At 43.5% G+C, this 72,089-nt stretch overlaps 1 long non-coding RNA gene across 1 annotated transcript; it reads right to left on the bottom strand.

The window, feature by feature from the left end:
- Window positions 1-56,055: 56,055 nt before the first annotated feature.
- Window positions 56,056-57,348, bottom strand: LOC310933192. Its single transcript, XR_014592948.1, has 3 exons — window positions 57,095-57,348; window positions 56,834-57,005; window positions 56,056-56,708 (listed from the first exon to the last, which is right to left on the bottom strand). It is a non-coding gene; the product is annotated as an uncharacterized lncRNA (long non-coding RNA).
- Between the last annotated feature and the right edge of the window lie 14,741 nt (window positions 57,349-72,089).

Below are 72,089 nucleotides of genomic sequence, written 5' to 3'. Positions count from 1 at the left end.
TCTGGATTTGTTTTTGTTTTGTTTTTTAATTGAAATACTTAAACCTTCCAACATTCACACATTTATATTACAGTATTTAATTGTGCACTTATTTGGACTGTAATGTTCAAAAATTCTAAATTACTGTAAGAAAAGGGTCAGCCCTGCGTTTTTACAAGCTATTATCGTAGTTCTTATTGTTATTAATATTAATATTAATATTATTGTTATAATAACACTTTTATTTGGTATTATAAATGTTCTAAACGTCTGTATGCACCTAGTAACAACATGTTGACCTACACATTCACTCTGGAAGGTTTCTCTATTACTCACAAAGAGAGAAATATATATGAGAGAGAAATACATATGTGTTGCTCAGAGTTGTGATTTAAAGTTTGGATGGGCTGCAAAATATTTTTAGAGTTTAAATTGGGCTGATAATTCGGACAAATGAGAGTTGGGCAGTTTACCATGCCATATTCAGTCAGAAGATCCTTACAACTGCAGTGAAAGTGAAACAGCTGAAGAATTGTTATGTCGCATTGACTCATTTATCCTAAGACAAGCTTGGGACAAGCTTCACTACAGATACAAAATGAATTGTCAGTTCTAACTTAACTGGTAATCAAAATAAATGACTGGGGCTAGGGTGAGGCTTCTCACCTCTGACTTATCTTAAACTGTAATCTGACCACATTTATAAGCAGCATGGATGGATGGATGATATAATACCTGTTCTGAATGACCACACTCAAGTGAAATCCTGACTTCACAGAAAGAGAATTGTCCAATAGTAGATCAAAAGTGATCCTTGCTGTTGCAAATTCAGCATTAGAGTAGAAGCCATGTGTGATGAGTCTGGTTGCTTTTGTGTTGTCTTAAACCCTGGGCTTGGTTTTTCAAAATATTTAATCTGGATAAAATTAATCGGGATTTGGTAATCCTTTTTTTTTTGCTATCCATGATCCATGATCCATCTTATTTTTGAACCAGTTTATCAAAGATTGACAATGATGAACCTGAGCCCCTTGCAGACCCTGACCAACCTCCTGCATTCGGCCAGAACGAGCAAATAGGATGCGCAACAAGGGACACAATAGACACTATTTCTGATTTGGATTTCTTTTGGATTTCAAAATCCAGGGATGCCATTGCCATTGCTTTGTAATTCTGTTTTGTCATTGTGTCACTAAAAAATTATCTGAAAAGCAAAACAATAATATTTTTGAATTTGATGAATTTGATGAATACACATTAATTAGTGACAGAATTAAATATATTATTTATGGTCAATATTGACAGCTGTTTGGCGGATTATTTTATGAGGCCAAACTCTTTCTACTTTGCTGTAGGCCTATACTGAAAGGCTGAATATGTAATAGCCTACCTAATCACTGTAGCCTGATGGATGAAGAAATCCAATTAAAACCTTATGAATGAATAGGATATCTTGTAGGCTATACTGCATGATCCAAAGATAGTATTATTTGATACAATTTTAAAGTTTCATTACATTTTGGGCCTGAAATCCACACTGAATCCACCCTTCTGATGGGATCAGTTTAATCCAGATTTTTTTGAGCCTTTTCTCTGCACCCGCCACAAACAGAGTCGCTTGAGGTTTGCTAAAGCACATTTGCACAAGTCAGCTTCATTTTGGAATAAGGTGCTGTGGACTGAGGAAACTAAAATAGAGTTATTTGGGCAAAACAAGGGGCGTTTTGTATGGCGGAAAAAGAACACAGCATTCCAAGAAAAACACTTGCTACCTACAGTAAAATTTGGTGACAGTTCCATCATCATGCTGTGGGGCTGTGTGGTCAGTGCAGGGACTGGGAATCTTGTTAAAGTTGAGGGTCGCATGGATTCCAATCAATATCAGCAGATTCTGGAGAACAATGTCCAGGAATCAGTGACAAAGTTGAAGTTGTGTCGGGGCTGGATCTTTCAACAAGACAACGACCCTAAACACTGCTCAAAATCTACTAAGGCATTCATGCAGAGGAACAAATGAAATATTCTGGAATGGCCATCTCACTCCCCAGTAGTGATGGGTCGGTTGCGAATGAAATTTTTTTTTTTTGTCACTCTCTCTCTCTCTCTCTCTCTCTCTCTCTCTCTCTCTCTCTCTCTCTCTCTCTCTCTCTCACTTTTTTTTCTCTTCGCACCGCACGTGATTGGTCAATATGCGTGTGTGCCTTGTGTTTGCGCTGAGCAGCGGGGGGAGGGGCGGTAGTCACACTCGCAGCAGTAACACACGAACAGAGCAGGAGAGAGAAAGAAGAGACAACATCGACACATTAGAAAAGGTATAGTAGATACCTTTACCATAGTAAGAAAATTAGTGACACCAGCGCACACATTGAAAAGCGGCACCGGAGCGCCAGCGTGATTATGTAAACAAAAAATATTGACAAATAATATATTAAATTCTGTCACTAATTAATATTAAAATTAATAAAATAATAATAAAAAAAATTGTTTTATTTTTAGATTATTTTTTTAAGTGATGCATGCAATGATAAAACAGAATAACAAAGCAAAGGCAATGGCATCACTGGTTTTTGAAATCCAAAACAAATCCAAATCAGAAATAGTGTCTAGGGTCTCCAAGGGGCTCTGGCGCATCATTGTCAGCACAGAGAGGGACATTGTGCTTGGTAGCGATGTTGTTTTATTAGCTTTATTAGCGACGGTAGCTCAGTGGTAGCGCAAGTCGTCGTTCAGCTTGAAGGTTGTAATGGGTATGAAAGATGAGTGATAGAAAAATGCGCTGTACATAGATGCAATGTATGAAAGTGTGCGTGTATAGGTGAATGGCAAACAAATTCAGTGTGATCAAGACTAGAACATCGCTAGATAAATAAAGACCACTTTTAAGGGAAAAACATATTATTCGGCCTTCTCTAAAGTTATCAGCTCCTAGTCCTAAGCACAAGCCTAAACAACAATTAAAAAAAATAGAAAAGTAGGCAATGTGAAGAATGATTGAATAAACATTTGTCAAAGATACACACACACACATTACAGTCTAAAAAATAGTCTCTACTGTAATGTTAGTTTTTGACCACCATACTCGCACAGTTCCTCTCTCTGTCCACAGGTCAATGCAGTAAAACTGACCTGAGCTCCACTCCTGCCTGCCATCGAGACACCAACCACCAGGACACAAAGACCAGACAGGAGGAGAGGGTGAGACTGTGATAACACAGCCTCTACAACAAATCCATTGACAACTGTGTCATCTGATGATGATGATGAAGGTAACCATGGTGCAGAATACACCTTGCCCATGGTCAAAGTGGCGTTAAACACTGGTGTTCAAGCCCTGACTGCTGCTGACGTCACGGCAACTACTTAAACATCTGTCAAACAGTTGAGTCTAAACGGAAGCTCAGAGGGGAAAGAGCTTTCTCCATTGCCGGTCCCAAACTTTGGAACGCCCTCCCGCTTCATATTAGACAGGCCCCCTCACTGTCCATTTTTAAAACTCATCTTAAAACACATTTTTATTCTTCTGCGTTCAACTCAGCATGAGACTCTGCTCTTGTTTTAGTGTTTTATTGTTTAAACATTTTTATTGTTTTATAGTTTTATTGTTTTTTTATTATTTAAACATTGTTACTGTTTTATAGTTTTATTGTTTTTATTTTGTCTCCTATGTTTTATGTGCCATGTTTTATTTATTGTACTGTTAAGCACTTTGTACCAGCTTTAGCTGCCTAAAGCGCTCTATAAATAAAGTTGAGTTGAGTTGAGTTGAGTTGAGTGTGGCCTCAAGTTTTGTGAGCAAATGATGATTTTATGCTCTGATTCTCTGCAAGAACTATGCAGACATGGTAACCACACCCTAGATTACCTTCAATGGAAGAAGAAAGACTAAGATGAAAAGAACTTTACATGGTGCCAATAATGATGAACATTCTGTGACATTATGAGCTACAAACCAGTCTACAAGAGATGGGGGAAGGAGGAAGGAGAGTTGACTCAGTGAACGTGCTTTGACTGTGATACAAAAGGAGGGAGGTAACACACACACGCACACGCGTGCATGCACACACACACACACACACACACACACACACACACACACACACACACACACACACACACACACACACACACACACAGTGTTTATGTTGTAGATAGCGTGTGTGATTTTAGCTTTAGCAAGTAAGATTTATTGATTCAAATTACTAAGTTATCATTATGCTTTAATGTTCATTGACTTAGATCATTCAATTAGCCTTGGATATTTAATGTTGATGAATCAAATTGTTTAATTGATTCTTGTTATTTGATTTAATAAATTGTTACTTTTGTTCACTTAAAGGAATGGTCTGTGTCTTTTGTACATGAATATTGTGACAAATGGGGATTGCCAGGGTCAGTGCTCGGATTCATACCTTCATTACTGTTCAATTGGGATATCTTTGATATACAGTTTTTACAGAGATTATTTAGAAAGGCATAGATTGATTGTCTTTTCCCTCAGGGTGGTGCCCCGATCTAAATTTAATTCATTATTAAAATTAATTAATTAATGTTTATTGGTCTTATTTTTATCAATCAAATTATTGCCACTATTTTTAATCCTAATAATGGTGCCCCCTTGTGAGGATGAACCACAACATAATGGTGAGCCCCGGGTATTAAGAAAATTAATAACAAATTAATTATTAAAAATAATTAATAATTTGTATTCATATTTTCTCACCAATTAGAACGATGGATCACAGCAGTGGTTATCATTCATCACTTTTCTACAATCATAATCTGCCACAAACCAGTCACAACATCATCCACTTCAGTTATTTGATGCCTCCATTTTTTTATTTTATTATATTTATTTTATTCATTTATTTTTTGATACAACCATCATTTTTACCATAACTATTATGATTAATATTATTGTCGTTGTGTTTTTTAATGATTATTTATACTTATTTATTTATTTATATATTATATATTATTTATTATTTATCACTATTTACCACTCGGGTCCATGAATTTAAAGACTTCCTCTGCCCATATTATTGTTACTCATCATTTTTAGTAATATTTATATTTAATATTTATATTTATAATAATTATAATAACAAAAAGTATTTTTTTTATTTTGTTTGTTTTGTTTCCTTTTGTTTAGTAATTTCTGTTATTATTATGATTCCCGGTTACCTGTCTGACAATTATTATTAATATTTATTATCATTATTGTTAATATTATTAGATATACTATATATACCATTACTGTTTCTTACTCTCATATCACACACAAAACCACAAATGCTGTTGTTTGTTGATTTTTGGTCTGTCTGTCTTGTAGATAGATAGATACTTTATTCATCTCACAGAGAAATTCACAGTTCAGCAGCTCCAGAATAGTTACAAGATAGAAACATAAGAGGCATGCAAGTCTATGTACAGTCTAAATATAAACTGAAACATATGAATAAAAAGAAAAAAAGAAAAAAAATATAAAAAATATAAAGACGTTAAAAAGAATGAGATGAACATGTACATGCGTGCTTGCGTGTATGTGTCATGTATGATGCAGGTTGAAGAGTCTGATGGCATGGGGGAGGAATGATCTCCTCAGTCTTTCTGTGGAGCAGTACATTGACAGCAGTCTGTCACTGAAGCTGCTCCTCTGTCTGTGTATGGTGCTGTGTAGTGGATGGTGTGGATTGTCTATGATGGACAGGAGCCTGTTGAGTGTGTGTCGTTCAGCTATGGCTGCCCCCCCAGCACACCACTGAGTACAGGAGGGCACTTGCAACCACATACTGGTAGAAGGTCTGTAGCAGCTTCCTGCAGACGTTGAAGGATGCCAGCCTTCTAAGGAAGTGCAAACGACTCTGTCCTTTCCTGCACAGGGCATCTGTGTTGGTGGTCCAGTCCAGCCTGTCATCCAGCTGTACTCCCAGGTATTTGTAGGTGTGCACCACCTCCACACAGTCCCCCTTGATGAGAACTGGTTCTGGGTGCACCCTGGATCTCCGGAAATCCACAACCATCTCCCTGGTCTTGGTGGTGTTTAGGAGCAGATGATTGTTGTCACACCATTTGACAAAGTCCTGGATGAGCTCCCTGTACTCATCCTCCTTTCCGCTCCTGATACAGCCAACAATGGCTGTGTCGTCCGCAAATCTCTGCACATGGCAGAGCTCTGAGTTGTGCTGAAAGTCAGACGTGTACAGGGTAAACAAGACAGGAGAGAGCACAGTCACCTGTGGCGCCCCCGTGTTGCTGACCACCGTGTCAGACCTGTATTCGCCCAGTCTCACATACTAGGGTCGGCCGGTCGTATTATTGTAGTATTGTTACTGTATTGTCGTATTGTACAATAATAATAAAAAATAAATAAATAAAGATTCAAGCCCCCAAAAAAAAATCCCAGAAAGGGAACGGTTTGGGCGTGGAAGGAACACTTCTCGGCTTTGACAAACAGTTTGCAGTCGTTGCAACACGAGGCGAACATGTTCCTCCTTCGTCTCAGAGAATATCAGGATGTCGTCAAGGTAGACGAAGAGGAACCTGTCCAGCATGTCGCGCAAGATGTCGTTGACCAAGTGTTGGAACACTGCAAGGGCGTACTTGGTCAGACCAAATGGCATGACCAAGTACTCGAAATGTCCTATAGGTGTGTTGAAAGCTGTTTTCCACTCGTCCCCCTCACGAATCCGGACGAGATGGTAGGCATTACGGAGGTCGAGCTTGGAAAACACCTTGGCCTTGCTGAGGGGAGTGACGGCAGCGTCGAGCAGAGATAGGGCGTACCGGTTCCTAACTGTGATCTCATTCAGCCCTCTGTAGTCGATGCAAGGGCAGAAGGATCCATCCTTCTTTTGGACAAAAAAGAAGCCCACACCGACTGGAGAGGAGGAGGGAAGGATGAGATCAGCAGCCAGGGATTGATTGAGGTAGTCCTCCATACTCTGTCGTTCTGTGCGGGAGAGATTATAGCGTTTCTTGGACGGAAGAGTGGCTCCAGGGAGAAAATCTATGCCACAATCGTAGGGAAGATGAGGTGGTAGAGAGAGAGCACGGTCTTTTGAGAACACCTCAGCGAGGTTGTGATACTCGCGAGGGACCTCGCAGAGGTTGGGAGGCTCAGCAGCAGTCTCTGGTGGGGAGAGTGCAAGGAGCAAGGAGGAAGTCGCTGGCAACGATCGGTGTTACTTGGAGAGCAGGAGGTGAGTAGACAACGGTGGAGACGAGCGATTTACAAAAGACAGACTTGTGACTATACCAGTTGGTAGTAAACTACGATCTGACGTTGGTGAGCAGGCGGCTCCGGCTTAAGAAGGCGGTTGATTGTTCATTAGGAGCAGCTGGGGTGGAGCCGCGCAGGTGGAGCTGATCAGCGTCTTCAGAAAGTAGGTCAACCACGCCTCCTCCAGAGACAGAGGGAGAGAGAACACGGAGCAGCAGGGAAACCAAATAATAATAATAATGATGATGAAGGTTTGTGTAGTGAGAGTGGGATCGTGTCACTTTCACTATCTCCACTGGTGCCTTTATTCTGCTATAATTACATGTTGGTGCAGTTTTGGCTCAGGAGATGGGTGGTTCAAAAATCAATTATGAAATTAAAACAATTTAAAACATTAAACAATTTAAGATCAATAATCAACAATTTAAAACATTAAACAATTTAAGATCAACAATCAACAATTTAAAACATTAAACAACTTAAAATCGCAAAAAAGAATGCAATTTAAAATCATTATTTTAAAATTATTAAAATCATTAAAAAGGAAAGTTAAAGTGGTTAAAATTGGTAATATTAGAAAGCTGCAGTAAACAATAATGTTTTTAACCCTGATTTAAACAAGCTGACAGTTTGTGGGCGCCTCAGGTGTTCAGGGAGCTTGTTCCACAGGTGAGGACCGTAGAAGCTGAATGCAGCTTCACCCTGCTTGGTTCTGACCCTGGGGATGCTGAGTAAACCTGTCCCTGATGACCTGAGGGGTCTGGACGCTTCATAATCAATGAGCAGCTCTGACATGTATTTAGGCCCAAGACCATTCAGCGACTTGTAGACTAGTAGCAGGATTTTAAACTCGATCCTTTGACACACAGGGAGCCAGTGCAATGATTTAAGGACAGGTGTGATATGGTCCATTTTCTTGCTGTTGGTCAGGACTCTGGCAGCAGCATCCTGGATGAGCTGCAGCTGCTTGATTGATTTTTTACTGAGACCTGTAAAGACACATTACAATAATCTAACCTACTAAGAATAAATGCATGAACAAGTTTTTCCATGTCAATTCGTGCAATGTTTTTGAGATGATAATAAGCTGATTTAGTGATGGTCTTTATGTGGCTGTTAAAATTCAGGTCTGAGTCCAGAACTAAACCAAGATTTCTGGCTTGGTCGGTGGTTTTTAGTGTCATTGAGTCAAGTTGGCCACTGACCTCAAGCCTCACATTTTTGGGACCAATGACTTCTGTCTTTTCTGCATTGAGCTGGAGAAAAATCTGGCCCATCCACTGATTGACTTATTGGATACACTCACTCAGCAACTGTAATGGACCGTAATCATGTGGTGACACTGTAATATAGAGTTGTGTGTCATCAGCATATGAGTGGTATGAGATGTTATGATATTCCATGATCTGGGCCAGTGGGAGCATGTAGATGTTGAACAAGAGAGGCCCAAGAATGGAGCCTTGAGGGACCCCACATTCATTCAACTTCCGGTTGAGCGTATGCTGGCGTGGTTGGCTGCCGTTGCTCTCCGGCTCCCCCTTTCCCCCCCCTTTCCCCCTTTCTCCCCCTTTCTGATCTTAACTGTTATCTGAACTTTTTACGTCCTGACTCTGCAAATGATCTGCTGTTAGTACCGTGTGTGTTTATCTTTATGGACGTCTTTTACCTGTTCGTGGTGCTCTTACTCCTCCCAACCGTTATCTCCTGGTGCCTCTCACTCGCTCATCATGCGGATTTACCTGCCTGTGAGGCTTGTTCTCCTTTGGACTATTATGTCCATCTTATTAAATCCATCATCAGCCCTACTCCAATACACAGTTGCTGAGCTCCTCCAGCTTCGGTTTCATCCAACTGCCGATGTTGGCTTCTATCCGGACATGGCTCGCCTGCCATGTCGGAAATACATTCACCGTGGTTCCTGACGAAGCTTCCACATTGATGACTCCACTGCCTAAACTCCATTTGGTCCACGAAATGCCGTCGACCGTGAATCTCTACCCGCAAAGTGGACCACAGTGTGTTAGCTCGCATTCCCAGAGCGGCGGCTAACGTTAGCTTATCCAACGACCGTTGCGACATCAAAGTAGGTTTAATTAATATCCGTTCTCTCACAAGCAAAGGACGTCTGCTCCATGACCTGCTCCTCGACCGCAAGTATGACTTTTTATGTCTAACCGAGACGTGGCAACAACTTAATGATTTCTCTCAGCTCAATGAAGCTACACCACCTGGGTTTGTTTTCTCCAGTCAGCCCCGTCTCACCGGAAGAGGAGGAGGTCTCACAATAATTTATCGTGAGACCTGGAAGATCTCGTCTGTCAAACTGATCTGGCTCATCTATCAGCCTCATTGCGACTCCTGCCCGTCTGACCACCATGGGGGCCATGGAACTCCCTCCCCCCCGGCATCAGGAACATTGTCTCATTCGCCATCTTCAAATCCCATCTGAAAACCCACATTTTTTAACAGGCCTACTCCCTCTAACTCTCTAACTCTCTTACCGTTGCTCTTACCTTTTGTTATTTATTTATTTTTATTTTTTATTTTTTTTATTTTGTTGTTGTACGGCGACCTTGAGTGTCTTGAAAGGCGCCTTAAATATAATGCATTATTATTATTATTATTATTATTACATGTCATCTTTGTTCACTCAGATTCACAATTACCCAGTGAGACAAAGAAGTCACGATCTTCTAAGTAAGATTTGAGCCAATTTAGCACCGTACCAGAAATTCCGACCCACTTCTCCAGTCTTTGGAGCAGCATGTTGTGATCAACAGTGTCGAATGCAGCACTGAGATCCAGTAACACCAACACTGAAGTTTTTGATGCATCATTATTAAGACGTATGTCATTTAAGACCTTAATAAGTGCAGTTTCAGTGCTGTGACTGGAAAGCATTGAAGAGATTGTTTTGGGTCATGAAAGAGTGAATTTGTTGATGAACAATTCACTCGATGATCTTGGACAAAAATGCAAGGTTTGATATGGGTCTGTAGTTACTCATTAAAGAGGCATCCAGATTAGGCTTTTTCAAAAGAGGTTTGATCACTGCAGTTTTCAGTGCCTTGGGAAATTGTCCTGATTGAAGAGAAGTGCTTACTATCTTTAATACATCTGGAGCAACACAGTTAAAGGTGAAGTAAGTAGTTTATAGTGACATCTAGAGGAGAGGCTGAAATTTACAACAAAGACCTGCTGCTCTGCTCACCCCCTCCCTTCCCTGAGTGCTACGGTATCCGCAGCTGGTCAAATGTCGTCCTCGCCGTCTTTCTCCGTGTCAGCAGATGAGGTTCGTGAGGTGAGGGAGAGGGCGAGCTACAGCGGCCGTAGCAGACGAAGCGGAGAGAGAGGAGGCGGGACTTCTGCTACAAGTAAAGAGACGCTTGATTTGTTCTCTCGCGTTTGTCCTTACAGGCTCCGGTAGAAACATGGCGTCTCGCTGCTAACAGTGGCTATGCAACCGCGGCCCGCAACCATGTTATTTTACATGACTTTTTGAAACACTACGAAAATGAAACAAAAACTATTATACAGCGACTAGACAATGCAGGAGCACATAATATGTAAAAAAAGGTGGATTTTGGGTTATATAAACCCATAAATACTACAAAGTGTCCCTTTAAAGACATCCTTCAGCAAGCTTGTAGGCAGAAAATCAAGACAGCAGGTTGTGGATTTTAGATTCTGAACCGTTTCTGTCAGAGATGTGTAGTCTAGGAGTTGAACTGTTTCTAGGTTTCTAGAAGGCTGAGGAGGAACTGGTGACATAACCAAGTTGCCTGCGAAAGAGCCACATGCTGTTTGTCTTATCCCCTGAATTTTATCTGTAAAAAAAGCTGCAAAGTCATTGCATGACTTGTTGGACAGCAGTTCTGGAGGGACAGATACTGTAGGGTTTGTCAGTCTGTCGACTACAGTGAATAAAGTGCGGGCATTGTTGTTGTTATTTCTGATAATCTCAGAGAAAAAAGACTGCCTTGCCCTTTTCAATTCTTGGTGTGAAGGCTATCTTTATAAATGTCATAATGAACCTGGAGTTTCCGCCATCTGCGTTCAGCCTGCATACACTCTCTTTTTTGAGCTTTCACCTGGGTGGCATTCCTCCATGGTGATTTTTTTCTTCCAGAGATAGCTTTGGTCTTAATCGGAGCAATGGCATCCATAACAGTTACAACATTGGAGCTGAAACTATTCACAAGGTCATCAACAGAGGCCGAGGGCAGAGCTAGTGATGATATAAAAGCCTGAGCGAATAATGTACAGGTGTTAAGAAATGTTTAGACCCTTGAAAATAATTAAATCCAATGTATGGCCCTTGTTATGTGTTGGATCTGTTACATGCTGTGAGAGTCCAAAGGTATCAAGAATATTTAAGAGTTCTTTTGCACATCCATCATTCACATTATCAACATGAATGTTAAAATCACCCAGTAGAACCACACGGTCAAACACAATGCAGATAATAGACAGTAGTTTGGAAAACTCATCAAAAAACAGTGCATTATATTTTGGAGGCCTGTAAATGGTTAGAAATATTACACGACAGGAGTTTCTCGACTGAACAGCAACATATTCAAAGAAGTTGAAATCTCCATACAGCATTTTCTTGCATTGGAAAGTTTCATTAAACAAAATGGCAACTCCACCTCCCTTCTTATCCACTCTAGCCTCACTAATGAAACTTAGGAGGCGTTGATTCGATAAGAACTGCCGCACTATTTTCTTGGTCTAACCAAGTTTCAGTTAGGAACATAAAATCTAGGTGGTGCTGTATAATGTAATCATTAATTAAAAACGATTTGCCTGCTAATGACCTGACATTTAATAGTGCTAGATTTGATGTGTTAGAGGCAGTATCCATACAAGTGTGGACTAACTGCAGCTGACATGGAATAGATGTTAAATTTGATGATACCCTGTGTGAGCTATTTCCTACTCACTGGGGTTCGGGAAGGACGAGGAGGCGGCGTTGAGGAAGTGAAAAGTCCAGTTTATTGCAAAACAAAACAATACAATCAAACAACGAAAGAAGACAGCTGTTGCTGCTATGTCAGGCGCTCTTTCTCTGTTTCTCTCTTCCTCCATCAGTCTCTCTCCATCTCTCTCTCTCTCTCTCTCTCTCTCTCTCTCTCTCTCTCTCTCTCTCTCTCTTGTGTGTGTGGACCCAGCCTACTGCAAGAAAACCAGAACCAGGTTACAAACATGATTATATAGCTGACTTAATTACCTGATTCTGTCCAGCTGTCTGATCACCGGCTGAGCCACTCCTCCCTTCTCTCCAGCAGCCGTCGCTCTAACCAAGCCCCACTGCCACATACCCCCACCGCCCGACTTAGGCCGGCACCCCGCCGGCCGCAAGCCCACTCCCCCTCCCCTCGGCAGAGCGGGAGAGAAAGTCGGATCACCTTGAACCGTAAAGGCTGTAATGCCAGATACCAGCGAGTGATCCGCGCGTTGGCATCTTTCATGCGGGGAGCCATTTGAGCAGGGCATGGTCCGACCAGAGGGTGAATGGGCGCCCCAGGAGTTAGTAGCGGAGGGCACCGACCGCCCACCGTATGGCGAGGCACTCTTTCTCCAACGTACTGTAGCTCACCTCCCGCTGAGCTAGTTTCCGGCTGATGTATAGTACGGGGCGGTCGACCCCCTCCACCTCCTGGGACAAAACGGCCCCCAGCCCGCTGTTCGAGGCGTCGGTCTGCAGGATGAAAGGGAGAGAAAAGTTAGGTGTGTATAAAAGTGGCTCCCCACAGGGCTTGCTTTACCCTCTCAAAAGCCAGCTGGACCGGATCTGAGGCACCTTTTCGGGTCAGGTCGGTTAGGGGGCTGGTCAGCTCCGAGAAGGCCGGAATGAACCTCCTATAGTAACCGGCCAGCCCCAGAAACCTCCTAACCTCTTTTTTGGTCTTGGGTAGGTATGGTTGGATAGGCATCGAATTTGGAATCCTTGTTGACGCTACGGTAGTCCACACAGAACCGTATTGACCCATTGGACTTGCTAACCAGTACAATGGGGCAACACCAGTCACTGTTGGACTCTTCTATTACCCCCATCTTTAACATGGCCTGAAGTTCTGCCTGAACAGTTTTTCCTCTTGTGTTCTGGCAGCCGATAGGGCCATGAATGCACTGTCACACCCGGGGAGGTTTCTATGTGGTGGTGTATGAGGTTTGTGCGCCCTGGCAGGGGAGAGAACACGTCGGCAAACTGCCGCTGCAACGAGGCCACGTCTGCTCTCTGGCCCGGCGAGAGATGGTCGTCAACGGGGACCGGCGCGGACCTGTTCGATCTAGTCACCTCCGCTCCCAGCTTATCTCTCTCAATCACCGTGGTGGCCAGAGAAACAGACGCCACCTCCTTCCAGGCTTTGAGGAGGTTGAGGTGGTAAATCTGTGTTGCTCCACCCCTGTCAGAACGCACAACCTCATAGTCAACATCCCCCACTGGCCAAGTGACCACAAAGGGCCCTTGCCACTTGGCGAGTAATTTGGAGCTAGACGATGGTAGCAATAGAAGCACTTTATCTCCCGGTGAAAGCCCCTCTGTTGTACAGCCGCTGTTGACGTTCCTGGGCCTGGAGCAAATTCTCCCGTGATAACTGACCCAGTGAATGGAGCTTTGCTCGCAGGTCCAGGACGTGCTGTACCTCGTTTTTACTGGTGCTTGGACCCGCCTCCCAGTTTACCTTAACCAGGTCCAAGACACCCCAAGGTTTTCTGCTGAACAGGAGTTCAAAGGGCAAAAAACACGTGGAGGCCTGGGGCACCTCCCTCACTGCAAACAACAGAGGGTCCAACCATTTATCCCAATTACGACTATCCTCGTGCACGAACTTACGAATCATGTTCTTTAGTGTTTTGTTAAACCGCTCCACCGGGCTGTCAGTCTGGGGATGGTAAACACTAGTCCGAATTTAGCGGACGCCCAGTAATTCGTATAGCTTGCGTAGTGTACGTGACATAAACGATGTGCCCTGGTCAGTCAGCATCTCTTTCGGGATCCCAACTCGGGAGATGACCTGAAACAGTGCCTGTGCAACACTCTTCGCCGAGATGCTGCGCAGGGACACTGCCTCGGGATAGCGCGTTGCATAGTCCACTAGAACTAATACAAAGCGATATCCCCGTGCGCTCCGGTCTAATGGCCCAATGAGGTCCATGGCAATTTATCAAAAGGGACCTCCATTAATGGTAATGGGCGCAAGGGCGCTTTTGGGGTGGCCGGAGGGTTGACTAATTGACATTCGCGGCAGGATGCACACCACCGACTTACATCCGCCCGAATGCCCGACCAGTAAAATGGGGCCATGATCCGGTTCAGTGTTTTATCATATCCGAGGTGACCCGCCATGGGGTTGTGGTGAGTCGCCTGGAAAATTGTTTCTCTGTGGCTTTTTGGGACTAACAACTGGGAGAGCTCTTCCCCTGTTTGAGCGTCACGACTCACTCTGTATAATCGGTCTTTAATGACAACAAAGTAGGGGTGAGTGAGTGCTGCGTTAGGGTGAACTGGACAAACATCAATTTCCATCACTTGGTCAAAGGCGTGGCGGAGATCTCATCCCGAGACTGTGCGAGTGGAAAATCTTCCATGGGAGCCATCTGAGCCCCCCCCCCCCCAGCAGCGTCGGGATGCGGCACCTCCGCCTCACCACTAAGGACAGCACATAACTCACATTTCCCTGACTTACGTGCGTGAGGCGAGTACTAACTCCAGCCTTTACTCTATGTTTTTTCCCTTTAAAATAAATTTCCAGAGCCACCACCGGATAATTGTGAATATCCCCATGCACACACCTCACCCGCACACACCTCACCCTCACCCACGATGCCGCTAACAATGCCCCCAGTCGAACCACGCGCTGATGGATCATGGTCTGTTCACAACCAGAATCCAGCAGACCTTGGTGTGTACCCCCTTGTATACATACCGGTATACGGTACGTCCCTTCCGCTGCCCACACCGCCAGCACACCTGCCCTGGCGTCTGAGGAGCCCCCCGGGGTGCCAGGTGATCAGACTCGTAGGCTGGGCCCTGTGGGAAAGACGGCAGAGAGTAATTAGAAGACCGGAGCGATGCATGCTCCGGCTGTGTGTGTGTGTGTGGGTGTGGTGCAGGAGCCTATGCCACTGGGAACCTCCTCCTCTGGGCTGGAGTGGGACGGCTGGCAGGAATCGTCGCTGGCCTGACCTTCTCCTTCATGCTCCGCCGGGGAAGAGAGAGATGGTCCTCCGCGAGGACGATCGATGCCTCGATGTTGGCAGGGCGGTGGCACTGGACCCAATTGGCTGTAGCTGATGGTAACCCCGCGACGAACTGCTCCAGCGCCACCTGTCCAACGACGTCCTCCGCGAAGTGGGTCCCTGGCTGGAGCCAGCGCCTCGCTGCGTCCAGGAGCTGCTGCGCGTAAGCAAAGGGGCGCCCGGCTTCTTCAAAGGAGAGCCCCCTGAACCGCTGCCGGTGTCCCTCCGACGTACTGCCCAGCCGGTCCAGGATGACTCTCCTCAGCTGTGCGTAGTCGTGGTGGCAGGCTGCGCGCGGCCAGCTGCGCCGCGCCGGTGAGCAGGGGAAGAAGCCGCAGCGCTCTCTCCTCCTCCGGCCACCCACACGCCTCCGCCGTGCCCTCGAAGATGTCCAAATAAGCCTCCGGGTCATCTTCCGTGGTCATCCGCTGTAGGGCGACGGGCTCCGGGTCGGCGCCGTGGGCAGCCGGGCGTTGCAGCAGCTCCCGCAGGAGAGCACGATCGTCCCGCTGCGACGCCGCAATGTCCGCGAGGAGCTGGGACTGCTGCAGCGTGGTGGTGCTCTCCTGCATCGCAGCGAGGTGCTGGCCAGCGACAGCGGAGATTGTCCTTCCATAGTCCCTGTTCAGGTGCCAATGTGAGCTATTTCCTACTCACTGGGGTTCGGGAAGGACGAGGAGGCGGCGTTGAGGAAGTGAAAAGTCCAGTTTATTGCAAAACAAAACAATACAATCAAACAAACGAAAGAAGACAGCTGTTGCTGCTATGTCAGCGATCTTTCTCTGTTTCTCTCTTCCTCCGTCAGTCTCTCTCCGTCTCTCTCTCTCTCTCTCTCTCTCTCTCTCTCTCTGAGTGAATGGAGTGAGTGTGAGTGCTGAGAGCCTGTGAGTTACTGGAGTTTTTCAGTGTTATGAGTGTTTTTTGTTCGTATTTACTTTTCCTTTTGCTCCTATTTGTGTTTATAGTTTGTCTTTTTTTGAGGTGTGTTTTGTTGTGTTTGGGGGCTAGCGGTGAACTCCGTGGGCCCCTCATGCTCAAGCCTCAGTGACGTGAAACAACCCGAAAACATTAAAGAATAAATGACTCCAAACGAACCAGTTATTTTAAATGATTTTAGTGATGATGAAACAATGTCTGTTGACATAAATAATGATTTTTCTGACGATGAAAGGAAAATCTCTCAAAAGAGAAAAAACCATGACTCTCAGAAACCACAAACGAAAACAAGGAAAATGGTGAAAGAATCAAAAAGTGCAGCAGAAACAGAGAGTGACTTCTGTCTCACTCAGGATGAGCCAACACAGAATCTCTACTCTCCTGAGGAGATTAAAGGTCACATGGAGTGGTCCTGTTGCACATATATGTGAGTTATGGAGGTCTACTTACATATATTAAGTTGTTTTTATAGTCAAAATCCTCCTCGTTGATGTAAACGAGCCGATTGAAATCTGTCCTTAGCGCTTGTCAGTCGCGCTATTTCAGCCATAAATCTCGCCCGAGAAGACAGAGTGTGTTGTGATTGGCCAGCTAGCGTAGAGCCTTCCCACCTGTGTTGTGATTGGCCAGGTATCTGGAAGTGACGTAATCTATCACGTCAGCTCTCAGAAGCGCAGCTCCCTCTCTGGAGCGGTGGATGCATTGCTACTCATTATCAAAACATTGTTTTAACAGTGTTTAAAAATAGCTTCGTCACGACTCTCCGCCGCAGTCCCTTTATGACTTTAAACCGGAGTCAGACCCAGAGTCAGAAGACACTGTTGCTCGTGAAACACCTCCACAACGGACGTTATTCTTCTTCTGCGGTTCAATGTACGCAACCGGATGTGCCCGGACTACCGCCCGGAGCAGGACAATCGGTTGTTCAGGAGAACCGCTGCTTACGTAACTATAACGGGATTTTCAGTGATCTCGTTGAGCCCTGAGATTACAATAAAACACAACTTTCTCAGCAATGGCTGAACTGTTTGTTTCGAACCGTCAGGCTTCATAAACAAGGTAATGACGCAGATACACACCAAAAAAAACAGCGATAATGGGAACTTCCGGTCTAGTTCCGCTTTAAGAAGTTTTTAGAGAAAATCAAAGGTGCCAGACTTCCTGCTGTAGAGGACTATTTTGATGACCTCAGACTGTTCATTCAGTCAGCTCGTCCTCTCACCAGGAAGTCTGGGAAAACTGAAAATGTCCTCTCAGACAAAGAAATATATTGCCTAAAAAATGTCATTATAAGAGTGAAAGCACAAATGGTCTCAAATGAAGAGGACTTTTAATTATTTATGCTTTTATTTACTGACATGTTTTATCACTACTGTTTTCTTTTTTAATCTCGCTCCACTAATGTGTGATTTTAATATCAGCATTTTAAATTTAAATGGAGCCAGAGCTGATTTTAAAAGAGCTGCTCTTTTTAAACTTATGGAGATAAAGAAAATAGATGTGATGTTTTTACAGGAAACCCACAGCACAGCTGAAATAGAGAGTGAATGGAGGATGGCTTTTAATGGGCAGGTCATTTTAAGTCATAAATCCAGTCTGAGTGGAGGGGTGGGGATTTTATTTGCCAGAAGTTTTTTACCAGTTTCTTTTGTGACTGAGGAGATTATTCCAGGTGTTTTATTAAAAGTCAAAGCTCAGTTTGAAAATGTAAAGCTTGTGTTTTTAAATGTCTACGCGCCCACCAATGGGGTGGATAGGATGGCATTTTTAAACATTTTAAGTGATACTGTAAGAGCTTGTGGTACGAATGATTATATGTTTTAAGGGGGGGATTTTAACTGTACAGTTGACCCAACCTTAGACAGGAATCATCCTGAACCACATCCTGCATCATCCCACAGGATCAGGCAGCTGATAGAAGAACACGAGCTGTCTGACCTGTGGAGGGGTTTTAACCGTCATCACAAACAGTACACTTGGAGTCACACAAGGGGTAATCTTTTATCTCTGGCCAGACTGGACCATTTTTATTGTTTTAAACACCATTTTAATATTTTTAAAAGGTGTTTTATTCAGCCTGTGGGTTTTACTGATCACTGTCTTGTCTCCTGCTCCGTTTTTATTAAGAATGTTCGTTTAAAGAGTGCCTATTGGCATTTTAACACAAACCTTTTAAAAGACCAGGCTTTTAGAAATGCTTTTAAGTTGTTTTGGTTTAACCACAGAGAGAGCAGGCCTGCCTTCCCCTGCATTCAACAATGGTGGGACTTTGGGAAAACCCAAATCAAACAACTTTGCCAGCAGTTTACTTGCAATGTCACAAGAGACTTAACCCCGATCAATGAAGGATCTGGAGAGACAAGTAGGAGACCTGCAGTCTTTAGCAGCTTCTACAGGAGATCGAGGGTTTTTAAACTCCCTCAAATCTAAACAATCGGCCTTAGCCAACCTGCTGGGCTTTTCAGCACAGGGAGCTCTGGTCAGGTCTCGTTTCATGAACACCTCAGAAATGGACGTACCCTCCCAGTTTTTCTTTGGGATGGAGCAGAAAAATGGAAAAGGAAGACCATTCACTCTTTACACACAGGTGGTGGCTCTGAAGTCTCAGATTCATCTGAGATCAGGAAGTTTGCTGCCAGTTTCTACAAGGAACTGTTTAAGAGTGAGTGGACAAATAATCCAGATGTGTACAGCAGCTTCTTCAGGGGTCTCCCTCAGGTCAATAACGACCAAAACTCCCAGCTGGCAGCAGAGTTGAGCCTCCCGGAGCTTCTTGCAGCTTTAAACAGCATGCACAATGGCAGAGCTCCGGGGTTGGACGGCCTTCCTGCTGACTTTTTAAAGGCCTTCTTGTCCATCCTAGGACAGGACCTGCTCGAGGTGCTAAACCACAGTTTCCGGAATGGAAGACTCCCTCTGAGCTGCAGGAGGGCCGTCATCTCCCTGCTGCCAAAGAAGGGAGACCCTCAAGACCTCAAAAACTGGAGACCAGTCTCGCTGCTGTGCACGGATTATAAAATCCTGTCCAAAGCCCTAGCCCTGAGACTGAGGGAGGTGATGGCGTCGGTCATCCATCCTGACCAGACTTACTGTGTGCCCCGCAGGCTCATAAGTGACAATGTCATTTTAATCCGTGATGTTTTGGACCTCTCCAGTTCATTGGCTGTAGAAACTGGTCTTATATCCATAGACCAGGAAAAGGCTTTTGACCGGGTTGAACACCAATATTTATGGCAGACTCTGGCTGCTTTTGGGTTCAACCAAGGCTTTATAGCCATGATCAGGGTTCTCTACAGTGACATTGCGAGTATTCTGAAAATAAACGGCGGACTCAGTGCTCCGTTCAGCGTCCAGAGAGGGGTGAGGCAGGGCTGCGCTCTCTCTGGTATGTTGTACTCTCTGGCCATCGAGCCTCTGCTCCATAAGCTGAGAAAAAACTTGAATGGTGTTTGTTTCCCCCAGTGTGAAGTGGCTTTTAAACTGTCTGTCTATGCAGATGATCTCATAGTGCTGGTCAACACACAAAAAGACATCGACATTTTAATTGACACTGTTAATGATTTTACTTTGATTTCTTCTTCAAAGGTGAACTGGGGGAAGAGCGAGGCTCTGATGGTCGGGAAGGGGCTGGGGGATCAGCTCAGGCTGCCCGGGGGTCTAGTGTGGAAGAAAGAAGGTCTAAAGTATCTTGGGATCTTTTTGGGGGACGAGACCTACAAAAAGAAAAACTGGGAGAACGTGGTTGAGAAGATGAAGGGGCGCCTCAACAGATGGAGATGGCTCATCCCCAAAATGTCATACAGAGGTCGCACCCTGATCCTAAACAACCTGGTCTCGTCCGCCCTGTGGCACCGGCTGTCCTGTGTTGATCCTCCAGTTTCTCTCCTAACAGAGGTACAACGGGTTTTAGTCGATTTTTTTTGGGCCGGGATGCACTGGATCCCACAGAGTGTCCTCTTTCTGCCCAAAGAGGAAAGTGGTCAAGGCCTGAATCACCTGGCCAGTAGGGGCGCTGCCTTCAGGCTGAATTTTATCCAGAGGCTACTGACGGGACCAGAGGACACCCTGTGGAGACCCTTATCTCAGACCTCCACAGTGGAGGTCTCTCTACAAGCCTCCACTGTGCAAAAGACATGGAGACCTGCAGTGGAGGCTTCTTCATGGGATTTTAGCAGTGAACTCGTTTTTTTCTTTGATAAAACAACCCACGGAAGACAAATGTCCTTTCTGTGGGCTGAGAGAGACAATTTTTCACTGTTTTTATGAGTGTCAACGTCTGTCTGCACTGTTCCTGTTTTTACAAGCTGTTTTTACCAGTTTTAAAGAGAGTTTTAGTAAGCAGGTTTTTATTTGTGGTTTTAAATACACTCGACAGAACAAACACAAGAGCCAGCTTTTAAACTTTGTTTTAGGGCAGGCTAAAATGGCTGTATATGTCAGCAGGAAGAGGAAGGTGGAGGAAAACCTCATACTTGAAACAGTTCCTGTGTGTGTGACCTTGATCAAAGCCAGACTTTTAGTTGATTTTAATTTTTACAAAACAACAGGAGACCTGGACTCTTTTAAAGATCTCTGGTGTTTTAACAACGCTCTATGTTCTGTCTCAGCCGGAGAAATGGTCTAACTACCTCATGTAATTTGTTTTATCTCTCATGTTGTGTTTTTTTGTCTTTTTATTTTGTTGTGGTTTTTTCTTTTTTCTTTTTAAAAAAAAATGATTTAATTTGGCACTAATTTTGTACAATGTGTACAGTTTTTAAAATTACTGCCAAATAAAAGTTGATTTTAAAAATCTCTCTCTCTCTCTCTCTCTCTCTCTCTCTCTCTCTCTCTCTCTCTCTCTCTCTCTCTCTCTTGTGTGTGCGGACCCAGCCTACTGCAAGAAAACCAGAACCAGGTTACAAACGTGCTTATATAGCTGACTTAATTACCTGATTCTGTCCAGTCTGATCACCGGCTGAGCCACTCCTCCCTTCTCTCCAGCAGCCGTCGCTCTAACCAAGCCCCACTGCCACACCCTGTTTCTTGGCAATTTATACATTCTTCTACATTTCTATTACCAATCATGAAATGAACTAAAGAAGCTTCCAGTACACTGGGCCCCGACTTTCGCTGGGAATAGTCTGGAGTGACATCTTTAGAGCCTGGACCCAGAACACATCAGCAGTCAGACATAGAAAAATCTAAGTGTGCTGAGCTCTTATCAGCTTGGGGAGGATGAGTCTGACGCCTGTGTAGAAGGGGTGGGGGTGGTGCATGTCTTAACTTTACTGAAGGCCGGGGGCGTTGCAGGGGCATTAGGGGAAAGAAAGTTGCAGTGGGCCGGGGGGTAAATTGTGTCCCAGTGATGACCAGCTTGTTCATTTAGTCAGTGAACTCCAAGAGAGGGGACGAGGGCGACAACATGCTCACAGTAGATGGTGAACTAGGTGGGGTTTGGGGGGGGGGGGGGGGGGGGGGTTGTAGAAAGTGGATCCTCACAGGCAGCTTTTGGTGTTGAGGATAGAGAATCCACTTCCTGCTCGCCTTGACGTCGCTCATGATTGTAGCTCACTTCAGCTGAGAGCTGTGCTCGGTCTCCTTCATGATGACGTTTATCATCTGACTGTTCTGGTTCATCTTGCCTCTCGTCCTTGGTCGAGGGAGCAGATTGGTGACGCAGGCAGAAATATATGTTGGACATAAGCAGTTTGGCTCCTGATCTGTTTAGGAAGAGTCCATCTTGCTTAAAAAGATGTCTGCGGTCCCAATTGTCCAAAAAATGCACTGAATTGACAACACATATTTTGGAAAGCCATGTGTTCAGGGCCATCAGTCTGCTGAATCTCTCAGCACCTCCTCTGATTGTCTGTTGTGCATTTTTACAGTGTGTTGTATGGGATGTTTGCTGTTGGCCTTTCCTTTAGCAGATGTCCACTCTTGTGTTCTGCTCTGCACTGGGGTAGAGGAGGAGGAGGAGGATGGTAATGCTGGCCAACCGGTAGCATCAGAGATCTCTGTGTGAACAGTTCTGCCTGTTATTCACCCACCCATGTCCCACGGGACATATTTCTGAGAGTGTTCCAGGGAGGGCCTGAAGATTTACTGCGAAGATCACAGCCCTTCTGTTTCTTTGCAGACTTATCGGTGCTAATTAGCTGTCTGTTAGCATTCTCTTGTGCGCTCATTTGTGTGAAAGGAAGAGTGGTATCATTTCCACACAGTCCATTAATCTCCACATTTACCTCTAACCTTTAGATTTTTGTTTCCAACAAAGCAATCTTCTGTACAAGTTTATGGAAATCATCAGTGGAGTAGGGTGGCATCCTGTTGCTACTTAGCCTCGGCTATGTACACTTACTGTACATGATATAAACCTTAAAAAGTGAACATAACATCTTTACAATGTTACTTCTGGACACTCAGTGTAAAATGTTGCAATTATTTCATTGTTTGGACTTGTTTTCTGTTTTTCTATGTTTATGTGTACATTAGAGTGAGTTAAGCTCATTTGGAGATTTTATATTTTTTTCTCCTGCCACATGATATAAACCTTAAAAAGTGAACATAACATCTTTACAATGTTACTTCTGGACACTCAGTGTAAAATTTTGCAATTATTTCATTGTTTGACTTGTTTTCTGTTTTACTTTGTTTACGTGTACATTAGAGGGAGTTAATCTCATTTGGAGATTTTCCATTTTTTTCTCCTGCCACATGATATAAACATTAAAAAGTGAACATAACATCTTTACAATGTTACTTCTGGACACTCAGTGTAAAACTTTGCAATTATTTCATTGTTTGGACTTGTTTTCTGTTTTTCTATGTTTATGTGTACATTAGAGTGAGTAAAGCTCATTTGGAGATTTTCCATTTTTTTCTCCTGCCACATGATATAAACCTTAAAAAAGTGAAGATATATTTACAATGTTACTTCTGGACACTCAGTGTAACATTTTGCAATTATTTCATTGTTTGGACTTGTTTTCTGTTTTACTATGTTTACGTGTACATTAGAGTGAGTTAAGCTCATTTGGAGATTTTCCATTTGTTTCTCCTGCCACATGATATTAACCTTAAAAAGTGAACATAACATCTTTACAATGTTACTTCTGGACACTCAGTGTAAAATTTAGCAATTATTTCCTTGTTTGGACTTGTTTTCTGTTTTACTATGTTTACTTGTGCATTGGAGTGAGTTAAGCTCATTTGGAGATTTTCCATTTTTTTCTCCTGCCACATGTTATAAACTTAAAAAAGTGAACACAACATCTTTACAATGTTACTTCTGGACACTCAGTGTAAAATTGTGCAATTATTTCATTGTTTGGACTTGTTTTCTGTTTTACTATGTTTACTTGGGCATTGGAGTCAGTTAAGCTCATTTGGAGATTTTCCATTACAGACTTAAAAGAAAAGAAAAAGGAAAAGTTCATATTTTGCGACCACCATATTCGCACAGTTCCTCTCTCTGTTCACAGATCACTGCACTGAAACTGACCTGACCTCCACTCCTGCCCGCCATCGAGACACCAACCACCAGGACTCAAAGACCCTCCCACCGTTCAGACAGCTCCACCCAGAAGGGAGATTGAAGTGTCAGATTCCTCCTCCCCTGACTCCTCCTTTAACCCCTCATAGGCCCAACGTCTACATCGTCATGAGAAATGGGCGTCACAGGGGACGGGCAACGACTACACACATGCTGAAGAAGAAATGGTGTGTAAGGCCAGACAGGAGGAGAGGGTGAGACTGTGATAACACTTCAAAGCCTATACAACAAATCCACTGTGTCATATGATGATGATGATGGTGATGATGATGATGATGATGTTGATGATGATGATGATGATGATGATGATAATTAAGGTGACCATGGTGCAGAACACACCTTGCCTATGGTCAAAGTGGCCATTTTTGAGCACTCAACACTGGTGTTCAGGCCTTGACTGCTGCTGACATCACTGCAGCTACTTAAACATCTGTCAAACTTTTGAGTGTGACCTCAAGTTTGGTGAGCAAATTATGATTTTCTGCTCTGATACTCTGCAAGAACTATGCAGACATGTTAACCACACCCAAGGTCAACTTCAATAGAAGAAGAAAGACTAAAATGAAAAGATGTAAAAGAACTTTACATGGTGCCAATTATGATGAACATTCTTTGACATGATGAGCTACAAACCAGTCAACAAGCTCGAGAAGGGGGCAGGAGGAAGGAGAGGTGACTCAGTGAACGTGTCTGACTGTGATACAAAAGGAGGGAGGTAACACACACACACACACACACACCACTGCAAAGAAGAAATGCTTGCTAATGCAGAAAACAATACAGATTCACACAATCTTAGTGCACAATCCAGTATGTGCATTACTCAGAAAATACACCCACATGCACACATACATGATCAGCGTACATGCTGAGTACATTTTGTCTACATACATTTCTTGTAGACAGTAGAATTAAAGCAGAATTTACTGAAACCCCAAACTGAGTGGACATTATGTGCACTACAAAGGTTCCTCTGGTCAAAAAGATCAATGAATGAGTAACTGTAATTCAAAGGCGAAGGCTTTTAAACATGCTTTTCTGTTTTGTCACATGTAGATTTGATAGGGTACGACCTTGATGGTCAGACTAGGAATGTCTTTCTGTTTCCACACCTGATGGTGGCGTTGTCAGAAAATGCATGCATTCTAAGCTAAACACACACACACACATGTTCATGTCAGTGCCACATGTTCATGTCAGTTGTAATATGCAAGTGAATGGAAGTTTCAGTTTCCACTGTTTCTGTTAACATTTTGATAGAAGCACAATCTGATGTTTCTCTGTAGTAGACTGATTTTATGTCAATTGATGAGTTGCACTGCACTGAACTTGTGTCTGTCTGTCCTGATGAAGCCAACAGTTGGTTTGAAAATAATAATAATGATACATACACACATGTTCTGGTCAGCACATAGATGACATGGGTGTGCATTGGCCATATCACTTATTTCTGCACAGTTTGAACTTTATGATGTCATCAGTGCCTCACTAGATAAACAAAAACAAAAAAAAACATTGTGATGATGCATAGGTCTTTTTGTTGAAAGACACATGCAAGCTCGCAAGTGACAGAGAACACATCATTAATCTGGTTTGATTTCTCCAACAGGTGTGCACTCCCAGACTGGACCTCTGTTAAATGCTGATGCATTTTTGTTTGTTGATGTTTCTGTTTTGTTACTAACACAGTCTGTGGTTATGTTGTATCTATGCTGTTTGTTCTTAATCATGCTGTTCTTAATCATAAGTCACTGCAGAACTGATAATAGTTCATGTTCAGTGGGGAAGGAGATGACAATATTTAGTTCTGGTCCAAATAATCAGTTAAAATGCATCCCATGTTTTGGTATGTATATGCTATGGTGAGCATGGCATTAAAGTAACTGGGTTTGTTTGATTATTTTGATATAAGTCGGTGCAGTTGCATTTTTTAGACAAAAGATTTTATGTTTCCAAAATTGTACTCCATCAACTGCATAGGATTAGGTTGGTTTTTCATTTCCTTTTGAAAAGTTTTCAAAAGAAGAGATTATGTTCGATTGTTGCAAAATTATAAAAAAACATTTTGAGTGTGCAAAATCTCTTGACTAAAAAGAGTTAAAAAAAATAAGTAAATAGTAAAATGTATATTTTATACATTTTATTATTTATTTTACACTTTGTAAAAAATGCACAATTCAACAATTCAGTTATTGAACATATAAGGGAGTTAGTAAGTAGAAAAGTGGGTTTAATCATTTTCTTTGCCAAGTTAAAATTCTCATCAAGTCCCTTGTGATGAAGATGATATTTTTTGTGTTGCTTTTAATAATAGGAATTTCATGTTTCTTTGAGGAGATTGTGAGAATAATATTTTATTGTCATAATCTGGTTACAAGTTTAAGAGTAAATACAAAATACTAATGGTAATTCTATTGACATGTCACTGATGAAGGTGTACATGTCATTGATTGTGTAGTTTACTTATTGTATGTAAAGATATTTCCTTGTGGATATTTTCACATGGTAACAAGAAAGCCTCTTAAGAGTTAATGAAAATGATTTGCATCCATTGAACCACATTGTCTCCAGCATGTCCAACTCCTATTCTTGTAGTCCTAAAATATCTTAAAGCGGAACTAGACCGGAAATTCCTATTATCGCTGTTTTTTAGTGTGTATCTTCGTCATTACCTTGTTTATGAAGCCTGACGGTTCGAAACAAACAGTTCAGCCATTGCTGAGAACGTTGTGTTTTATTGTAATCTCGCGGCTCAACGAGATCACTGAAAATCCCTGTGGCAGTGGGGCTTGGTTAGAGCGACGGCTGCTGGAGGGAAGGAAGGAGTGGCTCAGCCGGTGATCAGACAGCTGGACAGAATCAGGTAATCAGGAAGCTATATAAGCATGTTTGTAACCTGGTTCTGGTCTCTTGCAGTAGGCTGGGTCCTCACGCAGACACAGAGAGAGAGAGACGGAGAGACACGGAGTAGACAGAGAGAGAGACGGGGAGTCAGAGAGTCAGAGCAGCGCAGCGCAGCAGAGCGCTGACATCGCAGCCACAGCTGACTTCTTTTGTTTGTTTGGTTGATTGTTTTCATTTGCAAATAAACCGGTCTATTTACTCCCTCAACGCCGCCTCCTCGTCCTTCCCGAACCCCAGTGAGTGGGAAAAGCTCACATTGGCACCTGAGCAGGGACTCATGGAAGGACAATCTCCGCTGTCGCTGGCCCTTCAGCACCTCGCTGCGATGCAGGAGAGCACCACCACGCTGCAGCAGCAGCAGTCCCAGCTCCTCGCGGACATTGCGGCGTCACAGCGGGATGATCGTGCTCTCCTGCGGGAGCTGCTGCAACGCCCGGCTGCCCACGGCGCCGACCCGGAGCCCGTTCGAGGACGGTCTCCGCCCGTCGCCCTGCAGCGGATGACCGCGGAAGATGACCCGGAGGCATACCTGGACATCTTCGAGGGCACGGCGGAGGCGTGTGGGTGGCTGGAGGAGGAGAGAGCGCTTCGGCTTCTTCCCCTGCTCACCGGCGTGGCGCAGCTGGCCGCGCACAGCCTGCTGGCGGCCGCGCGCCACGACTACACACAGCTGAGGAGAGTCATCCTGGACCGGCTGGGCAGTACGTCGGAGGGACACCGGCGGCGGTTCAGGGGGCTCTCCTTTGAAGAAGCCGGGCGCCCCTTTGCATACGCGCAGCAGCTCCTGGACGCAGCGAGGCGCTGGCTCCAGCCGGGGACCCACTCCGCTGAGGACGTCGTTGGACAGGTGGCGCTGGAGCAGTTCATTGCTGGGTTACCATCGTCCACAGCCAATTGGGTCCAGTGCCACCGCCCGGCCAACATCGAGGCAGCGATCGTCCTCGCGGAGGACCATCTCTCTCTTCCCCGGTGGAGCATGAGGGAGGAGACCAGGCCAGCGACGATCCCTGCCAGCCATCCCACTCCAGCCCCGAGGAGGAGGTTCCCAGCGGCATCGGCTCCTGCACCACACCCACACACACACACACACACACACACACACACACACACACACACACACACACACACACACAGCCGGAGCATGCATCGCTCCGGTCGTCTAATTACCCTCTGCCGTCTTTCCCTCAGGGCCCAGCCTACGCGTCTGATCACCTGGCACCCCGGGGGGCTCCTCAGACGCCAGGGCAGGTGTGCTGGCGGTGTGGGCAGCCCGGCCACATCAGAGCAGAGTGCCCGCTCATGGAAGTGGGGCAAGTGGTTCGGGTTGCTGGGCCACCGGCCCCCTCCCCCGGTTCGGAAGGGACGTACCGTATACCGGTATGTATACAAGGGGGTACACATCAAGCTCTGCTGGATTCGGGGGCATTGTTAGAGGCATCGTGGGTGAGGGTGAGGTGTGTGCATGGGGATATTCACGATTATCCGGTGGTGGCTCTGGAAATGTATTTTAAAGGGAAAAAACATAGAGTAAAGGCTGGAGTTAGTACTCGCCTCACGCACCCTCTAATTTTGGGAACAAATTGGCCGGGGTTTACGAGCTTAGCAGGGGAAACCATGAGGGTGCAGTCACGTAAGTCAGGGAAATGTGAGTTATGTGCTGTCCTTAGTGGTGAGGCGGAGGTGCCGCATCCCGACGCTGCTGCGGGGGGGGGGGCACAGATGGCGCCCATGGAAGATTTTCCACTCGCACAGTCTCGGGATGAGACCCTCCGCCACGCCTTTGACCAAGTGATGGAAATTGATGGTTGTCCGGTTCACCCTAACGCAGCACTCTCTCACCCCTACTTTGTTGTCGTTAAAGACCGTTTATACAGAGTGAGTCGTGACGCTCGAACAGGGGAAGAGCTCTCCCAGTTGTTCCTCCCAAAAAGCCGCCGAGAAACGATTTTCCAGGCGGCTCACCACAACCCCATGGCGGGTCACCTCGGATATGATAAGACACTGAACCGGATCATGGCCCGATTTTACTGGCCGGGCATTCGGGCGGATGTAAGTCGGTGGTGTGCATCCTGCCGCGAATGTCAATTAGTCAACCCTCCGGCCACCCCAAAAGCGCCTTTGCGCCCATTACCCTTAATGGAGGTCCCTTTTGATAGACTTGCCATGGACCTCATCGGGCCATTAGACCGGAGCGCACGGGGATATCGCTTTGTATTAGTTCTAGTGGACTATGCAACGCGATATCCCGAGGCAGTACCCCTGCGCAACATCTCGGCGAAGAGTGTTGCACAGGCACTGTTTCAGGTCATCTTACGAGTTGGGATCCCGAAAGAGATCCTGACTGACCAGGGCACATCGTTTATGTCACGTACACTACGCGAGCTATACGAATTACTGGGCGTCCGCTCAATCCGGACTAGTGTGTACCATCCCCAGACTGATGGCCTGGTGGAGTGGTTTAACAAAACACTAAAGAACATGATTCGTAAGTTCGTACACGAGGATAGTCGTAATTGGGATAAATGGTTGGACCCTCTGTTGTTTGCAGTGCGGGAGGTGCCCCAGGCCTCCACGGGTTTTTCGCCCTTTGAACTCCTGTTCGGCAGAAAACCTCGGGGTGTCTTGGACCTGGTTAAGGAAAACTGGGAGGCGGGTCCAAGCACCAGTAAAAATGAGGTACAGCACGTACTGGACCTGCGAGCAAAACTCCATTCACTGGGTCAGTTATCACGGCAGAATTTGCTCCAGGCCCAGGAACGTCAACAGCGGCTGTACAACAGAGGGGCTAAACTTAGACAGTTTTCACCGGGAGATAAAGTGCTTCTATTGCTACCATCGTCTAGCTCCAAATTACTCGCCAAGTGGCAAGGGCCCTTTGTGGTCACACGGCGAGTGGGGGATGTTGACTATGAGGTTGTGCGTTCTGACAGGGGTGGAGCAACACAGATTTACCACCTTAACCTCCTCAAAGCCTGGAGGGAGGTGGCGTCTGTTTCTCTGGCCACCACGGTGATTGAGAGAGATGAGCTGGGACCGGAGGTGACTAAATTAAACAGGTCGGCGCCGGTCCCCGTTGACGATCATCTCTCGCCGGGCCAGAGAGCAGACGTGGCCTCGTTGCAGCGGCAGTTTGCCGACGTGTTCTCTCCCCTGCCAGGACGCACAAACCTCATACACCACCACATAGAAACTTCCCCGGGTGTGACAGTGCGTTCACGACCCTATCGCCTGCCGGAACATAAGAGGAAAACTGTTCAGGCAGAACTTCAGGCTATGTTAGAGATGGGAGTAATAGAAGAGTCCAACAGTGACTGGTGTTGCCCCATTGTTCTTGTTCGCAAGTCTGATGGGTCAATACGGTTCTGTGTGGACTACCGTAGAGTCAACGAGGTGTCCAAATTCGATGCCTATCCAATGCCCCGGGTCGACGAACTCCTGGATCGGCTGGGCACGGCTCGCTTTTTTACGACACTGGATTTGACCAAGGGCTACTGGCAGATTCCCTTGTCGCTAGAGTCCAGGGAAAAAACAGCCTTCTCCACTCCGTATGGTTTGTACCAATTTGTCACTCTTCCATTTGGGTTGTTCAGGGCCCCAGCCACGTTCCAGCGCCTCATGGACCGGGTGCTGCGGCCTCACTCTGCATATGCTGCGGCCTACTTGGATGATGTCATCATTCATAGTGAGACCTGGGAGCAGCATATGCAGCAGGTGGGAGCAGTGCTGGAGTCCCTGAGGAGGGCGGGGCTCACGGCCAATCCAGGGAAGTGTGCAGTTGGACGGAGGGAGGTACGGTATTTGGGGTACCACTTGGGGGGAGGGCAGGTGCGGCCACAGATACAAAAGACCGCCGCGGTTGCAGCCTGCCCAAGACCCAAGACCAAAAAAGAGGTTAGGAGGTTTCTGGGGCTGGCCGGTTACTATAGGAGGTTCATTCCGGCCTTCTCGGAGCTGACCAGCCCCCTAACCGACCTGACCCGAAAAGGTGCCTCAGATCCGGTCCAGTGGACGGAGCCGTGTCAGCTGGCGTTTGAGAGGGTTAAGCAAGCCCTCTGTGGGGAGCCACTTTTATACACACCTAACTTTTCTCTCCCTTTCATCCTGCAGACCGACGCCTCGAACAGCGGGCTGGGGGCCGTTTTGTCCCAGGAGGTGGAGGGGGTCGACCGCCCCGTACTGTACATCAGCCGGAAGCTAGCTCAGCGGGAGGTGAGCTACAGTACGGTGGAGAAAGAGTGCCTCGCCATACGGTGGGCGGTCGGTGCCCTCCGCTACTATCTCCTGGGGCGCCCATTCACCCTCTGGTCGGACCATGCCCCGCTCCAATGGCTCCACCGCATGAAAGATGCCAACGCGCGGATCACTCGCTGGTATCTGGCTTTACAGCCTTTCCGGTTCAAGGTGATCCATAGGCCGGGGAACTGCATGACCGTGGCCGACTTTCTCTCCCGCTCTGCGGAGGGGGGGGGGGAGTGGGCTTGCGGCCGGCGGGGTCCCGGCCTAAGTCGGGCGGTGGGGGTATGTGGCAGTGGGGCTTGGTTAGAGCGACGGCTGCTGGAGGGAAGGAAGGAGTGGCTCAGCCGGTGATCAGACAGCTGGACAGAATCAGGTAATCAGGGAGCTATAAAAGCATGTTTGTAACCTGGTTCTGGTCTCTTGCAGTAGGCTGGGTCCGCACGCAGACACACACAGAGAGAGAGACGGAGAGACACGGAGTAGACAAAGAGAGAGACGGGGAGTCAGAGAGTCAGAGCAGCGCAGCGCAGCAGAGCGCTGACATCGCAGCCACAGCTGACTTCTTTTGTTTGTTTGGTTGATTGTTTTCATTTGCAAATAAACCGGTCTATTTACTCCCTCAACACCGCCTCCTCGTCCTTCCCGAACCCCAGTGAGTGGGAAAAGCTCACAATCCCGTAATAGTTACGTAAGCAGCGGTTCTCCTGAACAACCGAAAACTGTCAGAAAAGAGGATTTCTATCGGCTAGTTCACAGCAACTAGGAGGTATTTGACCATAAAAACAAGTTAATATATGTAAGTGGACCTCCATAACTAACATTTATGTGCAACAGGACCACTCTATGTGACCTTTAAACATTTTTCAAGCAATGTTCTCTCCAATTCATGTAATTAGTTGAGGACCACTGGAAGATGCAACCCCCCCAAGTTTCATCAGAAAGCCTTATTCCTGCTTCTTGTTTCCCACTTGTCTTTAATATATAAGGTGTTTTCAGTTTTTAGCAGAAAAGAAGGCATTATACAATTTAGAAATGGACTTAGTTTTAAGATAATGTCGTACCTGGAGTTATCTGAAATAGTCACTTTGTACTAGGCCATGTTTGTCCTGCAAAGACTGAAAACTCTGTATCTTACTGTTGTGTGTGGATGAGAGAAAGACAGGTTATAAGTCCTTTCCTTGCCCAAGTTTTTTTTATCCGTTCTCTTGGGGATGAATTCTGAATCAAGATCACAGCATCTAAAAAGGTCTAATTAATACAGATATATATTGATTTACTGTATGTAAGACATGATTTAACACAGTTGATCATTCATTACTCCTGTGATAAATCATTGGTTAAGTAGCAACTTAAATTTTAGGTTACAATATGTGAAATTGTAATAACATTAAAATCCCTCCATGTAGATGTAAATATCCAAAAGCATTGTGCTTTGGTACAAAACATGTGATCTGTTGAAAACATGATAATGTTTGCATGTACTGAACTGTTCACATGTACTTTCATAAATGTCATATTGTTTGTGGGAAATACCTACAAAACAAATAGAGCACAGAGCACCACAGGAAGGCATTCCTAACTGTGGTCATTGGACTCAACCTCCCTCCATTAATGTTTGACATCTATGTTGGGATCTGTGCATATTATTTAAATTATCGGTACAATAACATATTTATGTGCCATCACTCAAATTACAACCATCTCTAGATGATTCAGTCATTACTGTATTTACATCTCTCTTGTTTAAATTTTACATATTGACATGTTACATAGGAATGTATACGTTTACTTATCTTTACGTTCAATCTCATTCTATTAAGTTTTTATTACTATTCCTATACATTGTATGTATATCCTTTCATGAATTTCCCCAGTGGGATCAATAAGTATTCTGATTCTAGATACAGATTACCTTATAGATAACCCTAACCCTAACCCTAGAATCATCAATAAGACTTGTCACTATGTTTTTCATAATGTCGCTCTTGTAAGTGTCTCTGAGAATGTAGACATATTATTAGAGTTGTGAACAGAAGCCTATCTACCTGTATGCAAAGTATATTTAGAATTAAAATATTCCAAATTCTGAATATATTTGTGCTGAAAGAAGATATAAAAAATTCACAATACTTGTGAATTTTGAGAAGGTGAAAGCACTTAATCTCAGACCTTCCACGAAAAGAAGAACAGAAATAAGTAAATACGTTATTAATGATAACAAGAATAATGTATAATTGGACATTTCAGGTTTATTTTATTTTTACAAGAGCTAGTGTTCTAGAAGATATAAGAATTTAAATATCCTGATTTCTAATGTAATACAATGGTTAGTATTTGTTTGAAGTATTTGTTTGGGATGGAGTTGCTAGATAGTTCAAAAGATATGTCTAGAACTATTAAATGCACTCTGTGTCATGGTTAACAGATCTTAATCTACAAATCTATCTTCCGTTGTCCTCACTCCATGACACGTACTTCTCCGACTGCGTAATGCGTTATCCGACTGCGTCACCACGGAGACTCGAGCCTTCATACTTCTGCGTCGTGTTGACGGATACGCGCTGCAATTTCCCGCCCGATCAGTAGGGGTCGCTGCGCAAGGTTGTTGTGCTTCTGGCTACAATGAGCAATGGCGTCGAGAGAGAAAGAGAGAGAAAGACTGTTGTTGTTGAAACAGTGGCCGTTTCTCACTTTTCTGTGTGACGAAATGCAGTTTTAAGATAATTTGAGGCGAGGAATTGGCCATTTAGAGCATGGGTGTCAAACTCTGGCCCGCCGTGTAATTTCATTTGGCCCTTGAGGCAATCTCAAATTAACATTAGAGCTGGCCCGCCGGTATTATTATACACTTATCTATGTGAGCAACTTTTCTCCTCAATGAAGATGACGAAAACGTCTCACAGGATACGTCTGACTGATGAACACCTTCGTTCAATAATGAAGGTTGCCTCAGCTCAAAGCCTGAACCCCGACATTTATGAACTAGCATCCAAGAAAAGATGCCAGGTATCTGTCTTGGGCACATCAGATTAGATCAGTGTGTCGCAAACTGAGCAGTAGAAAGGCCTGAATGGTTGATTTATTCATTGTTATTTTATTTTCAAATTTATTAGCTTGTGGTAAAAGTTAATGTTGATATTTACCTCAGAAGGCTGCAAATAGAAAAGAGGCATTAAATGTTTTATTTAAATTTTATTTGATATGCCATTGATATTTTTTAATTATTATTATTATTATTTGAAATTTTGCATGTCACTATAAAGTTATATAAGCCTTGCTTGTTCAATATTCAATGCAAAACTTGTTTGGGTCCCTATTAAAAGGTTAATTTGTTCAACCTTGGCCCGCGGCTTTGTTCAGTTTTAAATTTTGGCCCACTCTGTATTTGAGTTTGACACCCCTGATTTAGAGTCTAAACATCTGCTGTGTGTGTTAAGATATGACGTATTTATAGTTTGGCAGCGACGTTCTCGGTGGTGATCAGCTCCGCCCTCTGTGGACGCTCGGTGCGCACAGTGAGCTGGCACAGAGCAGCGCTATCTCGGCCTGTCCTGAGGACCTTGTCGTCTCCGTTGTCCCTTGACGGGGTGACGGACACTTAAAAAATATTTTGTGCAGTCGGAGACGACACAGAGCACTTTACGCAGAAGTATAAATTGGGCTTGTTCCTGAAACGATTGAAAGATGAAGTCACTTTGTTGACAATGTAAACTGAAGGATTGTTAGGGATTGTTATTACAGGCCATTTGTCGTGGGCCTGCGAATTCTACTGTGTTTGAGTAGAAACAGTAACATGAGGTAACAGAGATTTCTTGTCCTTCATTCAGGTTTCAGGGTTCCATGGGTAAATTAACCGTCCAAAATAGTAACTAAAGTAACATAATTGTTGAAGGTTTTAGTGATGTTTGTCATTTTGGAATTTAAACTGTGACCATGTTTATTGACAAGTACATAGATGAAGTTTCTTTAATTTGATTCGATTTGCTTAGTTTAGATGGGAAAACTATTTGTGTTATAACATTGTTATAATCAGTTTAGTTTGCCAAAGAGGGTTAACATAGGGATATTGAGGAGGGTGAGAGGAGGATGTTGTGCCATCAATCATGGACAACCCCTCTCACCCCCTACATGAGACTGTGGGGGTCTTGACCGCCTGTGGCCACCTCCACGTGCACTACTCCAACACTACTACCTCCATCATCTGTGCCTATGTGTACACTAGTGCTTTATCCTGTGCAATAGCCAAAAGTATTACTTTTGTCTTACTGAGTCTGTAAACATTTATTTACGCATTTACTGGCAACATGCAATATCTCTATACATATTTCACTGTATTCAGTGGCCATATAAATATATATGATTTATTTATTTTCGTATAAAAATGCATCTGTTTTACCTTTCTTTAACCCCTTGCCCCTTGTTATTGTGTTTTGTACTTTTGCTGTCTGCACACATTTGTCTTAATTGTTTTTTAGCAGCTATGAAAAGTGAGTTTCCCCTTTTGGGGATAAATAATGTTTATCTTATCTTAGGAGTATTAAAAGAAAAAAAAAAAAAAAAAAAAAAAAAAAAAGGAGTATTAAAAGAGATGTAAACTAACTGAAATGTGTATTTTGAATTTTGACTTAGACTGAAGTTAATGAATATTTTGAATCAGATCCTCTTTCACATAGGATCAATTCACTAAGCTTTAACTTTCATATCTGCTGGGTTAATGATTTTAAATTACCTTCAAAGTTATATTAATTTTAAGTTGACGGATGCTTCATCTGTTTGGTGTTTCTCTGAGTTAAAGGGGGACTGATTAGATGGATGGGAAGAACAGGTAAAAAAGCACTCGTCGAGTCTTGGAGACTCATGGGACCAGCTCCAGAGTCTTGGAGACTGGGCTGAGTTTGAGTGTAAGCCCTGTGACTTATTTCATTTTCACATCCCGGACTAATAAGGGAGAGCAAACACAGGACAGATGAAACTGTCTGCTTGATTTTAAATTGTTTGTTTTGAATTGTTTGAATTTCTATAACTTCTTTTAATTGATTCGGTTTGGATTTCCGATGTATTTCCTTGCCTCTGTAAAGAACTATAAATTGCCAGTTCATAGTGCTTCACTATGAATGCCAAATAGAGTGATAGATGATTGTTTGTATTGAAGTGGTCAGTAGGTTACCATGAAGTTCAGAAAATGTACCAATAACCTAATTTTGAGGTTATATTTCTTGTTGTGCTAATGATTGAGAAATGTTATTTACATTCCTAGACAATTAACAATGTGTGTTGATTAGATCACTAATCTTTGGGTCTTTAACCTTATGCTTTCATATTGTGCTTTCAATCATTTCAGAGTAATGATCAGATCAATACAATACTGTTTTGATGATTTTTCATTGCCAAGGTTAATTTAGTTTATTGTTTTTTAACAGTTCAGTTTATGTTTCCACCTTCCTCCCATTATGCAATGGGGAAATGTTTGGAAATGGAAATGTTTTTATAAAGCAACAAAATGTAAAAAAAGATTTATGGTTTTAAATGGGTTGAACACTACTCTGTAAAATGTTTCATAAAGAAGATGACGACGTTGGATTCCATGCCGCCATGCACCGTATGTGCTAGTAACCTCTCCATGGCTGGTGACTCTCTACTGCACAGACAGTGCATGAGTTGAAGTGAATACGATTATGTGAAATACATTTACAGTAATGTGTTTATGTGTGATTAGTATGATTTTGTGCATGTATTTTCAATTCCCTGCACTACATGTTTCATGCTGATTCATGATAATTGATGTTTTTATTTCTTCATTTATCTGGAATGTAATGTATGACGATCATTGTATTTCTACATCACCCACCACAGTGTGTAACATCTGACAGATAGAGAAGTTTTCTGTAGGTCTTTTTTCCTCAAAAACATCGAGATTTGACCATTATAGATCAGAATAGTCAGCGCAGGTGTCTTTTTAACCCTTCTTCTGCATTCTGAGGAAGGTTTTTGGCTCCTGTGTCATGTGATCTGTGACCTCCTCTGTGAGCACCTGTGATGCTCTGGTGTCATCGGGGTTCTTCTTTCCATGAGGAGACAATTTTGTCTAAAATGTGTCCTTGTTGACCTGGAAGGCGGGATTCATGAGTCATATGGTAGATAAGAGATGGCTAAAGAGGGGTGATGTTATGATTTCTTGATGTCTTGATTACAATGTTTAAGTTCTTTGTATCAGTCATGACTATGTTTATGATTGATTGTGTTTTTTGTTAGAAGGGCATTTTCTCAACTGATGCCAGGTGAAGTCCTTGGGTTATGGGTATTTGATACATGTATTTTAGTGATTTATTGGTTAGATGTAATTGATTGGGTTATTGAGGCTCTGTGCTTTCTAGTTTATTGATTGTACAAATCAATAAAAGGGGGGACTGTAAGTGAAAAATATTATTCGGCCTTCTCTAAAGTTATCAGCTCCCAGCACAAGCCTAAACAATTCAGGACAGCGCCTGCTGAAACTGTTGTTGTCACATTGACCTCGGTACAGCACTGTTGTCTACAGAATTCGTCTCTTCATGTTTTCGCTGAGCCTGACCAGAATGGGGCAGAGGACTGACGCTACTGCGCAGTCCTCCCCAAGGTCAGCTCCATGTATCAGCAGAAGAAGCACCTTTAAGTATCCTAACTCTGGGACTCACAGGCAGACTGACAGAGGATGCCCAACTGTTAACATACTTGTTTTATGTTCGGCATTGTCTCAGTTCTCCTCAGATCTGAGCTGCTTCCAATAAAGTATTTCAACTTAACTCATCTCTGACTCCAGGAAACTCCATCTTTGGTCGACTCACTTAATAATCAAATCTCCGCAACAGTCAAGAAAGCACAGCAACGGCTGTATTTTCTAAGGAGGCTGAGGAAGTTTGGCATGTCGACAAAGATCCTCAGCAACTTCTACAGCTGTGTCGTGGAGAGCAGTCTGACCAACTGCATCACCGCGTGGTACAGCAGCACTACAGCCATGGACCGCAAACGCCTGCAGAGAGTGGTAAAGACAGCTGAGAGGATCACCAGGTCTCCACTGCCCTCTCTGCACAGCATCTACCACCGCAGAGTCCACAGGAGAGCTGCCACCATCATAAAGGACAGCACCCACCCACAACATGGACTCTTTACACTCCTGCCCTCAGGACGGAGGTACAGGAGTGCCAAATGCACGACAACCCGTCTAAAGAACTCGTTCTACCCCACTGCCATCAGAATCGTCAGTTCACCAGCGCTGTGTGTCAGTTCATCCCTCAGCGTCAGTTCACCTCCTCTCTGTGTGTCAGTTCATCCCTCAGCGTCAGTTCACCTTCTCTCTGTGTGTCAGTTCGTCTCTCAGCGTCAGTACACCAGTTCTCTGTGTGTGTCAGTTCGTACCTCAGCGTCAGTTCACCTGCTCTCTGTGTGTCAGTTCGTTCGTACGCGCGAATCATGAGTGAGTCAGTGTACTGACAGTGTACGAATCACAGCAGCACGGCCGGGCAGACACAGTTCACAGTCACTCCCTCTCCCTCCCCGCTCGGCGCTCAGCACACGTTGGCTGCCGTAGTTTGCCGAAGATTCACGAGTGAGTGACGGCGTCGGCGTCTGCGAATGACTTCACGAGTGATTCACAGGACCCGGCAGTTCCACTCCCAGCCGCCACGCTCGCTGCTGAGCTCAACTGAACTAAAAATGGAACGAATCAGTTCATGAAGTGATCCCAGTCAGTTCGTTCAGTCAAATGATTCGTACTTTCGAACGAATCACTCCTGACCGACACAACACTATCTCCAACACAAATTTAACCTCGGTATTGTGGCGGGCACTGAGGGGTGTGTTCTCTCACCCAGTTGGGTTGTGGGTAAGGGAGTGTCACAGGAACTGTTATCCCTGTCTGTGCACATGTGCTGCGTGAAGTTCTGGTAATAAACCTGGTTAAACTCACCTGCGTCTCTGTGTTCCTCGACCTGCCGCATTGATGACCCCGTTTTGAACATGTTCGAAGAAGTGGAGGAAAGTGTCTCCTCTTCAACAGCTGGTGGACTTGCCTCCTTTTCAGCCATGCCCCTACTCCTGCAGCAGGCCAGCTTCCAGAGTTTTGGCAGAGCGATCCTGCTCCGTGGTTTGAGCACATCGAGGTGATTTTCCACCTGCGAGGAATAACTGCAGATTACTCCTGATATTATTTGGTGGTCGCGTCTCTGGACCAGCAGTCCACTCACCGTGTGACGCAGCTCCTATTTGTCTCTGGATGCATTTGAGTTCTCTGGTATACTTGCACTAGAAATTGATGGCCTCCAACTGAATACATCAATTTCAGATTAAAGAGAGAAAAAAAAGCTGAAAAACTGGACAGGCCACTGAGGGAGTGAGCAGTGGTTCAGTTGTACGGTGGCCCTGAGGTGCAAAACGCAAATCAAAAAACACAACGCAAATCAAAAACACAAACACAAATCACAAAACACAACAACATTAACTCAAAGGGGAAACACAAATCACCAGGTGCAAACACAACACAGGGTGAAATAAAATAGGAAAAGCGTAGCGTCAAGAGGGAGTTATGATACACCCACCTGTTACCAGTTAACCTTAATTGTGTAACCTGCCAGAACAGGAAGGTGAATACACTGAAAATCGTTTCTTTTGGTTCATGTCCATCCATCAATTATCTACCGCTTTATCTTCCACTGGAGGGTCGTGGGGGGTGCTGTGCCTATCTCAGCTGACACTTGGGGCGATAGGTGGGGTACACTCTGTGCCAGTCCCTCGCAGGGCTACATATAGAGACAAACAACCATTCACTCTCACTCTCACTCTCACACCTAATTCACCTAATCCCCAAACCTGCATGTTTTTGGACTGTGGGAGGAAGCCGGAGAACATGGAGAAAACCCACGCACACGGGGAGAACATGCAAACTCCATGCAGAAAGACCCTTGTTCCAACCGGGGCACGAACCTGGGTCTTCTTGCTGCAAAGTGCGCTAACCACTACGGCAACTGTGTGGCCCAAGGTTTATGTGATTCAACAAATTGCAGAATTTAGTTTTATTGCATTTTTAGATGCTTAGTACCCCAACTGATGCAAAAAAAAAGGTCATTTTCAAATTCGTGGCAAAAATGCCATGGCCATGACAACACTAAATAAAGTGGCAGAGTTTTACATAAAGATACGGTTTTCTCTTTACTCCATAAATCACATTGACGTAGTGCTCACACGGCACAGACCTATGCCACAGGTGCACACTTCTTATGTGTTGTTGAGTCAAAGTTATGATTAATTTTATATCGCATTTTTAGTAGTGATATAAACTATCGATAATTTTGCATTAGTTCCAAGATAGACGTATTTCCAAATTTCACAAATTCAATCCGAATTTAACATTTTGAGAACTTTTTACTCAGGTAGGTTTATTTACAGTTGTACTCATAAGTTTACATACCCTGGCAGATTTTGTGATTTCTTGGCCATTTTCAGAGAATATGAATATGAAAAACTTTTCTTTCACTCATGGTTAGTGGTTGGCTGAAGCCATTTATTGTCAAAAGACTGTGTTTACCCTTTTTAAATCATAATGACAAAAGTTTAGCTTTTTTTCATAGCCTGGTGATTTGGCCTGATAACATGCAAACAATTTCACACAAACGGATATGAATGGCTATTATTAGTTATGGCTATTATTATTATTATTATTATTATTATTATTATTAATAAATTAGTGGGTGTGTTTAAAAGGTCAATGAGTTTCTGGTCGCCTGACAGACCCTTGCGTCTTTCATCCAGTGATGCACTGACGTTTTTTGGATTCTAAGCAATGGAGGCTCCTGAAGAAAATTTCAGGGGGGGGAATTTTTTCTGATAATGATTAAGGTGACCCATTCAATAGGTGCATAAAGCAAGACAGTATCAATTTTTTGTTAGATGATTAACAGTCCTTCTTGTGTCCACTAGATGGCAACTTGATAAACAAAAATGATTTACATGAATCTAATGTATGATATAAAGTAGCTAAACAGGACACAAGATGTGTCCAGCAACCACATAAAGACAGGGGCAGCATATTTAGTCAAGTATTTATTACAGTTTTTCTCCATTGGTTTGGCTCATTTCTTGAAACCGAAATTACATTCATTAAAACAGTAAAAAAAAAAAAGCCAAACACAGATCTCCACTGGACCTAGTACCTAGTACCTACCAAGTCAAACTGGAATGTCACTCCTCTTCTTGCAGTATATAGATTTTCTTTAATGAGTACCTGTGCTCTGTAGAAGTTAACTATAGAAGCAGGCGCAGTGCTGGTTCATAATGGACTGATGCTTTTGTGACTCACATAGGTTCCTCCACAGGTGCATCATTATTTTCAACAATCAGATCTTTATCATCAACATCATCGTCAATGACGATAGGGGCATAAAGGTCTATGTAGTTGCTGCATAACATAAACAGCTCACGCGACTCGTCTGACTCAAGATCCCCTCTCCGGCTCTGCAGGAAGTTCCTATCTCGGACTTGAGTTGACTTGTGGAGTTGTGGTTGCCTTCGAAATTGTAAGTTATACAACTTTTGGCAGCTAAGATGGCTAGGACTTGTAGCTAATGTTGCAAGATGTTTGTGTGTGGTGCTGTTTATCATTTTAAATTAAATTGTGATTGTAAATTAAACGATGAAGTACCTTATTGGTATTACACCACAGGGCTCAATTTCTTTCATTTCCAAGGGATGGGGGTGTGTCAGTGATAAGCACATAACTGATAACTGTGGGATTCTAGACAAAATCTTACCTGGGGATTTGGTGTTGGCTGACTGTGGATATGACAAACAGGACAGTGTGGGACTTATGTGCACCGAGGTGAAGATCCCTGCGTTTACCAAAGGACGCTGTCAGCTGGATGCTAGAGACGTGGAGATCACCAGAAAAATTGCCCACCTCCGCATTCATGTGGAAAGGGTGATTGGAACCGTTCATAACAAGTACACAATCTTGTCTGACAAATCACCGATTCACGTGGTGTTGCCATGCAAGAATGAGGTGTAAGAAAAAAAACACAGGAGGTCTTCTTCGTCTCTGGGATTGATACATTCCTTAGGTTTATTACATTAAAGGTAGTTACAAAGATTACAATGGTTCAATGAAAGCATGGTTTACCCTATGCCTTGCTTAGGCATACTTTATCTGGTGTTGTCTCCTCAGTCCTGTCTGAGTCCACTACCTCCTCACAGTGCAATTCTCCTCACTCAACATAGCCATACATATTTGTATACAAACAGTCAGTGAGTATGCCCACCCACATGTGCAGATTGGCTGACTCAATCTGTACCATCATCTCCAGGTCTGGGACTGAAGTCTCCTCCAACGTGTGATCACCTTTTGTCTCTTCTAACAATGAACATATGATCATCATTTGTCTCTAACAGGATTCCAATGATTTAATTAAGTTCGTCTGGAGCTTCTTCCTCCTTTTACAATTGATAGTAGTCGTTTTCTCCCTTTGTATTCTAGAAACTGACTCTTACAGCAGAAGGCATTTCTGACCCACACCTAGTGAACAATTTGGTACTATGACAAAATTGTCCTTTTGAAGGGAAGAGGACCATAGAATTAATTGAAACCAGCGGGATCTTTCAAAGAAAAATTTGTCTTTTCCCCTGGGCGGGTATGGTGGTGGAGGCGGGTGGGCTTCCTGGCATGGGGGGCCCCCGGGGACTGGAGGAGCGGGCCTGGCCCGGCCTGGGTTTATGTCTATATCTGTTTATGGGTCCTCCTGGCGTCCGGGGGACGGCGCCCATTGGTGGCCTCCCCCTCTGGGGGGACGAGAGCGGACCTGACCCTGCTACGCCGGTGGTTCCCGTGGGGAGCTGCGGCGTCGCCCCGGTCTGAGCGGGCTGGCCTCTTCTGGTCTGGGTGGGCGGGGATACACGGCTCTGCTAGTCAGGAAGCTAGCAACCGGCCTGGGTGGTCAACCTTGCCTGCCCTCCATGCTTCCCCACCGGATCTGGTATATCACTCCCACACACACAACTAGGGCATTGGGGGAAATACGGGAAAACCATCGGGGGGGTTGGGGGCGGGCCCACCAAGAAGTGGGTCTGTTCCCCATCTTCCCCTTGGGCTGGGGGGCGGCTGTGGAGCTCTGGGACGCTGGCGGCTGCGAGGGTGGTTGGGTCGGCTGTCGGTCTGTCGGAGGGAGCCCCAGGGGACCTGGCTGTGGCTTGCCATGACTCCTGGGAGGGGTGATGGTGAGCAGCGAGCCGGTCGCTTGGTGGGGGCTGGCTTTGGGCGTCTTGACCCCTGGGTGGACAGTGGGTCCTTGTGCCGGGTGGGCGCGCCTCTGACCCATGCCTGTGCGGGGGGGCTTGCCCGGGGCGGATCCGGGATCCTGCTGTCATCTGTTTCTTGGGGGCCCCTAGCTGGGATCCCTACGTGAGCCTCTGCCTGCTTCCCTCTGGGGGAGAAGTCGTGGGGCCCTGGTGAGGGGGCAAGGGGCCTCAGGGCCTGCCTCGGCTGGTGGTGAATTGGTCTGTACCCGTGGTGTTGTCTCCCGCCCCAAGGGGGCAGGAGGCGAGGTGTGGGGGTGGACTTGCAGCTGGCCCTGGGTCGGGCAGCTGCGGGTCGCTCATGGCCCGGAGGGAGGTGGGCACCCCACGTACCTGGGTTACTGCCGGGGCGGCGACGCGGTTTTCACCACGGATTCCCGACCACACCAAGTGACAACCTCTGCACATACATATACATGGATGCGCGAATACACAGACATACAGATTTGATTTGATTTATTTAAACTCGAAAAATCATTGAGGGCTTAGCCCTCATTTACAATGATGTCGAGTAAACACACATATAACACATATACAATATCATGACAAATTAGCAATTAAAACAAGTGCATGGAAATACAAAATGATTTTTAAGCATTACTTTAAAATGATCAAGAGAAACAAATTAATCAAGTTCAAGGCTTAGTTGCAGGGTATTCCAAGATGAGGAAGCACAAAAAATAAAAGCAGTTTTACCAAGCTCAGTGCGCACATGTGGAACCTGCAGCAATAACCTGCTAGGGAGCTTTCCGGTTAAGGCCTTATAAATAAACAAAAAGAAATACATATCCCTTCTGTGAGATAAGGAAGGCCACCCAACTTTCTCATATAAAATGCAATGATGAGTATTGTAAGCATCCTCTGTGATAAACCTAAGTGCTGAGTGATAAACGGTGTCAAGAGCTTTGAGAGTAGTGACAGAGGCATGCCTGTAAATCACATCTCCATAGTCCAGAGAAGTAAGAAAAATAGCTTCAACAATCTTTTTTCTACAAAAAATTGGGAAAAGGCCTCTATTTCTAAACAAAAATGACAATTTCTGCCTTAGTTTACTTACAAGACTCTCAATGTGATTTTTGAAAGTAAGTTTTTCATCCAGCCAGATCCCCAAGTATTTATAATGTGAAACTCTGTCAATATTGGACCCTTTTAAAGTAGAAATGTTATTACAGCTAAGATCTCTAGATTTAGTAATTTAGTAAAAAGCATATATATAAACATATAGTTTTATTTGCATTCAACATGAGCTTTAGACTGTTGAAAGCATTTTGCAGAACATTAAAAGACTGCTGAAATTGTTCCATGGCCAAGTACGCAGAGTCAGCAGTACAATACAGAATTGTATCATCTGCATAGAGATGTACAGAGCAGTTTGATAATAGAGGGACTATGCTATTGATGTATATTGTGAAAAGAATTGGCCCTAGAACGGAGCCTTGTGGGACTCCCTTCGTTAATAGCAAGGGTTCTGACTGAGCACTCCCCAATTTCACAGAGTGGTGTCTGTCTGATAGGTAGCTCTGAAACCATTGGCAGGCATTTGCATTTAAACCAATGCTAGGCAGAATTTGTATAAGTAAAGCATGATCTACTGTATCAAATGCTTTAGAAAGGTCTACAAAAATGGCAGCACAGTGTTTTTCCTATCCAGGGCATTAACAATATCATTTACTACTTTAGTAATGGCAGAAACACTACTATGTTTAGGCCTGAAACCTGATTGGAGAGGGCTAAGGATGGAATTGGCATAGAGAAATTCTTTGAGCTGACTATTAACCAATGACTCTAGGATTTTAGAGAGACAAGATAGCTTGGATATTGGACGATAGTTATCATGGTCACTCTTATCACCTCCTTTATGTAGTGGGTGATATGGGCAAATTTCCACAATCTGGGAACAACTCCAGTGGAAATTGAACGATTAAAAATGTGCATTAGTGGCTCTGCTATCATATGTGCTGCAACACGCAGAAAAAAGGGATCAAGGTGGTCTTCCCCAATTGATTTCCGAGTATCGATAGCTAGCAAAGCAGATAGGACTGTGCTGTGATAAATAGGATGAAACATGAACACTGGATTGCTGCCTGTGTTATAAATGATATCATTGGCTGTGAAGTCGCCATTCTGACACAAAGAAGGAGCATTATTGTTGCTATCAAAAATATGACTAGCTAAAGAAAAGTGTTTGTTGAAAGCAGAGCAAATGTCTGTTTGGTCATGTACTAAGCAATCATCAAACTTAATATCAGAAGGAAGAGAGGTAGCAGACTTTTTGTTTTTAAGATTAACTGCCTTCCAGAATTTTGCTGGATCGGAATATGAGCTAGAGATGAGGTTGAGATAATAGTCTGATTTGGCTTTTCTCACAGATAATACACATTTATTTCTAATAACCCTAAAATTAGTCTAGTCTGAAACATCTTTAGTACGCCTTGCCAAACACCAAGCTTTGTTTCTGGATTGAAATAAAGATGATAGTTCAGTAGTAAACCATGGATTAGACCTATTTTTAACTCTGATCTTTTTAAACAGTGCATGCTTTCCAGAATATGAAGAAATTCATTTGAGAAGAACTGCAGGGCTAAGTCAGTGTCAGGAACATGAGATGTAAGATGAATATCACTATCATAGAGATCATTTAAAAAGGCTTGCTCATCAAAGTTTTTCATATTTCTCTTTACTATGATGAGAGGGGGGGGGTTTGTTCAGGCGGGTCTCCCTAATACAAGCAATGGGACAGTGGTCGCTGATCCCTAAATCAAAGACACCACTTGCAGTAATTCTGTTACTCTTATTAGTGAAAAGTAAATCAATGAGTTGATTTCAAAGGATTCTTTGAATTTGGTCGCGTGTGTTCATTAATCAGCTGATCAAGAGTAAGACCAAAAGAAACTTATTTAAGGTGTTTGGAGGCATTTGTAAGCCAGTCAATGTTAAAGTCACCCAAAACAATAACTTCTGAGTCTATGTATTTAGATATCAATTCTGCCAACTGATCTATGGATTTAGAATCAGCTGACGGAGGTCTGTAGATCCCAATAACTATAAAGAAGTTATTGTTAGAGCCATAATAAACCTTTAGAGCGATAAATTCAAAGCATTTGGGTACACTAATGGAATAAAGAACTGAAACAGAAAGATGGGATTTTGCAACCCCACCACCCCTCCCTGACCTATCAATTCTGAAAAGATTGTAATCAGTCAGATGAACCTCAGAGTCGCTAACATCCCTCTTCAGCCAGGTTTCTGATAAAACCATAATATCTGGGTTCGCTTGGAAGACCAATATGTTTAAGTGGTCAAGTTTATCCCATTTCAATAGGCTTCTAATATTAAGGTGGATTAGCCCAATGCCTTTTCTAGCTTTAAATACATAGGGGTTGTCCAAACAAATTACAGCAGACTCAGTCGGACTGTTAGGCTGTATAGCTACAGGACTACACAGACTATTTGTGTGAGGGATTGGAGGGACAGGCTCCAATGAAAGGGGGATTCCATTAAGGATAGGGAACTGATTATGACACAACGGGGGAGACCTGGACAAACATGAAATGTGAATGAGGTTGGAATATGAGCCCCTCCGAGGATTACACACAGGCCTAGTTCTAGTACCGGCCACCACCTGGATACGATTTTCAAGTTCAGAGTGAAGATCAACAGAATCAGCAGGACCCTCATTATAGAGAAGACACTGTGAAAAAGATAACCTAAGAAGAGGATCATGCTGGGACAATTGTCACAAACAATTAAAAGCAATAAAATTGATAAAATTAGAAACTAATTGTGTGACTCCTTTCTTGGTTGGATGTAAACTGTCGTCTCTGTAGAGATCTTTCAGAGTCCAAAAAGAGTCAAAGTTACTAATAAAATTATATCCAGCAGCTAAGCAGAAATTCTGTAGCCATTGATGTAGACTATAGAGGCGGCTGAAGCGCTCTGCACCCCTGGAGAGAGTAGGAATAGGGCCAGATAGCACACATCGCTTGCCCAGGTCCTCGACTGTAGTGCAGAGAGTTTCAAAGTTTTGATGGAGTTTAGCAGACTGTCTGGACATGACATCATTAGTTCCAGCATGTACAATAACAGTCTTAACTGAGGGATTGAGTTTTAATAGTGTTGGGCTGAGGGTAATAAAATCCTTGACTTTACCGCCACTAAGACAGTACGTGATGGCTGATGGTATTTTGACAGATCTGATAATAGAGTCACCAAGTATAAGGATTTCAGGGGAACATCCACTCCTATCCCCATAAACTGTCAGTTTACTAGTTAGCTGACTGTCAATAGGGAAGATTGGCATCTGAGGGACAGGGGGCGATAGCGCTTGGTTTTGATCAATATTCGCATGTTCATGCGACAGAGGAAGAATGTCAGAGTCGGCGTCATCGTCAGTGCTAATCACTGTATCCACCTGTGAGACGGACAGGAGTTCCACCGGCAGTGCCACAGGTGGACCACAGCATGGACTGGACACAGGTGAAGGTGAAGGGGAAAGACGCCGACGGCGCTTCCCATGCGTTTCCGGCGTCAGCGGCGAGATGCGGCGTTTGTTTCCCCTCGTGAAGCGGGCCTGCAGGTGTCTGTTCACCGGCGTCAGCGGACAGTCAGCCTCCGAATCCTGCTCGCCAAGACTCTCCAGCGGGGCGAAGAAGTTTGAAAGTGGGACAGCGCTGTCATCACTCTCCGGTGCAAACAATGGAAGAGACATCCCTCTTTTGCTTTTCTTTGCCACCGACGTCCAAGGGCGAGCAACATACGCACCCAGGCCAGTAGCGCAATGCTCCGACCATTCGGGATCCACGGGAGCGGCCTGCTGTAAGGCATCAAGCCGGAAATGCAGTTGGGATTGCCGCTGGAGGATGTCATCCAGTATAGTTTCAATGGAAAGAAGCTCAGCTTTAAGTGTGGATAATTCCGACTCCATGGGGGTAGGTGAAAAACTCTATGATGTTGGGAGTGTGTGTGATACACACACAGACACACTCTGATGTTCATGATAGAACCAATATAAACTGATACAGCCGTTATAAACTAATGGTACTGTACTTATACAAATGCATATCAGTGTTGTTAATGTTATAATGTTATCATTATTGCCTTAGTGTGTTATGCTACTAACTTCTATCTAGTGTCTCTCTCTTTCCCTCTCTCTCTCTCCCTCCCTCTGTCTCTCTCTTTCCACCCATCTCTCTCACACCTACCTTGTCTGTCTACCCAATTCCTTCTGTACTTTAACAATATTTGAATGAATGAATGAATCATTTATTTCGGGCATGACAGGTAATCAACATCTGCACACATCAGCATTTAAATGTATACACATGACCGAAAGGGAAAGCGGGAGAAACAAAGCTTATCTAGTCCCGCCCCCATTACCACAGAAAATGTTATTTCTTTTTTCTCTTCTTTTTCTTATTTTCTTAACTTTCGACAATATTGACGTCACAGCAGCAATAGCATAAGGCTGCAGTTCATCTCAAGGCAGTCAACAGTCAACATGCATGTCCGTACATGTGTCCTTATCGAACCGTCACGAGCGATCACAGTCTCAAGTTGTTGCCCAGGGTGTAACAGCGTCACATGCGGCCCAATCAAAAGAGTTCCTTTCAGTAGTGCAATTTTTAACTTCGATGGTGCGAGAGCCCGGTTCTGCAGATTTATTCATCCCTCTCTTGCATAGCTCGCACCACGCTTTAGCTTCACCACCTCTTCTCGTTTGGCTGCATCCACTCCCATCTGCACCAAGCAGTCTCGTGTTGTGGAGATGTCAGTGCGCAACCCCATCACAGCACTCCGAATCGTGGCGATGTCCACTCTCGTATTGAGCTGCTCCGTGGCGGCCTTTCTCTGCTTCCGATATAGCATGTACATTGCACATGCCAAGGATAACATTCCAATTATCATGAATGTGAATATGTACACATCCTCGACATCCTCTATGTCCAGTGCAGCCTGGCACGAGACTTGCCATTTTCCCCAGGCATCTCTGGTGTAGCCAGCAGGGAATGTCCCTCCAGGACATTCAGGTTCATCAGAGCCCGCTTTCCTCGTAGAGAAGATCCGGTCAATTGCATTCAGTGACCAGCTCAGCAGATCCATTGTGAGTTATAGCAGTGTTGTAATGGGTCGGTTGTGGAACACAGCTTTATACGTTACATAAGGCATTCCGTCATTTTATCTCCGATAGTGTCAACAGATATCTGACTATGACCTCATCCACAATCTTCCTGGGTCGCCCTGTACCCAGTCATAATCATGTTTACATACTTCTTTTTAAACACTCTCAGCGTAGCTGAATTTTTGATCTAGTCATCTAAATTGTTCCACAGCTTGACCCCCGTGACCGACATGGTGAAAGACTTTAGTGTTGTCCGCACTTTCCTCTGTCTGAAAACTAAGGTTCCCCCTCAGGTGGAGTCCCCGCTCTCTGGTTTGGAGAAGTATTTGAAGGTTATGAGGGAGGCCGTGGTTAGCCGCCCTGTACATAAACTGTGCAGCACGATAACGTATTACATCATAGAGTTGAAGTATTTTCGATTCGATAAATAATTGATTTGTATGTTCTCTGTAACCGGCATAATGTATAATTCTCAGAGCTCTTTTCTGTAGTATCAGCAGTGGGTGCGTGTTCCCTTTATATGTGTGCCCCCAAATTTATGCACAATAGTGAAGGTGAGGAGAGATCAGTGTGCAGTATAATAGATAGAGAGCATCATGGTCTAGGAGTTTTTGCACCCTCCATAGTATGGACACACTCCTGGCCAGTTTAGTTTTTAACTGTCTTATATACGGTTTCCAACTTAACATTTCATCAATAATCACGCCCAACACTTTATGTTCCTTAACCCTTTCAATGTCCACCCCATTCACATGAATATTGATACTCTTCTTATGGCCTTTTTTCCCATATAACATATATTTAGTCTTCTCTAAGTTCAGTGATAATTTATTTATGTTGAACCACACCTGAAGTTTGGCCATTTCATTATTGACTGTTTCCACTAATTGCTTCAAATCATCCCCAGAGCAGAAGATACTTGTGTCATCTGTGAATAATATTAATTTCAGAATATTGGACACTTTGCATATGTCATTTATATATAGTATAAACAGTTTTGGGCCCAGACCCCTGCGGGACCCCACATACTATGTCCAAGCAGTCCGACACTTCATCACCTATCTTGACGTATTGGGCTCTATTGCGTAAGTAGCTCTTGACCCATTCCAGTGCTATACCTCTAATACCATATCTCTCTAGTTTTGCTATCAAGATCTCATGGTTAATGGTGTCAAATGCTTTTTTCAGGTCAATAAAGATCCCTATGGAATGCAGTTTATGGTCAATCGCATCAGTAATTATTTCAACTGATTCAGTCAAGGCCAGAGCTGTTGAGTGGTTGCTTCTGAATCCATATTGGCTGTTATCCAACAGACTGTGTTTGTTGATGAAGTTGTCCAACCTGTTGTTATACAGTTTCTCTAGGATTTTAGACAGTTGTGGTAGTATTGAGACTGGTCGGTAATTTGTAAACTCATGCACATCGCCTTTTTTGAACAATGGCAGCACTTTCGCTATTTTCATATTATCGGGAAATGTCCCCGTTTGAAAAGAGAGATTGCAGATATATGTCAGAGGTGCAACAATTCCACACAGCACCCTCTTAATAAGCTTCATATCGAAGTGGTTCACATTTAGTCTTTCCTTTGCATTAATGACATAATCATGACGCAATACGGTTCCTTTTGTACTGTGTTAAAGGCTTTCTTAGATTGTTGATGGAGCATAGACAGAGTCAATCAAATTATGTGTATATCTTGTACAGTATTTTTATCTTCATTTAGGTCCTCCTGCAGTTATGTGTCTGTTTGTAATTACCTGTTGACCTATGAGAGCCTTCAACTTAAGTCCGCTGTTTGTGTTGACTCATCCAGTTGGAAAAGACCAGCTCCTGTGGCTCCTAGAATACCGTCCCTATATCACAATAAATCCTCAATAAATCCTTGTATAAAGCTGAAACGCTAATCCTTTACAATGTTCATCCACATCAGGTGACCATGCCGTTAGGTTGACCAGGACTGGGATATGGATTCACTGGATGTTGTTGATCAGCGTCCCCCGTAATGGTTTGGTTGCCACTCCAGACTTAGGGGCGGGTTGTAGGTCTGGACACCCTCTTAGTTCTGTTCTGTTGCCAACAGGACTGCTATTAGGATGCCTCGACACATCTTCATCATTGGGACCCCCTCCTTTTTTTTTAAGAGAGAGATTTGTCCCCCCCCCCCACTCAGAGTCACATCACAATCAAACACGACACATTAAAACATCCATCCATTATCTACCGCTTTATCCTCTGCTGGAGGGTCGTGTGCTGTGCCTATATCAGCTGACATAGGGCAATACGCTGGGTACACCCTGGACAGTTTGCCAGTCGATCGCAGGGACACACATAGGGACAAACAACCATTCACTCACACTCTCACACCTACGGTCAATTTAGAGTGACCAATTCACATTTACATGCCATTTTATGTTCTTGAACATTTGCAATTCTGTCCCTTACTTTGGAAGAAAATAAAAGACAGGCTTCAAAATCAAGCAGTCTGAGATTGCTCAAGCAAATTTCCATCTCATAGAGAAACTCTAAAGGATCATGCTTATATGGTAGAAATTTGCCAACCTTAGCCACAATGGCACTCAGATCAGTAAAACTCAGAGTTCGAATTGTATGTGAGAAGCTCTGTTCATGGGAAATTTAGCTGTAGCTTGTGAGGTCTGCTCATGTTGTAAACACGTAGGCCTACTGCCTAGGGTGACCATATTTTGATTTCCAAAAAAGAGGACACTTGGCCCCGCCATGAGACACAAATTCAGACAGGCTTCTCAGAGGTTTATGAACATGCTTTATTATGCCTCAATGGTGCAAAATGAACTTCTGTAATGAAATCAAATCAAATATGTAACTACCTGTAATAACCTGTAACAAAATAATAGCTCTCTTTTCAAATAAATAAATAATATGAAAATATGACCTCTTCTGTGTTAGAAAATCCAGCTTTAAATATCTTTTCAAGGTAATAAGATAAATAATAAATTAAAACAGTCTCACAAAGATACTAACTTAACAAACAAAAATGATCTACTTTTAATCTTTTGTTGTCTTATTCATCCTGGTTTTCTTCTTCATCCTCCTTGTCTGCCCATTCATATTTTGCTGTAGAGCTGATCTTTCCCAGCAGTTTCCGGTTGCTCAACAAATAAGCATAAAAGTCTTTGCAAGACATCCCTTTGAAATTGTATTGCACTAATAGAATCCCCTTCAGTGACTCAACAGACAGCTGGTTCCTCTCCTTGGTCCACTGGCTCTGCATCAGTGAGAAAACCCTCTCAAAATTTGCATTGTGAGAGGGAAGTGCAAAGACAAACCGTGTAATCTTCAGTAGCTCTGAGTAGCATGCAGTGCTTTTTGCCTTCTCAAAATATTTGGTCCACTTCTGGTCCACTTGCAGGCCACTGAACTCCTCATCATGGTTGCACCTTTTTGTGAATTTCCTCAGATTGGTGACCTGGTCAAAACGCTTGACATCATCAACAGGCACCCCCTTCTCTCCTAGGTACTTGATGCAGGCCTCCACATCATTCCAGTTTGGTGGCTCACTCAGATCCATCCACATGAATGTTGAGAACTCTTCCATGGGAGTCATCCACTTCTCCAGATACTCCAGACATGCACTGTACAAGCCTTGCACATCAGCACAGAACTGGTCAGAGCCCTTACCAAGTCCATCTTTGCGCTTTTGTGCCAGTAGTCCCTTAATTTTAAGGGACATGTGGAAAAGTTTTTTTGCAGTTCATCTGTGAAGCTGCACTTACGCTTCGCCATTTTGTGTGCAATGCTGCTCCGCTGTCTGCTCTGATGCCGCTGTCTGTTCTGTTCCCTGTGCATGTGCACGTCGCAGAGCCGCCCACAAAGCAGCCTCTCGGGAATTACGTCACGCAACAAAAGAGGTACCGTAGTATTTGTATGCAAAGCGCCGGTCAATTTAAGTATACGCTTGATGGTTCGATGAAAAACAGTGTACCCCGGACATTTTCATGAATTTATAATACCCTCCCGGATGCCCCGGACAGGATGTAAAAAGTGGACATGTCCGGGCAAAAGAGGACGTTTGGTCACCCTACTACTGCCACTATCACTAACACATCCAGAATCAGCAGACATCTTTTTCCCAAGAAATATTCTTGCTTCCTGCAACTGTAGTGACAACAATTCTACATTGGAAGTCAATGTTTGATTATTAGATTTGAGCACGTTATTCTGTTTCAACAACTCTCCACTAACATCTCCTCTCGTTGTGTTTTCAATTCATTCAGTTTATCAAATTGTGTTTGCAGTTCATCCAACTGATTCTTTGTCTGTGTTTTTTGATCATCTAACTGCTTCTTTGTCACTTTGTATGTAGCTAAAAGTCCCTGCATAGCATTAGCAACCAGTTTTTTCTTGTTCTTGGTTTGTTTAGCAGGATCCTCATAATGTGTTGCTGCCCATTCAAATGGATTATGCTTAACATTTTCTATTCCATCAAAAAGTCCAATAGAACCATGTTTCACAATGTATTTAAAGGTCACATAGAGTGGTCCTGTTGCACATATATGTTAGTTATGGAGGTCTACTTGCATACATTAACTTGTTTTTATGTTTTTTTATGATATTTTATAGTTGCTGTAAATGAGCTGATAGAAATCTGTCCTTTTTGAAGCACTTCAAAACAGCCGCGCTGTTTCAGACAGAAATCTCACCCCGAGAAGACAGGTTGGAAGCTCTTGTTGGCTGGCCAATCACAACACAGTCTGTCTTGTGATTGGCCAGGTATCTGGAAGTGACGTAATTTATCACCTCAGCTCTTAGAAGCGCAGCTCCCTCTCTCGAACGGTGGATGCACTGCTACTTGTTATCAAAACATTGTTAAATGGCTTCGTCAGGAATTTACTGCATACCTTACGCCTTTGACCCGGAGTCAGACCCAGAGTCAGAAGACACTGTGGCAAGTGAAACACCTCCACAACAAAGGCTTTTGCAGGACGCCTCAGAATGGTAATACGTTTTCTCTGTGTATTTTCCCGAAACTGTTTATATGGTTAATTGTAGGGACACACTGATACAGGCACGATAACCTCCACCCCCCACACGCACAATATGTCTCAGTTTAAGCTTCTGCAATACCAGTATATATGCCTTTTTTGTTGTCGAGTTATATTTTATCACTCATGTTTTGATAAATGCTAATAACATTTTGTGTAGATATCTGGTGGGACTGTAAGGAATTTTTTTTTTTGTTCCCCTGTACCCATTTTGAGTAACTGACCGAGCTCCAACTTGAAATGTGTTACTGTACTTTTCTTACACAACACTGTCTCTCTTGAAGGTGCACTTGTGAGAACTGTGTATCAATGCCCACAGAAGTGCAGAACATCTACTGTAAAGAAATCCTTAAAGGGGAAGTAAGTCGTTTATGGTGACATCTAGAGGAGAGGCTGAAATTTACATCAAAAACCTGCTGCTCTGCTCACCCCCTCCCTTCCCTGAGCGCTACGGTATCCGCAGCTGGTCAAATGTCGTCCTCGTCGTCTTTCTCCGTGTCAGCAGATGAGGTTCGTAAGGTGAGGGAGTGGGCGAGCTACCGCGGCCGTAGCAGACGAAGCGGAGAGAGTGGAGGCGGGACTTCTGCTACAAGTAAAGAGACGCTTGATTTGTTCTCGCGCGTTTGTCCTTACAGGCTCCGGCACAAACATGGCGTCTCGCTGCTAACAGTGGCTATGCGACCGTGGCCCGCGACCATGTTATTTTAAATGACTTTTTGAAACACTACGAAAATGAAACAAAAAATATTATACAGCGACTAGACAATGCAGGAGCACATAATATGTATTCAAAAGTGGATTTTGGGTAATATAAACCCATAAATACTACATATTGTCCCTTTAAGGTATTATTTTTCTCACAAGCAGTAAATAATTCAGTGTTGTAAAAAAAGATTACAAAATGTTCTTAGTTTACAGGTAATTAAAAAATTATAATAAATAATAATATAAAAGGAATGTAGTACAAATGTGCCTGTACTTCTCTGTAATAAGGCCAGTACACACTTTTTTTTTTACCTAATCACCTAATGCTATTATTGTAACAGTATTGCTCTGCCCCCTCCTAGGTCATCAGAAGAATGAATGAGCTTCCAGACCCACCGACATGTATGACCCACCATCCAGGCCTTGAGGCGAACTGTTTAAACCCATATAGACTGCAGAACATCAGCAACATGTACCGGGCAGACTATGGGCCTTTGCGGGGCAGAACAATTCATGAGTATGTTTTTCATCACTTCTGCATATCATTATCGTTTCAATATACAAAGAAGAGGCATGTTTAAATCGTAACACACATAATTCATTAGAGCACCACTGTGACTTTGAAATGTTTTATTACAAATATTTACAAAAACTGTACAGAGCAAGAACAACATTTAAAGGGGAAATAAGTAGTTTATAGTGCCATCTAGAGGAGAGGTTGAAATTTACAACAAAGACCTGCTGCTCTGCTCACCCCCTCCCTTCCCTGAGCGCTACGGTATCCGCAGCTGGTCAAATGTCGTCCTCGTTGTCTTTCTCCGTGTCAGCAGATGAGGTTTGTGAGGTGAGGGAGAGGGCGAGCTACCGCGGCCGTAGCAGACGAAGCGGAGAGAGTGGAGGCGGGACTTCTGCTACAAGTAAAGAGACGCTTGATTTGTTCTCTCGCGTTTGTCCTTACAGGCTCCGGTAGAAACATGGCGTCTCGCTGCTAACAGTGGCAATGCAACCGCGGCCCGCGACCATGTTATTTTACATGACTTTTTGAAACACTACGAAAATGAAACAAAAACCATTATACAGCGACTAGACAATGAAGGAGCACATAATATGTATAAAAAAAGTGGATTTTGGGTTATATAAACCCATAAATACTACATATTGTACCTTTAAGTGTTTAGTTAAATGTTGTCCTCTTTTCAGCCATTACAGGCACTTAGCATACCGCAGCTTTGTCAGCTGGTGCTGGGGCTATTTGGGACGGAGTGTTCAAGTCGTCATCCCCATCCCTTGATTGAAGCGGGTCACATGTTCACGTGTTGTGAATAAATGTTATTATTGACTTACTGAATGTTGGGTCTGCTTTGACTGGCTTTGCAGTGGCCTCTCCCTTCTTTGACTTTGGGTAAGACACTCTGTACACAGCTTGGCCTGAAGCTGTAGTTGCCTGCTCACGCCCCGCCTTTTCATTGTAATGCATGGATGCAGGGTACAACCTAGTTAAACATGAAGATTCAGATAAATGAGACAGTATTGTTTTGTTTATTTTTTAAACAAGTCATGATGCCGAATAAGTTAATTTGTAAAATAATGTTACAAAGTGGATCGTAATGTACATTACCTGCATAACATCCCAATGTAAGAGTGAACCACATTCTTTGGCGCAAAGCGCAGGACCAGGCTGTGGAAGGACTCCAGCGTTGACGTCTGGTAGTGGTGGCTCAGCTTCGCCACGTCTTTGAGGACCCTCTTGTTAGTCAAGATCTCTTCCACCTTGAACAGTGCAACTGACCCTAGAGTAGTTTGTCAGTTTTGACAAGGTAGTTATGTTGAAATAATTTTCATAACATCTGGAAAGGGATTTCTCTTTTTTTTTCCTCACCAGGTTTGAAACACTTGTTTTTATCCCTCAACACTTTCTCAGGTTGTGCACATTTTGGGTAGATCGGATTGTCGTGAGTATGCACATCCTGCAGGTGATTTATGATGGATGTCCACTTTGCAACCTTCTCTGGGCCTGATGTTGAGGACGTTGCACTGTAGTACACATGGTGTTTTATGCCACGCAGCCACTTAGTCAGAATCACACAGTCTTTGTTTTTGGCAAGTTTCTGCAATTTCTTGGACAAACCTGAATGGAAGAGAAAACACATTTTTATGTAACACTTGAGCATCATGACCTGGCCTAGAGACAAACATGTGCAATATGTCTGTACATGTTGTTATTCATCCATGTCTTTGGTATTGAACTGTGTTTGAGGCTGTAGCAAATGTGCTCAGATTTTAGTTTCAACTGTCAGAAGAAGCCTTTTGTTTGAGACAATGAGTTGAAATATTTGAAGACTTATTTCTCAATTTGTACAATGCAGTACTACAAGTATGTTATGAAAAGCACAGTGATAAAAATTACCTTTTTCAAAGTGCCACATGTCTTAAAACAGAGTAATTTGTTGGTCTCTCAAATACTTCTGGATCTGTGGATGTCTGTCTGTAACGATGAAATCCACAGCCAAGCCATTTCATTTAAGATGGTCCAGACCAGGGATCGACCAATTATCGGTATTTTTACGATAATCGGCATCGGCCGTTTTTTTATAACGATAACCGATATATTTAATTAATGTATTTTAAAATGCGCTCCTTTGGCTCTGATGCAGCGTCTCTGCCTGAAGTCACCACTCTCTTGGTTGTGTAACAATGTCCCGCCCACAACCCTCACTGATTGGCTACTTGGCGCAAGTGAGTCAGTGACAGCCAATCAGTCCACACTGAAGCCTCGACATGCAGCGCCACAGACACGGAGGAGAAGCGGAGGACTGCTCCGGTGAGCAGCAGAAAGGTAAGGCAGTGAGAGTCTAAGTTTCAAAGCATGCAACTCTAGGATGAAGTTTTAAAAAATACCACAACCTCACCCTCTAGTATATGGGAGGAAAACCTGCGCTTTGGCTCTAGAGATTAAACTACTTCAACACGTGTACCGCTACATTATAATTGCCGCGACCGCTTTAGAGCTGGGGACAGACGCACAATAATAATAGGAGACCCTTACGGTATCAAAACTTTGTGGGAATAATTAATCTCCTACGTGTCTCACCCCGTGGGGCGGCTCCCGGTTTATCAATAAACACCCACGGTGATTATAGACTATAAGTTTAACAGCACACGCTAACGTGTCCTTGTTTGTTTTCAGTCGCCTCTCCCTCAGCGCTCTCTTTTTTCAATCAATAAATTTACCATCGCGTCTACAACTCACGTGTGTAAAGTCGCCTTTATTGTTTTAATTTCCAATTGCCTTATTCTTATTTATGTAATATGACATACAGTTCTAAGCACAAGAGTGTACATTTAATGTTCTGAGATTCCAAATATGACTTAATTTCTCTAAATATACACATAAATATAATAATAAATAAGGAACTATAAGTGAAAAACTCTGTTAAGCACTGAAAGTTGTGTCTTTATTTACTCTTTATGCTGTTTTATGTAAAATTTGACATAAATAACTATTACATCTATAGCATGAATGTAGTGAGCCAAGGTTCAGGCCACACTGTATTGGTTTGCTCTTAATCAGGCTGAATCAGATGTAGCCTACCTGAGAGAACAAAAGACATAATTAATTAAATGTTATTCATGTAGGCTATCATAAGAAAATGGTGTAGTGGAAGTTTAATAGACAGTTTTGCTCTAATAAATGAATATACATTTCTCTTTTTTAATTCTCGCTCTTTCTTTTTGTCTCTCTTTCTCTAAATCCTCATTACAGATGGGTGGATCCAAGAAGTGGGTGAAAAGTACAGTATGGCAGTATTTCACAAAGCCAACCCGAGGAAGGGCAGTGTGTAATACCTGCAAAGACATTAATGATTATGTGATTATGTTAATTATGTGTTCATGTTATTTTACAAAAAGTTTGGCCATTTGTCAGCGTAAACAAACATTATACTGTATTCATGTTAATCCCAGGTGTGTTTCTCTAAATTTTGACACCAAAATGTTAATTTTTACTGCAAATAAATATCGGTTCTACATATCGGCTATCGGTTTCGCTTGGTTATTAATAATCGGTATCGGTATCGACCCTGAAAACTCCATATCGGTCGATCCCTAGTCAAGACTTCTTCGTAGACCCTCCTTTTCCATGTGGTAGCTGCCACCCACTTCATTGCTTTATATGCAAACAGAAAGAGGCAAAAAATGCAAACATTTCTTCCTTCAAAGTAAAATGTCACAAGAAGATTCCCACACACCTGAACTAGCTGGAGATCCGAAATATTATTGCTTTCCATATGCATCAATGAATAGCTCCCCAATTTTGCAGAGTGCCCTGAAGTAAACATAACAATGTGACATTTCTTGGGAATAAAAACAAATGCTTTTGATGTTTGGAAGTCATAAATATTTTTAATGCTTTTTTTGTCATTACGTGGTGAATCTGCACGCATATCTCCGGCTACTTTAACCCCCTCACTTCTTTGATCTGTAGTGACAAACCTAGTGACCTAGTGTAACTCAGTACTTACAGCATTGTTGAGTCCTGTGTTGTTAGGGATTCGCCAGGAGTAAAGGTTGAGTCATTTGTGTCACGTTTCCCTTTAAAGGGAAACTAAGATGTTTTAGGAGGAGGACCCGGATGCAGACAGGACAGTGGCAGGTAAGTAAAATAATGATTTTATTAGCTACCAGGTTGACAAGTTCTAACAGGAAATGTACGACACGAATGTACACGGGAAACGGAATGCAGCTGGGCCAGCTCTCCACAGCGACTCCTTCGTGGCAACAGTGTTCGTGTGTTTGTCCCAGAGGAACGGACTCACTCGCAGGTGTAGCAGGGAGGAGTACTGATGTCCACAAGGATCGCGGAGAAAGGCAGCTGCTTCGTCGGCGTGGAGATGAAGGAGAATCTGAAGAATCACGGGAGGCAACAATTCCGGAGGAGTTGGAATCCGTGGCAACCCCGTGCTTCTCTCATGAGCAGGAGACGTGGTAACCTGAACACGGAGGTTGAGGTAAGTACCAATCTTTGAAAGTGCATGTTTCTAATAGCGAAGTAAGTCGAGCGTCTTTACCAGCTGAACGAAAACAAGGAACTGACGCCAGAGAATCGCGAAGTCTCGCCTTATAAGCTCACATGATAGCTGATCAGGAACAGCTGGGCGGAACTGCGCAGGTGGTGGTGATCACTGGCGTCATTCTCCAGAATGTGGGTCAACCACGCCCCCTGCTGGGACAGAGAGAGAAAGACAACAGAGCAGGAGCAACCAATAATAAAAACAAACAGTGACATGAAATGTGGATCGTGACAATTTGGGTCGACTTGTGACTCTGGTGAGGTGAATCCCTCTTCCTCCTCTGACTCAACACGTGGTCTCTTTTGTGATCCAAACCCTAGCCCTTTATAGGTGTCGATGATAACGTGTACTCCAGCAAAGTGGTTTGGGTGTCAGCAGTCTTGTGTGAGAGCACTGGTGTCTGGGTATCTATGGAGTAGATACAATGTGTGAACATTTTATGCTCTTCGGTATTTGGATCTTACAAAATTACAATTCTACTTACTTTTGCTGATCATGTGTGCTTTTTATGTCCCAATTGACAGCTGAGTGCCATATGTTCTCTTACTTCAAGCTTCTGTCTGAGTGCTGTGTGGTTTAAATGACCCTGGAAAGGAAAATAGTAAAGGTAAAACAATATTACAGATCATGCAAAAAAGACTGGCTTTGTACTTCATTACCTTTCTTAAAACTGCGTCAATTTTACTAAAAATAGTTCACTAGTGGAACATAATATAATTCTTTAGCCTTACCTGCATATCTGGAGTGTTTCAAGATGTGCTGGCAAATAAACACACATTTCCCACACCGCCTGCAGTCAGCTCTTAGCATGAATAACGTTGTGTTTATCGGTGAGAGAAACATGTAAGCACATGAAGCTCTGTGCTCCCGGACAGTCACTCATAGTACAGCCGTGTTTATAGGTGTGAGAAACGCACATGCACGCACATGAAACACGTGAAAACACGGTCCCAAACAACTCCTATAGCGTTTAGCCCGCTTAGCTCTGTGCTCCCGGACAGTCACTCACAGTACAGCCGTGTTTATCGGTGAGAATTGATTAACACACACATGAAACGCAACCAAACACGTATAGCTTAGTCTGTAGCTGACTATCGCTAATGCTAAAGCTAAACGGCAGAACAAGCACATAAGCACAGTTTCACTGTTGGAAATACTTACAACTTCTGCCCCAGGTAATCCACCACGTACTGTTGGCACTGCTCCTACGTTTATATGAAGTAATGTGCTCAGTCCTGCATGGTATTGCCTGAAGTTTGAATAACAGCCCTCCGTAAAGTCGTTGGCACGACTAGGCTTGAGGCCGGTAACATACGCAACCGGATGTGCCTGGACTAGTGTCTGGGGCAGGAGAATCTGCTGTTCAGGAGAACTGCCGTTTACGTAACCAGAAGGGGGGTTTTCAGAGATCTCGCTGAGCCTGAGATTACAATAAAACACAACGTTCTCAGCAGTGGCTGAACTGTTTGTTTCGAAACTTCAGGGCTTCATAAACAAGGTAATGATGCAGATACACACAAAAAACAGCGTTAATTGGAAATTCCGGTCTAGGTCCGCTTTAACAATCATGTCTTCCATGTTGGTAAACTTTATGTTATCAGCCAAATAGTCCAAAAATGTTCCTACCTAGTACGTCGGGTATCCTATTAAGTTACTTTAGAATAACAACTTCAATAACACTGCTCTTCTAGTTCCAATTCCTTTAGGAATGCACCTTTTGGACACAATTTTGCCACCACATTGCTTCGGGTTAGTGATTCAATAACTTCTAGAATCTTCAAACAAAATAGTAAGACTTTTATCAATATTACTGACTTCATCTCCATTTATAACCAGTTAAACTTAATCTTCATTTGTAACCAGTTAAAACATTTGCCATCTGTCTCTATGTCAGATGAGAATCATTAATTAGGCCTGTAATTTCTTTAGCTTTAGCAATCCACTACATTACAATTCTGTGAAGTTGTCATAAGAGCTGGCCTATCCACAAAGACATAGCCTACTAGCCTTTCCATTTCTCAATTCTAGTCTGTAATTCAATCCAATTGGAAATTCCTTTCCCTGTAGGTCGTTTTAGAGTGTGAAAATTCTGAAATAAAAATATTGGTTAGCATACTTTACCATATCCCCTCTTCTTTTTGTCAGAAATTCACACATTGGTTAGCTCGCCAGTGTAAGAAAAAAAACACGGGAAGGTCTTCTTCGTCTCTCAGATTGATACATTCCTTAGGTTTACTACATTAATGGTAGTTACAAAGATTACAATGGTTCAATGAAAGCATGGTTTACCCTATGCCTTGCTTAGGCATACTCTATCTGGTGTTGTCTCCTCAGTCCTGTCTGAGTCCACTACCTCCTCACAGTGAATTCTCCTCACTCAACATAGCCATACATATTTGTATACAAACAGTCAATGACTATGCCCACCCACATGTGCAGATTGGCTGACTCAATGAGTACCTGAGAGGTCTGGGACTGAAGTCTCCTCCGTGTGATCATCATTTGTCTCTTCTAACAGGATTCTGATGATTTAATTAAGTTCGTCTGGAGCCTCTTCCTCCTTCTTTTACAATTAATAGTAGTCGTTTTCTCTCTTTGTATTCTAGAGACTGACTCTTACAGCAGAATACAAAGGGCAGATCATAGGCAACCCTAAGTTGAACAATATTTGTGCAACCTCTAATGTTCGGTGAGACATGATTTCTTACAGAGGGCATGACTTTCCTTGACAAAATTGTATCACTGTGTTGTGCTCGAACAAACATGAGCCGTAGTGTTGTGCTTAAGTAAGAAATTAAACGAATTGAATACAGCCATAAGTGTCTGTTGCATCCATTCCTACAATCTTCACAGTAAATGCATGTGTCTTATAAACAAGAAATAGTAACCGTATGTTGTGCAAATGCAAGAAGTATCACACAATCAGATGTTTTTCAGTGTTTATTAGCAATAGTGCAAAAGGTAAAAGGTTACAAATAAATAGCGGACACGGAAAAGGAGTGCAATTTCTTAAGTCATAATAATAATACATTTATTTAATAATAATAAATTAAGTTTTTCCATGCTATAAATAAATAGGTATGCATATGATATATGTATATGTGTCCAGCCATGGCAAAAGGGTTCACATGTCTACTTCGGGACATTTGGAGTTATTTACATATTCTGAAAGTGTGATATCTAAGCTTTCCAACAATGTCAAACCCATGTCCATCTGATCATTTTTGAGGAAGATCAGGTCATTTGAATGTAGGCACTCCTCAAACTGCTTTAGGGAGAAATTCAGCCTGAAAGATTTCGACCATCTTGAGGAGCCAGGCCAATAGCTGCTCATTTGCATGACATTAACATGGTCACAACCCCCCACCCAGTCTAGCTGTCAGTGACATCTGATGTCTGTTAGCCCACAGGACAGTAACAGTGTAGCAGTTTGGGAAAAAAAAGGAATGAATGTAGTTCATGTCAATGTAAGGCAAGGCAAGTTTATTTGTATAGCACATTTCAACAACAAGGTAATTCAAAGTGCTTTACATAAAGCATTAAAAAGCATAGAAAAGAGACATTTATAAAATCAGATATAACATCAAAATAAAAACATGCAGGTAAAATTTAAAGATTAAGATTAAAAAATAAAATAGATACAAATGAAATAAAAAGATAAAAAATAAAATCAAGAGTATATATAAGGAATAGAGGTTACAGTGCAGTATTGGAAATTACTGAAATGCAGCGGCAAACAGAAAAGTCTTCACTCTTGATTTAAAAGAGGTGAGAGTTTCAGCAGACCTACAGTTTTCTGGGAGTTTGTTCCAGATATATGGTGCATAGGACTAAAATAAAGAAATAAAATATATCTAAGTGTGTGAAGGAATATTTTCCAGACCATGGACTATATTATCATCTTCAATAGCAGTTCCTCCCCCACAATGTGGCTGTACCCACTCTGTCCATCACAGTTGATATGCGGCTAAATGATGACATCACAAGCGCACCCTCTTCTGCTTACTCGTCTGTGCTGTAACCTTTGGTGCTGGCCATGTGAAGTATTTTGCCTCATCAGAACAGAAAGGCCGGATTTTTTCAAAAAGATACGTCTGCCTGTCCATGGTCAGTCCAGGTGGGGCCAAGACGGGAAGACTGTCAACAGGGGGCAGAACTCCTGGGTTGTGCAGTAGCTGAAACTCGATAGGCTCTGCATCACTGTGAGTTTGAGCAAGCACCACATCTGGTCTGTTGGCATCAAAGCTGTGACAGAATAGAAGCAAACAACAGGATATTTAAAACATGGCTCACTGTTCACATGGAACACTATTATGTCCATTCATGATTTTTTTATTTATGAAATGCAGAAGTTTGAATATAAATACCTAAAGTGCTGATAACTCTTGATCTGTGGGAGCTTCCGAAAGTAGGGACTCAGATGTGTCTGCCAGTCGATGGTCTTTACTATCACTCTGCCATCTGCCGTTCCAACAAGCTGCGGAATATTGAGGCGACTTTCAGGAGAGCTGTGTTCCACTACCTGTTGACAGCAAGAACCACAATGAACATAATTATATTACTTTTCCAAAAAAATCACATTTTACACATTACATATTGCAGTCTATATAAGCATTTGTCTATTGTATAGAAATCAATTTATACACATACCAAGAGCCTGAGCCGACCTCATGTATTGACGCCACACTGAGGCCTTGGACACATGGGTTGGCAGCAACTTCACATGCCAATCCTTATGCCCAGGATTCTGAAAAAAAATAAAAAAATACTTGTTTCAGATCATGGTTCATGTTAACAGGCATTTAATCACTGAATCAGTATAGATTGATCAGTAGTATTGCTTGAATTATGTGTGAATGCCACACCTTTATGTGCATGAATTGCACGTGTAATTAACATGTTCATCACACATTGTGTTAATCATGTGTGATTCATGCATGCAAAGGTGTGGCATTCACACATCATTCAATGCAATGTTAGGTTTCGAACACGGGAGTTTCGTCTCAAAGCATTTGAATTATCAAACTGAACCTGCGGGTGTACAAAATCTCAAAGAGGGCCGTGACATGCTCCCCTTACGGCTTATAATACACTCATCTGACCGAACAAAAGTTTCGATGTGCGCATCATTCTCATTGTAATAATACAGTACAGCTAGCGAGCTAAGCAAGCATAGCTAATAACAATGTAGCCTAACAGCGTTATGAAACTTCGGTAAAGTTGGAAAGATATTCACAGATTCGGACTTTCGAGTTCAATAGCTTGTAAACGAAACGTTCTATAAACACAAGCGTAGTCTCTTCCGAATCAAAATTGTGTACTCAATGAGCTACAGTAACATTTTCATCCAACAGACCTGAATTCCGGGCTGGAAGAGAAACATGAGTCTCTATGCGCAGCGGCAGCGAGACGAGTGTGAGGCGAGTGCCCAGGGACCGTCTACAAATTGCAACACAAGCGCAAGATGCTGCAAACAAAAATCAATAACTCCACTGTTATACACTACAGAGACTCCAAAATCACTACACACACCAAGGGTCTCCTCATGGTCATACTACAACAGCTGTTTTGTCAAAATGTGCCTTTTTTGAATAAAGTGATTTTTTATTGGTATAAATCAGTAATATCTACCAATAATAATCAGTTACTCTACTGTTATACATTACAGAGACTCCAAAATCAGAACACACACCAAGGGTCTTCCCATGGTCATACTACAACAGCTGTTTTGTCAAAATGTGCCTTTTTAGAATTTTTGTGATTTTTTTATTGGTATAAATCATTAATATCTACCAATAATAATCAGTAACTCTACTGTTATACATTACAGAGACTCCAAAATCAGTACACACACCAAGGGTCTTCCCATGGTCATACTACAACAGCTGTTTTGTCAAAATGGGCGTTTTTAAAATTTTGGTGATTTTTTTTATGTGAAATAATTTTCAATAAGTTTGCTACTGTACATTGAAGAGATACATGTGTGGCTTTTTTTTATGTATGAACTAATATTACCAAATTACATTGAACGAGCAGTCATCATATCACTTAAAAAAACTGTAAATGGCTTTTAGGGGATGGGGTGGTCAATATTCAGTCAATATTCATTGTTAAAAGAGGACCACTACAAATTACCAGCTGTTGGTAAAAATGAGTGGCAACATGTAATCATTACAGGTTTGACAGTCAGCTTACCCAGCTTCGTAATTGACAGTTTATGGCTGTACTAATTTAAATGAATAAACAAATTCAATTTCTGTGCTTATAGATATAAAATGACCCATGGGTGCAACTACATTATCTGTACTTAGAGTATATTACACCAACAACCACACTGAACTTGGATAGAGACAAAAACACTTTTATAGACTGATAGTGGTTTTGGCAATGCATTTAATTATTTTTAACGCATGGGAATGCAAGTCCAAAAGGCTGCAAAAGATTGGGGCACAACCTCTACCATCTCTTCACTGTATGATTTAAGCAGGACCCATGCATGCTAACCAGACCACAGGCATTCCTGGGGCATATGTACAAGGACAAAAAAAAATGATTATGATTCATTTTGTCCAAAATAAGAGGTGTAGTGTGACCACGGGAAGGTCATCTTTGACTGATGTGAGTTTGGTGACTCTACAATGTACAGTAGCAAAGTTATTGAAAAAGATTTCACATAGAAATTCACCAAAACTTTAAAAAGGCACATTTTGACAAACCAGCTGTTGTAGTATGACCATAGGGAGACCCTTGGTGTGTGTAGTGATTTTGGAGTCTCTGTATTGTATAACAGTGGAGTTATTGATTATTATTGTTTGATATTACTGATTAATACCAATAAAAAAATCACAAAAATTCTAAAAATGCACATTTTGACAAAACAGCTAATGTAGTATGACCATGAGGAGACCCTTGGTGTGTGTAGTGATTTTGGAGTCTCTGTACTGTATAACAGTGGAGTTATTGATTATTATTGTTAGATATTATTGATTTATACCAATAGAAAATCACAAAAATTTTAAAAATGCACATTTTGACAAAACAGCTGTTGTAGTATGACCATGGGGAGACCCTTGGTGTGTGTAGTGATTTTGGAGTCTCTGTACTGTATAACAGTGAAGTTATTGATTAATATTGGTAGATATTAACAATTTATACCAATAAAAAAATCACAAAAATTCTAAAAAGGCACATTTTGACAAAACAGCTGTTGTAGTATGACTATGGGAAGACCCTTGGTTTGTGTAGTGATTTTGGAGTCTCTGTACTGTATAACAGTGGAGTTATTGATTATTATTGTGAGATATTACTGATTTATACCAATAAAAAATCACAAAAATTTAAAAAAGGCACATTTTGACAAAACAGCTGTTGTAGTATGACCATGAGAAGACCCCTGGTGTGTGTAGTGATTTTGGAGTCTCTGTACTGTATAACAGTGGAGTTATTGATTAATATTAGGAGATATTAATGATTTATACAAATAAAAAATCACTAAAATTTAAAAAAGGCACATTTTGACAAAACAGCTGTTGTAGTATGACCATGAGGAGACCCTTGGTGTGTGTAGTGATTTTGGAGTCTCTGTACTGTATAACAGTGGAGTTATTGATTAATATTGGTAAATATGAACAATTTATACCAATAAAAAATCACAAAAATTCAAAAAAGGCACATTTTGACAAAACAGCTGTTTAAGTATGACCACGGGGAGACTCTTGGTGTGTGTACTGATTTTGGAGTCTCTGTACTGTATAACAGTTGAGTTATTGATTTTTGTTTGCAGCATCTTGCTCTTGTGTTGCAATTTGTAGACGGTCCCTGGGCACTCGCCTCACACCCGTCTCGCTGTCGCTGCGCATAGAGAATAATGTTATTCTTCCAGCCCGGAATTCAGGTCTGTTGGATGAAAATATTACTGTAGCTCATTAAGTACACAATTCTGATTGAGAAGACACTACGCTTGTGTTTATAGAACGTTTCGTTTACAAGCTATTGAAGCCGAAAGTCCAAATCTGTGAATATCTTTCCAACTTTACCGAACTCGTTATGAAACTCTCTCTCTCCCCCTCCCTCCCTCTCTCTCTCCCCCCCTCCCTCTCTCTCTCTCTCTCTCTCTCTCTCTCTCTCTCTCTCTCTCTCTCTCTCTCTCTCTCTCTCTCTCCTGCATATTAATTAGCCATGTGTATTCTCCATCGTCAGCTGATTGGCTGAAAAAGCAACAAAGACTCTGGAATGTGAGATCGCCACACCCAGACTAGGAGTGATTCACAGCGATAAAACAACCTTAATTCAAACACAAAGTTTATGGTTTTAAGACCCACAATACTGTGATTTGAAGCAGGTAGTGGCTTCTTCAAAACTTCAACTTGTGTAATTTTGAAAAAAACGGAAATCCCTAATTTTGAAAAAAAAAAACGTTTTCCTGTTTTTCTCGTTTTGCGCTCGGCCGACTTGTTGCCTCTTGGTCCGTGGCGGGTCACATATGCCATATGCCTTACATGTCTTCAGACACCTGTGTGACTATAGACATGCATCACAAAACCATGAGTCTTCTGCTGCAGTGGTTGCATCAAGTCCAACACAGGAAAGGTGGTACCACTGCGTCACACAGTTGTTGTTGTCACAAGCAACCATGTCCTCCTGTTCCTCAGACCCTCGGCACACACACCACTTATTTTCTTTATTTTGTGTAGTCTCTTTCGCCCTCTTACTTGTGGGACTGTTGTAGTGTTTCGTGATTTGAAAGCCATACCTCTTGGGGGCTGCTGTGGTGTGGAGACACCTTGTGTGTAATGGCAGCAAATAAGCTTGGGGAGGGAAACCTTCAGGAAAAATTCCTGTGCCTTCTGCAGACATGATTCCCAGAACCTGACATCTGGCATGACAACAACGAGATCTGTCTGTGTCCACACCACAATATTTGGACTCAGTAACAAAGTTGTGTCTGCACCTGTGTGTAGTATCTGTGGCCCCGTTTCAGTTAAAATGTGTCGTCCACAAGTTGGAGACAGAAGTCTCTATCACCATGACAAGCCTCCTTGACAGTGGCATTCTTATGCTTTGCTGGACACTTTATTTCGAGACAGCCTTTCCCACAGCAGATACAGTGAAGTATTCCATCAGGTGAAGCGCCTACTTGTGGAAACCCAGGGTTGATGACATATGCTGCTGCTTTATGTGTGTTGTTGATGTCGGCTTGTGCCTTTGTCACAGCAGCAATGTCTTTCACAGTCTCACAGTGCTGGAGAAGGACAGATAGTGGAGCATGATCAAACTGTGGGTCGCGCAGGCGGTCCTGCAGGGGTTTTGGCATCACAGCTGGCTGGACATGGTCAGCATAGTCGTCAAAGTAGGTGTTCATTGTCCAACTGCCCTATGTTTATGGAGAACAGGGAGCAGTGACGCCAAGTCGTCCAATGTGGCTTGGCCGGCTTGCTTTTGACAAGAATTTGAATCTTGGCCGCTTTCTTTGTGGTCCCTTGATCCCTTTTCTTCCTCCCCTGGCTCCTCATCTTCAACCTCCTCTTCCTGTACAACTGGTGGCACCAACTGAGCAATGTAAGTTGTTTATTTTTGTTCTTTTGGGTATGGTCAGCCTCTTATCAAAGGTCTGAAGATTTCATCCTCAACTGTGCAAGCAGGTAGACCAGGACGTCCAATCCAAAGAGCGATTGCCTGTTCTTTGGTACATTGTTCCAGGGAGTCTGACTTATATTTGGATGCTGCGGCGAAGGCTGCTGGGATAGATGACTGTGCCCTGTCGGTATTCGAGAGCGGGAGTACGGTGCCAGTTAGCCTGCTTCTGGGACTGTTGAGAGGCTTTTAGGAGGGACGCCCGCACTTGTTGCCAAACCACTTGGCAGCGTATCATGTTGGCTTGGACGGAGGGAACTGCTAACTCTCTCTCCTGGAACTCGAACAGGGGGGGTTGGTAGCCCAGTGAGGCCATGAAGGGGGAAACACCGGTGGAAGGGAATTGTGGGCGTACTCAATCCAGGGGAAGAAGGAGCTCAACACACACAACGGAGAGCGACCTCCATGCTCTGGTTAGCTCGTTCAGTTTGTCCGTTGGATTGTGGGTGATATCCTGAAGAGAGACTGGCAGAAGCCCCCCAGAGCTGAATAGAACGCCTTCCAGGGTGACAAGCGAGCTTAGAAGAATGTCCCCACTGGAGAACCTCAGAACGCATGGCAGGAGGAACAAACAGGCAGTTGGGAGGTCCGCCTCCAGGATCGGGTTCGGTCTGTTGAGCCTGGAGGACCATGGTCTCGATCGGCCACGTAGCTGCGCCCAGGATGCAGGAGGGAGGCAGGATGGACTCACCTAACCCGTCGGCTGAAGAAGGCGCAGGGATGGAGCTTCTGGTCATCAAGGCTTCGCTGGGAGGGGACCGCCCCGACCCCGGTGTCCGACGCGTCGACATCCACAACGAACTGGAGTTCAGGATCGGGATGAGAGAGGATTGGAGCAGAGGTGAACATCTCTTTGAGGCAAAGGAAGGCTGCCTCGGCTTCACTTGCCCAGATGAAAACCTGTTTGGGGAGGTAAGTTTGGTGAGTGGTTCTGCGATGCGACTATAGTTCTTAATGAAACGTCTATAGAAATTAGCAAACCCAAGGAAGCGTTGGAGCTGCTTCCGGGTCGTGGGAGTAGGCCAGTCCTTCACCACAGAAATTTTGGTGGGATCTGGGGAGAGACTTCCCTGTTCAACAATAAATCCCAAAAAGGGAACGGATTGGGTATGGAATGAGCACTTCTCAGCTTTAACAAATAACTTGTTCTCCAAAAGTCTGTGCAGGACTAGGCGGACATGCTGGACATTCCTCTTCGGTTTTCGAAAAAATGAGGATGTAGTCCAGGTAGACGAAGAGGAACCTGTCCAGCATGTCGCGCATAATGTCGTTAGCTAGGTGTTGGAAAACGGCGGGAGCGCTGGTGAGGCCGAAAGGCATGACTAGATACTCATAATGTCTGGAGCAGGGGTCACCAACGTGGTGCCCGCGGGCACCTGGTAGCCCACAGGCAGCCAATACGGTGCCCGCGGGCTCACTTCACTTCACCTCACTTGCATGTATCCGTATGATGGCTCAGTAAAATATCTTTGATATTGTTTATAAAAACTGATAATCTTTAGGAGTAAGCACTGGAATGAATGTGTATGCAGTTAAATGCATAATATTAATCATTTAAATGGTAAACAAAAATAAAAAGTTTATGTGGTAGCCCTCCATATTATTTTTTACCCTTCAGGTAGCTCTCTGTCTCAAAAAGGTTGGTGACCCCTGGTCTGGAGTATTAAATGCCGTCTTCCACTCGTCTCCCTCTCCGATGCGGACTAGATGGTACGCATTCCGCAGGTCTAGCTTGGAGAATACGCGCGCCTTACTGAGCAGGCCGAAGGCAGCGTCCAGGAGAGGTAGAGCGTAGCGGTTCTTTATAGTAATGTCATTGAGTCCACGGTAGTCTATGCAGGGGCGTAAAGATCCATCCTTCTTCCCGACGAAGAAAAAACCTGCACCCACGGAAGAGGAAGAAGGACGGATAAGGCCGGCCGCCAAGGACTGAGTGATGTAATCCTCCATACTCTGACGCTCAGCTCTGGAGAGGTTGTAGAGTCACCTTGACGGTAACGTGGCCCCGGGAAGAAGGTCGATGCCGCAGTCGTAAAGGTGATGAGGTGGTAGAGAGAGGGCCCGGTCTTTAGAGAAGAGGGTCATCAAAGGTTGAGCGGACCTTAGGCAATGAGAGTGGCAGTTGACATTCCAACTGGATAGTTGACCGGTGGACCAGTTGAACCATGGGTT

Source organism: Microchirus variegatus (assembly GCF_963457635.1).
Source record: "Microchirus variegatus genome assembly, chromosome: 10".
In the NCBI taxonomy this organism is placed as follows: Eukaryota; Metazoa; Chordata; class Actinopteri; order Pleuronectiformes; family Soleidae; genus Microchirus; species Microchirus variegatus.
This window is presented reverse-complemented; position numbering and strand designations above follow the sequence as displayed.